The sequence below is a fragment of the Panthera leo genome, chromosome A1 (genome assembly GCF_018350215.1).
Source record: "Panthera leo isolate Ple1 chromosome A1, P.leo_Ple1_pat1.1, whole genome shotgun sequence".
Classification (NCBI taxonomy): domain Eukaryota; kingdom Metazoa; phylum Chordata; class Mammalia; order Carnivora; family Felidae; genus Panthera; species Panthera leo.
In genome coordinates, this window is record NC_056679.1 from 200,998,987 (window position 1) to 201,071,075 (window position 72,089).

General features: G+C 40.0%; 2 protein-coding genes and 1 long non-coding RNA gene across 6 annotated transcripts in view; 1 reads left to right on the forward strand and 2 right to left on the reverse strand.

The window, feature by feature from the left end:
• LOC122201797 (peptidyl-prolyl cis-trans isomerase A-like) overlaps positions 1–36 on the reverse strand; it is a 1,871-nt gene extending 1,835 nt beyond the window's left edge. For both annotated transcript variants that reach the window (XM_042907792.1, XM_042907787.1), the window contains exon 1: positions 1–36. This exon is cut by the window's left edge and continues 114 nt beyond it. The gene's annotated coding sequence lies outside the window, so the exon portion shown is untranslated.
• An 11,555-nt stretch (positions 37–11,591) lies between these two features.
• ISL1 (ISL LIM homeobox 1) lies at positions 11,592–41,727 on the reverse strand. 3 transcript variants are annotated; one of them, XM_042907800.1, is made up of 6 exons: positions 41,375–41,727; positions 40,311–40,500; positions 37,287–37,546; positions 35,172–35,458; positions 33,817–33,984; positions 11,592–11,670 (listed from the first exon to the last, which is right to left on the reverse strand). In XM_042907800.1, the coding sequence occupies exons 1-6, from the start codon at positions 41,400–41,402 to the stop codon at positions 11,656–11,658; spliced, it is 948 nt and encodes a 315-aa protein (XP_042763734.1). In that variant the 5' UTR covers positions 41,403–41,727; the 3' UTR covers positions 11,592–11,655. The 3 variants fall into 3 exon arrangements, with proteins under 3 accessions (XP_042763734.1, XP_042763732.1, XP_042763729.1); XM_042907798.1 differs by lacking the exon at positions 11,592–11,670 and adding an exon at positions 30,741–31,752 and having other exon boundaries at positions 33,817–33,915; XM_042907795.1 differs by lacking the exon at positions 11,592–11,670 and adding an exon at positions 30,741–31,752.
• Positions 29,839–32,395, forward strand: LOC122201836. Its single transcript, XR_006194337.1, has 3 exons — positions 29,839–29,954; positions 30,758–30,867; positions 31,607–32,395. It is a non-coding gene; the product is annotated as an uncharacterized LOC122201836 (long non-coding RNA).
• Positions 41,728–72,089: the final 30,362 nt, after the last annotated feature.

Here is a 72,089-nt window from a genome sequence, read left to right on the forward strand (position 1 = left end):
TATCTGGCAATATTCCCTGAACTAATAATGATATCTGAGTTGAGAAATAAAGGATAAGACTTTTTCAGACAAACAAGCAGCAAAAGGCATATGAAGTAAAAGGGTCAGCATGAACAAGGAATTCCCTTTTGAGAATTCCAAGTATTTTATAATTCCAAGAGACTAGATCACAAAGGACCAAAGGAGGCTTTTCGATCCTGTAGGTAATAGGGTACTTTTGAAAACCTTTACACAAGGGTGTTATGCCATACCTGCATTAGTCAAGGTTCTCCAGATAAACAGAACCAATAGCATGTGCAAATATATAGGAAAAAAATTATTATAAGGAATTGGCTATATGTTTATGGAGACTGGCAAATCCAAAATTTGCAGGGTGGGCCAGCAGGCTGGAGACTCAGGAGAACCAGTATCCTAGTTCAAGTCTAAAGACCATCAGCTGTAGAACCAGAAAGGGCTAATGTTGCAGATAAAATCCAAAGGCAGTGTGCTAAAGAAGTCTTTCTTACTCCAGAGAGGTCTGCTTTTGTTCTCTTCAGGTCTTCAATTGATTGGATGAGGCCCAGCCACTTCTTGGAAGGCAATGCACTTTACTCAAAGTCCACCATAGTCCACCATTAAATGTAAATCTCATTCAAAAACAACATCACAGATGAGCACTGGGTGTTGTATGTAAGTGATAAATCATTAATCCTATAAATTCCACACCAGAAATATTACACTGCCTCTTAACTAACTGGAATTTAAATAAAAATTTGGAGAAAGGTGCTTGGGTGACTCAGTTGGTTGAACATCTGACTCTTGATATCAGCTCAGGTCATGGTCTCGTGGTCATAGGATCGAGCCCTGCGTCAGGCCTGTGTTAAGCCTCTCATTGGGCTCCACGCTCAGTGTGGATCCTGCTTAAGATTCTCTCTGTCACTCTGCCCTTCTCCCCTACTCACACTCTCTCTCTCTTTCTAAAATAAATAAGTAAACATTTAAAATAAATAAAATAAATAAATAATTTGGAGATTAAAAAACAAAAAAGGGCATGAAAAACAGAACAAAACAAAACATCAATACAGAAACATCCAGAATAATGTTTGATCAAGTATCTGGGTAATCCATGGCCCAGCTAAGTTCACACAAAGAATTAACCCTTAGAGTACCATATCTCAAATCAAGATGGAAGGAGTTATACCATGTGAAGTAGACCACCCAGCACCTTTAATACATTAGTGCACAGCTGAAGTTTAAAATATGTTTCTCTTTTTATTGGAAAAAACTAGATGTTGACCATCTAAACCTAACATGGAATGGTTGGTCTTACTTGGTGAAAAGAGAAAGTTGGGCCTCTTTTCACCACATCAGTAACCCATTTTTCCTACCATGCTTATGACTTCATGGAATTACAATTTGAAAATGTGTATGAATTAAATATTCACTAGTTTTATAAGGAGTGACTATAACTATCTAATGATGTAGAGGCAGAAATCCTTTAGTGTTCAGAACATTTATGGAGTATTTAGAGTCAATATTATATTTTAATGAAAGGTATTTAGTAACTTTGATGAACTCGAATAAATAAAAAAATAAATAGTACTTTTTAGATTTTGTATTTAAGAATTTTGATTGGAGGGGCACCTGGGTGGCTCAGTCAGTTGAGCGTCTGACTTCTGTGCAGGTCATGATCTCACAGTTTGTGAGTTCGAGCCCCGCGTTGGGCTCTGTGCTGACAGCTCAGAGCCTGGAGCCTGCTTCAGATTCTTTGTCTCCCTCTCTCTCTGCTCCTTCCCCACTTGTGCTCTGCCTCTCTCTGTCTCTCAAAACTCAATGAAAATTTTAAAAATTAAAAAAAAGAATTTTGATTGGAATTTATTTCTATTAAGATATTTTCAGGTGTTTTAGGGGCACCTGGCTGGCTCAGTCAGTGGAGCATGTGACTCCTGATCTTGGGGTTGTGGGTTCAAGTCCCACGATGGGTGCAGAGATTACTTAAAAATTAAAAAAAATCTTTTAAAAAAGATATTTTCAGTTGTTTTAAAGGATCAGATATCTTATCTCAGAAAAATGATCCATTTATTTTTTAGTCTAAAAGATACTCTGATATAGAGTGAGACCCATCTGGATTTTTCCCAGCACTGACAGTTAATCCACATTTAGAATTAATTATGTACCATGTACTGACATAAGACCTTCAAATATTTGAACTCTCCGAATCCTCATAGCAATTCTTTTTTTAAAAGTTTTTATTAAAATTTCAATTAGCTAACATACAATGTAATATTAGTTTCAGGTGTACAATATAGTGATTTAACACTTCCATACATCATCTGGTGCTCATCACAAGTCCATTCCTTAATCCCCATTACCTATTTAACCCATCCCACACCCCCTCCTCTCAATCCTTATAGCAATTCTAAATGTTAGGCACTATTGTGGTCCCTGTTTTATAGATGATAAAATTATAGACGTTAAGTGTCTTTCCCAATGTCAAACAGTAGGGGGTGGACCCAAGATTTGAACCAGGCAGATTAGTTCCATATTCCATCTCTTACCTACAGCATTACACTATCTTCCATTTTTACTGATCAGAATATATAAAAAAATTAAAACAACAAAACATGTAAGTAGTATGTGGGCTTTTGGTTTGATTTGTTTGGGTTTGATCTGGAGGGAGAGGATGGGTGAGGACTGCAAACAGTATTATATCTGTAGTGAATAATCAGCTTAAACCCAAACTGAGGGTCAGATCAATATTCGGCATTGTCTGGCAAATTGGGGCCAACTAAAAAAAATGATGGAATTCGCTTGGCAGTCAAGATCTAAAAGACCTGAGACCTCCCCACAGGTCTAGACCAGTGACCTGTAAAAACCAGTGTGGCACAGAGGAAGGTACACATGGTCTCAGACTGGACAGATTACCAGAGTGATCAGAGTAGACAGTCAGCAAGTCAATCAGGCTACAGAATAAACCAACTATATTGCAGTTCAGATGTTTGATTCCAGGGCATTTTGGATGATTTTCTGGTCACAGATACTGATTGTAATTTAAAAACTAAACTAAACTAAACTAAACTAAACTAAACCAAACTCTTTGATAAATTGAGCTCTTAACTGGAGAAGATACAAATAAGATCTAGTCAATCACCTCACAATGATTTTAGCACATCCAGGTATTTTTTAGTTTGGCAGAAAGAAACAAAGATCACAGACAGTTGAAGTTGAATTATCCATTGGTGAGTGTAATTCCTGCTTTCTGGGCCCTCGAAGCTGCCCTGGTTCCCTTCCTTTAAGATACTGATTTTTTTAAACTCTGCTTTTTGTTTTGGCGGCCTCACAAAATCTCTTTTTAGTTCTGGTTATCAAGAGTCAATTTTGTTATTTGTCACCAAAAGCCAACAAACAGTGCAATTTATTCCTTATTTAGCTAAGAGACTTATCTCTCATTCTCTACCAAAATCTTACCACCATTTGCTACCCAAAGTAAGTCTTTCTTTGACTTCCATTGATCTTTTTCAGTTTGGAACCCACCTGGGAATAAATCTGATATGACAGCACTTTGTAAATACAGATGTACATGCTAATATTATTCTGTAATGTATATTTATTCAGTATTTTATTACTCTATACCCAATTATACTCCCACCCACCCAACTCTATCATATAGCATGGTGCCAAATGTAACGGTAAACATTCAACATATACATATTGAACTAAATCATCACTATCAAATTCAAATTATAATTGTGTATAATTTATTCTATATAAATATTCTCATCATAACAAGAATCTTATTTTGTAGTACACTGCAAATATCTTTAGCAAAGGACTAGATGTTTGTCTTTTGGCCAGGTAAGTACACTTTCAAACTAGATATCATGTTGTAGTATTAAATTCAATCTTACCCTAAAATGCATAGATTTTCTTCAGAGCTTAACTCTCCTAAACAAAAATTTTGACCACTGGCTACCTTTCACATTTTCCAGTCAGATCTCTGCCACCGAATACTGAGATACAGTAACTCTTTAGTTATTTTAAGACTGTTTGTCTTGCCACCCAGCCTAAGATCAGCAAATAAAGAGTTCCAAACAGAAGCCACAACCTCAAGGTAATACAATCTCGGGCAAGTTAGTTATTTTCTTTACATTCCAGTTTCCTCGCTTGTAAGGTGAAAATGGATAATTATTCTAATCTGCAGTGTCGTATTAAGGACTAAATGGGATAAAGTTACTAAAGTGTTTATTACATATGGTGCTGCGAACATCAATAAATTTGAGAGTCAGATTGAGGCAAAACAAACTCAGGGTTTTTACTTATAGAAAAGCCTTTCAGACTTTGCTCAAAAAAATTTTTACTCATTGCTTGCACATAGTTTTTACAAACGTGGTTATCCCTCTCCACCCTACAACAGAGTAAGAGTAGCAAATGAAAACACTGGTAGGCAGAAGGCCAGGGAACTGTTAAGCAGCTGACACACACTGATCATCTGTATTTATCTGTTATTGTTGGCTGCGTCAGAAGCCAGTAAACTGAAGGCAGGGTACATTTCGAGTTACCTTGCTGACATTGAGGAAGCACATATAAAAAACTAGTTCAGAAGAAATACCCACAAATCCAAAGAACAGATATCATGCAAAGATAGCCCTGGACATTCATACAGACTGATGGGGCTCAGCACATTGATACACAATAGAAGTGTGTTGAGTATACATCAAAAGTGGTGGGTCCCAGCTTAGATTCAAATCATAGGTCTACCCCTTATAAGCTGTGTTTGTTACCTATTGTCTCTGTAACCTCAGTGGCACAGCTATAAAAGGAGATAATAATAATTTTGCAAGGTTGTTTTGAAGACCAAATTTTTTATGTATATGTATATATATCTTTATAAATTTGTGCAGTACATCTTGTACAAAGAGGCAAGGAGGTAGATTACACAATTTAGAATGATTTGTCATTTAAACATTTTTTTCATTTAAAAATTGTCTTTATTTTAAGTTCTGCATTTATATAAAAGCCTCAATTAGTTGGAAACGTTATTTAGGTAGAATTGCTCATTCTTTAACAATGACAGATAAATAAAGCACTACTACCGTGAATTAAAAATGCATACATCATTTTTAAAAGTTTATTTATTTATTTTGAAAGAGAAACAGAGAGAGTCAGCAGGGGAGGGGCAGAGACAGAGGGAGAGAGAGAATCCCAAGCAGGCTCCGTGCTGTCAGTGCAGAACCTGATTTGGGGCTCGAACCCACGAACCATGAGATCATGACCTAAGCAGACACCAAGAGTTGGATGCTTAACTGACCAAGCCATCCAGGTGCCCTTGCGTACATCACTTTTAAACAGCATCATAAACATAATGTAAAGGCAATGAGAAAGTGGGAAAACATATTCACAACATATAGGAGAAGGGATTAGCAACCTTAATGTGTAAAGATCTCATAAAAATTAATGAGAAAAAGTTGGACCAACGTCATTAACAAGTTAAAAAAGAACTACAACTGGACTATATATATTGATTTAAATGCTAAGTAAAAACGGTGAGATAATATTTGCACCTATGACCTTGACAAAGATTTTTTAAGTTATTATAATGCCCAACATTGATTAAAATGTGGGGAAACAGGCATCTTTACACACTACAAGGAAGAATAGAAACTGGCAGTCAGCCTAGAAGTTGGCAATTTATATTAAAAGGCTTCAAGTGCTGTTTACTCTTTCATCCAGAAATACTAGTGAACATATGCAAGGAGTAATAGAAAAGAATATTCATGTCTTTGAAAGATTGGAAAATCCTAAAGTCTTTGTTCAACTAATATGGAAATAGCTCAGTAAATCATAATTTATGGTTCATTCACATAAAGGAGTATATGTTAACTTATACAATCCTATAAAGTACATGTGTTGTCATAACAACATAATCATAATATAATGTTAAGGGAAAAGGTACAAACGACATACTGTATATTGTGCATTGCAATAATAGTGTGTACTTTTAAAAACTATACAGAAGTAAAAGTTTCAATGAAAATGACATAAACGTGATAATGATTGTTTAGAATGATTATGGGCAATTCTCAGTTCCTCTTTTTGCTTTTTTAAAATTTTCTGCTTTTTAAATTTTACCTTTGCTATGTATTGCTTTTGCAATAAGGTAATTGAAAAAATTGAAACAAATATGTATTGATTTTTATAGAACTTGAATGTAAACAATACCATTTATTAGAAAATATATAAGGAATATCTTCAATAATCTTACACTTGCATAAGATTTTGTTTGTAACACTCTTCCGTGCATTTTTGCCTTAAGACTCTGTGACATACCTATCATCATCCCAATTTTAAGAATGAAGAAACTGTTACTTGAACAAAGGCATCCCACTGATAAGCGACACGGCTCTGTCTTAAATGCAGTTCTTCTGCGTTGAAGGCCATGGCCCTTTCTATGGTACCAAGAGCTGCCTCCCACTTAATCCCTGCCTGGCAGTAAAAGAAGCCAACTGTGCATTAAAATATAGAATCTTTTGCGCTTCTATTCCAGTTGCCTGTAGGATCAAGCCAGCATATCATTATTTTTCATTTCATTGAGTTTTTTTAATGACAAATTCTGACTGCAAACTCCTTCCTGAATGGAGAGTTCAAATTAAAATGTCAGTTTTGATTCAGTGAAGATGCTTTACTTTCAAAATATTTAAGGAAAATATTTTCATTAAAACCAAGATGATTGCATGTCAGAGTATATAAATGTCATGATAAGTTCCAGCATTTAGTAAAAAGATTTCAAGCCCTATTGGACAAATCTAGGAATGTATATGCAGGACAACATTCCTATAATGCAGGAAAACACTCTCATTACAAATATACATATGGATATGTATATTCACATAAATATTTTAAATGTACACAAAAGTTCTAGATCCTTATACCATAATTTGTCAGTGTCTATGACAAACAATCCAATTTGTTGACAAGCAGTCTCCAACAATTATTAACAGTGACAGCAGCCATTAGATTTCTGGATACTAATATAGCTCTCATTGATGAATTGCTTTGCATTTTGCTAAGCCTCAAGTCTTTCCATGTATATATGGGTTTTTTTATTTATTTTTTTTTTAATTTTTTTTTCAACGTTTATTTATTTTTGAGACAGAGAGAGACAGAGCATGAACAGGGGAGGGGCAGAGACAGAGGGAGACACAGAATCTGAAACAGGCTGCAGGCTCTGAGCGGTCAGCACAGAGCCCGACGCGGGGCTCGAACTCACGGCTGTGAGATCATGACCTGAGCCGAAGTCCCAAAGTCGGACGCTTAACCGACCAAGCCACCCAGGCGCCCCTATATGGGTTTTTTTTTTTAAATAAAGTTTATTTATTTATTTATTTAGAGATAGAGCACACTCAAGCAGGGGAGGGGAGAGAGAGAGAGAGAGAGAGAGAGAGAGAGAGAGAATCCCAAGAGGCTCCATGCTGTGAGCGAGGAGCCCAACACGGGGCTCAATCTCATGAACTACGAGATCATGACCTGAGCCAAAATCAAGAGACAGACACTTAACCAGGGTGCCTGGGTGGCTCAATTGATTGAGTGTCCCACTCTTGGTTTCAGTTCAGGTCATGATCTCAGGGTTTGTGGGTTCAAGCCCTGCATGGGTCTCTGGTCTCTGCACTGATAGTGTGGAGTCTGCTTGGTATTCTCTGCCTCTCTCTGTGCCCCTCTCCTACTCACTCACTTGTTCTCTCTCTTTCTCAAAAATAAGTAAATAAAATTACACACACACACACACACACACACACACAAAAGAGACGCTTAACCAACTAAGCCACCCATGTTAACTCCTTTGTATATCAATGAAGACTTTTGAGATTCACTTTAGTCTAGGTTGACATTCTCCAGACAAACAAAACAAAAATTTTATATGGATCTCTCATTACACACACACACACACACACACACACACACACACACAAATATTACAATTTACCATACCCAATCATCTTTCTCCCTAGTGATCAAGTTCTTCACAAATAACCTATTACAGCCAGACCTCATACATAGCTTTAATTTTAATTTAATTCATCCATAGTACAGATCTGTTCAACCAAGGATCACTACCAGCTTAAGAGAAGAGGCTTTTGCACTAATCCCATTTCACCTCTCCTTCTTTTTGTCCTCCAGAACCAAGAATCACCCCCGCCCAATCTCGTTCTCTCCCTTGGCCTTCACTCTTCTCTGAAATATCCAGAGACGATAAGAAGGAAAGAGTTTCTTTATTCCTTCCTGTTCTAAGAACTCCTGAGTCCTCTTCTCCGGCCATAGAAAGCTAAACCAGAATCAGAAGATGTAAGTTGATACTGCTGTCCTAGCCTGGCACTATTTTCTCTCCTCTCTTCTACCTTCCCTCTTAGCCTTTATATTTATTTTTCTGCCTCACACAAACATCACCAGCTCTCCTTGAGATTCCCCCAACATAACCTTTTGCTAGCAGAAATTAAAAAGTCTTCCAACGACATGCTCTGAACCATCACAATCTTTGTTGCTTGTTTTGTTTTCACTACTGAACCACTGAAAGACCCCTCTTCAGCCATACACATGCCTTAGCAAGGGTATTGTATATGTCTTGCTTATTGCACATGCACAATAATTCAAAAAACACAATTACAAAATACTTAAAAATAAGCAGTCTGCTGAATTTAGCCAGATTTGGTTCAACGTTAATGAATCTACAAGAGTTAGGATTTGGGGAGAGGGGACATTTTTAAAAATTGGAAATTGCAGCCAAAATAAACAGATAAAATCCCTACTAACACATAATGATGAAAAGTCTTCATAAGACTACCTGATTTTTTTATTTAACTAGAGAGCCTCAACTAGCTACTCTAGGGTCCTCATATGCAAAAGAGAAATAAAGGGATTCCCTTGAGTGGTGCCCATGTTGTTAAATGCTCTCCCCACCCCACCCCACCCCCAGCATGAAGCATGAAGCAGGTCTCCACCCTCCCAACTTGAAAGAGGATGTGCATCATTCCACAGACGTCTGTCTTCTAGCACCACCCCTCACATTTCCTCGATTTACCAGGTCTTCAGCTGTGTTCTAGGAAGACCATATCATACACTATTAAGCTGGATATCTATGCTAAGCATATAAGACAATGACTGACAGAGGGAAAAAAATGTTTTTTCAATTACATACTCAATATATTTGTATTTCAGAAGGGGCAATACTTTTCTTCATTTAACAGTGAAAAAAGTTAGAAATTAATTTCAAAAAAATAAGGAAATGGCAAGCAACCATGACCCTGGGATCATGACCTGAGCAGAAATCAAAACTCAGATGTTCAACTGACTGAGCCACCCAGTTGCCCTTGCCTTTCCTATTTAAACTGTTCCACATTTTAAGCAACTAGTAGATGAAAGAAAATGTCTCTTTGCAGGAACATTCAAGCAAGTAAATGAAGATAGAATATCATTATTTTACAATTTATATTAAATAAATGGCTCTAGGCATTGATCATCAGTGGTTGCTAATACCTCAATAAGAAAGACACGTGGATATTATATGCTCCTAACGGAAGAACACATCACTACCTAGAAAATGGTCTTGCAAAAACAAAAACAAAAACTGGAACCTAAATCTTATCAAAGCTCTAGATCCAAATATCTATAGATGATTAGAAAATATGTTGCATTACACCACGGAAATGCAATCAGTATAATGCAGGGGAAGGGAAACTGTAGGACAGTATATTTTCTTGAACAAAACTAAACCAAAAGAGAGAAATGGAGAGGCAACACATAGATTGAAGGAGACATATCAACCAATCATAATGCATGAACCTAGTCAAAACCCTGATTCAAACAATCTGTAAAAAATTGTACACAAACACACTTACATTTATGAAAGGGTTAAAAATCAGAACGCAACTGGGTATTTTGTGATTATTAAAAAAGTATTTTTTGGGGCACCTGGGTGGCTCAGTCGGTTAAGTGTCCAACTTCAGGTCAGGTCATGATCTCACAGTTTGTGAGTTCAAGCCCCGCATCGGGCTCTGTGCTGACAGCTCAGAGCCTGGAGCCTGCTTCAGATTCTGCGTCTCCCTCTCTCTCTGCCCCTCCCATGCTCGCACTCTGTCTCTCTCTCTCTCTCAAAAATAAATAAACATTAGAAAAAAAAAAAAGTATTTTTTCAGTGTTATATCAGTATTATGGCACTTCTACAACCTTACTTAGAGATACACACTGAAATTACAGATGAAATTTTATAACATCCAAGATTTGCTTCAAAATAATACAGAAGGTGAGAAAGGTGGTAGAGGTACAAATGAAGTACAACTGGCCACAAGTTTCTGGTTGTTGAAATTGGGTAGTGGGTGCATGGGTGTCCACTGTACTGTTCCGCTTACTTTGTATATATCCTAAATTTTCCATAATAATACAATGGGATATTACTCAGCCATAAGAAAGAATGAGATCCTGCCATATGCAACAACATGGATGGACCTAGAAGGTATAATGCTAAGTGAAATAAGTCAGAGAAAGACAAATATAATCATATGATTTCACTCATATGTCGAATTTAAGAAATAAAACAAAGAAAAAAAAAGAGACAAACCAAAAAATGGACTCTTACATACAGAAAACAAACTGGTGTTTTCCAGAGGGGAGTGGTGGTGGCGGGGGTGGATAAAATAGATAAAGGGGATGAAGGGCCCACCTATTGTGATGAACACTGTATAGAATTGTTGAATCACTATATTGTATGCCTGAAACGAATATAACACTGTATGTTAATTATACTTCAATTTTTTTAATTCCATAATAAAAAGTAAAAAATACAGAGATTCTTGTTTAATTGGTATGGGACTTAGGTATGAAAGAAAGTGAAAGACTGAGAGGAAGGAGGAGGGGCAGGAAGAAGAGAAGAGGAAAGAAGGAAAGAAGGATGGGAGAGAGGGAGGGAGGGAGGAAGAGCCACCTGTCTGTGTGATTCTAATGTGTGCACAGTCTGGGCTAAGAGCCATTTGTCTACCCTCCAGCCATTCCATTACTTCCAGTTACTCATCCATGTCTGTCTCAGTGGTTCTATCAGAATCCACTGGGATCCATGGCAAACAGGCTGACTCCTGGGCCTCATCCCAGAGGGACTTTGGGGAGATTAAGGTGGGACTTGAGAATATGTGATTCTGCTGTAAACTCACAGTGAAAATGCACCCACAGGAGGACTTATTGTTCCCTGTACACAGCCCTCACTCTATCAGCCATGTTTTTGCTTATTTTATTCCTTCCTTCTTCCACCTGAAATGCCTTCCCCTTATCTTCATCCAATCATACCTGCTCAAAAACCAAGTTCAAAAATCACTTGTGAAGCCTAATCCCTTCAGCTAAAAGGACTCTTCCTCCTGGAACCAATTTTTTTGCCTTTTCACAAGTTTATATCTATTTATATATAATATTTCAGCTCCCTTAGTCAACAATAAGCTGCCTTACGTCAAAAGGCCTTTTTTACCTATCTTTGTAATTTTGCAGAATTTAGACATAGTCAAGAGTTCAATAAACCTTGGCTAAATCAATGAAGCAATGAAAACATAACAGTTGATCATGTCCAGAATACTCACCCAGTAGGCTCTTAAGGACTGGTTAACTTCCCCATTCACCTTCAACATGCAAAGAAACACTTCTCTAGGAAAGGCGGTACTGGAAGGAAGGCAGTTCAAGATAAATGACTATCAGCATTTCTCAAGAATCAGCCAAATAAGCTATGAAATCTTAACTACTATCTAAATCAAAATGCCATGCTTACCAGTTTTACAAGCTAACGAAATTGGCTTAAAGAAAAATATTCCAAAGTACTATTTTACATATAGCAACCATGTCCAAAAAGTGATGAATACCCTAAGAGGCCATGTTTTATAAAAATGTAAATAAATACGCCTTTACGTATAAATGTGCTTCAGTTTTATGAGTCTTCTAAAGAAAAAGGGTATGTTTTTATAAAGACCTCTACCTCAAGTTCCTGAAAAAAAACTCTCAAACTTTGGGAAGTTTACCATTATAAATTAATGTATGGCACTCATTGAGTGTCTGCTGTGCTCAGCCACTTATCTGATTCTCTCACTCTGTCTTCTGTGAGTTAGGATTATCCACAGTTTGTCAAGGAGAACAGTGAGACCTCGTAGGGTAGCTTCCCAGGGTCACTTAAGTGGCAGAAAGAGGATTCAAAACCCCATGTGTTTGACTATTTCTTGCTACAGATCTTTGTTTTCTTAGATCTTTACTGTCTTTTGAGAGGAAAACCACACATGGCCGGGGAAACAGAGTAGGGAAGAGGAGGGAGGGTGGATTAGAGGATGAGAAACAAGATGGAGGTTTTGCCATCAAACAACTCTAGGTTCACATTTTACTACCTGCCCTGTATTGAAGCTCTCTGATCTTCAGCTTCGTCTCTTGTAATAACGCGGACCATTTGGAGCTGTTATGAGGACTATGTCAGGTGATTGCATGAGAATCCGAGCTCAATGAATAGAAAGTATTGGCAAAAAACAACTGGTGTGGTCAACTTTGGTCTCGTTTGAACAGGGTGTCCTTGTTGATTTCTCGTTACTGGGTCATCAGCTAATTTAGTGAAACGAACTGACTGATTTTCCACACTAGACAGATTCCGCTGAAATCTCATGGATACTATCTAATTCGCTGCTGTTCTTCATGGAGTTTTCTTGTCAAATACCTTAAAGCATCATATATACAAATGAAGAGTGTAATATTTAAAATGCTGCAGATTTTTTGTTGAATCCCAAACTCATCAGCTAAGCTGCTCTCAACTATTTTACCTCCCATGATCTGTCATATAAGCAGAAGGCTCCACTCTGTGCACAAATCTTGCCCACAGGGATGAGGCCCTGGAAGGGTCAATACAGTACACCTGTCACAATTAGCCACCGTAGCCTTTCTGCAGCTTGTTTTGCTTTACCCAGGGATAATTAATGATCATTATTTTTTCCTAGAGCAAGCTTTCCTAAAAGGCTCAGACCTAGCAGAAGGGAATGGTCTGGGGAGGACACTGGGACACGTACGATGACATTTTTCCCTGTTTCTCCCTCCCTAATTAGATTGGCTTTATCCTGAACCAATAGATGGGTGTTGACCTCTCAGGATGTCCAAGTTAGAAAAAAATTTATTTTCTGGAATGTGTTTGTACCATCCACCCAGAAGGTAAATAAAGAATTTTATGGAGTGGGTCTGAGTCCATGGTTAAATTCTGAGGGGACCCAATACTTAGCGATGCGAATTCTTCTGCCTTCAAACTGGTGTGAAGGTTGAGCAACTGAGATAATAGTGAAGGGTACTGAGACAGATTGAACACCACTGATGAATTATCTTTTCATTGACCAATTATAGTCACAGATATTATTAATAGAAAAATGTTTATAATCTCTACATTGCTTGTAAGAAACATAAATTACTAACCAATATGAACAACTCATAATTTGTGTACAATCTTGAGTCCTCAAAACAAATATAGCACCTTCTTATACCTGAATTGAAGAAGAAAGTAATAAAATTAAGTGTCTATAACTGAGAAATAACTTTATAAATATTTTGACAGAATGATACAGATACCCATACTAATGAGTATACATAGTTTTTCTGGAAAATAGTGTGGTTCTCACACCTCTACAATGGCTGAAAATCTCTTGCTCTCTGGGGGAATATTTCACATACTAATTTATTCTCCCTTTATTCACAGAGAGCTAAAATTGAAAAGGCTGCCCTTTTAATGTAGTACAAACATTTCTTAAAACTTAAGATCATTTATGTATTTCTAAGAGATATGTTCAGATGTTTACACTTTTAATAATATGGCCATTTTTAACACAAATACAAAAAGTATAAGACATAAATACAATATTAAAAGTATAATCTTGTTGTGGAGCCAGCACTAAAAAAAGATTTTTATTGTTAAAATCTTCCTGAAAGCACTCTGCATTTATGAGATTAGGCTGTTGTGAAGTCTGTTTTATCTATCCCTGAAATTATTTTGTCAGTCTTTTTAACTATCTAAGTATTTTTTACAGTTAGAATTAAAAACCCAAACCTATCATTAGTATTCTTATAAATCCTTAGTAGAAAATCTGTTTACCAAGGAAAAGAAACAGAAAATTTCTTCTTAAGCAGAGGATGCCCTACAACCAGAAACAAAGCGTAAATAATGTAAATCACCCATTTTCCAAAATTTTTATTTTCTCTATTACAACGATAGGGAAGACAAATTATAGCCGAATATGCAAGGAAAACTTGGTCATGCTTCCGATACAAGGGATTAAGCTTTCCTCAGGGCTCCTCTACCGTTCTCCACTGGTTGCTGAGTAGCATTAGCATAATCCTGAATTATTAAGAAAATTAGAGGTCAGATTTACTTTACAGGAGAATTCGACCTATCTGAATCAGGACCGAGAGGGTCGTAGCATTCCAGATGTGAGCCTGGCGGTAGGTATAAAGTGCACCACATGGAGAGAACGTGCACAGTAAGGAAAAAGACAAATTACCCAGAGCTATTACTGTCATTAGTTCCATCAGCCTGGGAAGCCCTCCCACGGCATTTTCAGAGCAGTGTGTGGAGAGGGCCTGGGGCTTATCACATCTCGCAGGGGGTCGTCTTCAGCCGGGCATAGTCACATAGCTTGACATTTCAGTTAAAAAAAAAAAAAAGTCTGGGCCCTCATTCTCCATGCAGGCTTCTGTCTCACAGCTCTACAACCGGTAGCTAAAATAAAGGGAGCCAGCCCGCTGAAGGCTGCAATCATTTATCTGATGGCAGAATTGCTAGCCTTTCTAGAGGTGCACACTGTTCTTTCACATAATCAGTTTTAAGCCAGGGACAATAAGCCTCGGCTACTACAGTGTACTAGAAGCTCCTTTGGGGGTTGTTTCACTAACCTTTTGAATATTTTGCCATAATTAAAAGGTTACGAATCTATGCCACAAGAAATGTGATGAAATAATAGAACATACACAATAATGTTAGACGGACTATTGCATTTAGACTGTACAATGGTAACCAATGAGAAGGGCTGAAGGGACCAATTGATGTAACAAAGCCTTTTTCCCAAGATGTTTTTTTTTTTTTTATTCTGGAAGTGCACATGGATAATACTTATTATGAGATATTAAGCAAAAAAGCATAAATACAATTTATGTTGTATAATATATTATATATGCAACATATATACACATAATAATCATAACTAGGTAAGAATCTGTACTTCTGGCAAGTTATGTGCAAAAAAGAAATGCGTTGTGCGAAGGTGGTATGATTTTTTTTAATTGTCTTTTAATTATTTGTTAAATCCCTTTAATGTTGCATATTCTCATCAGTTAAAAGAAGCCTTAGGAGTATATGTATACAAACACTGTCATGAAAGAAATAGGAACAACATAAAGGAAAACAGATATAAAAATACAAAGCGTCCTCTACCCTACCTAAAATCAAGAAAAAGCATAAAGACTCAGCATCCATGTCAACAGGGAACAAAGAAAAAGATGCACAGAACCAAGTACATTCATTCAAGAGAATAATACTTTTCTCATACCCTTCTTAATAATAATAATAATAATAATAATAATAATAATAACACATGTAAGGTTTATTACATAGCACACATCAAACTAGTCCAAGTCTTTCTTAATTAAACACATGAAAAAGTGGTTCAGAGAAGTTAAGTAACATGCCCAAGGTCAAAAAGTAAGTATTCATATCCAAGACTGCCTGACTCCATGTCCTTAACCAATAAATTACAGCATGCTTGCTCTCTCTCTCCCCCCACCCTATGTCTGCCTCTTTGTCTCTGTCTGTCTCTCTCTCATCATTTTATTAAATTCCAGTATTCATTCTGAAATAGTTCTATTTTCTGTTTCTTCCTTGCCCTTAGCCCTTAATAAAGCATTGCAGTTCTCATCTGACTTTGGCAGGTCTGATATTCACTCATACTTTAATGTACATACAGTAAATAAACAGAGTGTCTGCTCTGCATTGTGCTGGTTCTGGGGCTACAAAGCTGAAAAAAATAGACTCTGGGCACCCACAGGCAAGTGGGGGATACAAGCATGCAAGCAGGCAAATCCAGTCTGTTATGGAAGCACACAGCTGGGGCACATGACCTCGGCTTCTTGAGGAACTGACATCTGAACTGAGAACCTGAAGGCTGAGTTGGGTTTAGGCAGATGAATGGTGCATCATAGGAAATAATCCTTGTAGAGGGCCAAGGGGGAAGAATCAAAAGAAGACAAAAACAAGACAAAACAAATATGGTACATTCCAGAAACAGAAAGTGACCCATATATCTGGACTTGGAGTGTAATCATAGCCACAAACACATTGCTATACCTACAAGAGTCTTGCTTTTTGAAGACCTAAGCGTTTGCTTTTCAAGAAAAAGATTATTTACGATGTCAGAAAGCAACACTTAAAACTTTTAAGGTTTTCCTTGATTGCATGTCAACAATAAAAATGGCTTTATGAATAAACACAACAAAATTAAGTGTTGTTATGCAAATTAAAAATACAATTAATTTAAATATAATCGTCTCTATCCACAAATTCTGAGACATCGGGCAATTCTCTTGACTGGAGGTCACTTTCCTCTTCTGCAAAATGGGATATACTCATCTTACATGTTTGTAGATGAGAAAGAGAAACAATATAAGGCTAGTACCTAGTCTGGTGCCTGGTACATAGAAGACAACCACTAAATAGTAGCTGTAGTAGAGTTTAGAAAGTCAAATACCCATAAGTCTCATTTTAGTGACAATAAGGAAGTGCTGTTTTCTCATGGGCCTCACACGTGGCTCCCAATCTTGACTGGTTGTTCAAATATAAGATTATTTCACTAAGAGCAAACTTCAGCTAGGTTAATGATTCGAAAACCTTCCTGTCTTTCCCTTATTTCCCATTCATTCATGTTTGATATAAGAATATGTGCTATGGATCAGCGGCTACAGGTCACAACAGAAGCCTTGATCCATTCAGGATACAGCCTCTGGGGACAATTAGGACATTCCTAAACTAAGAAGAAGGTGTTGCAAAAGATCTCATTTACTGCCTCTGTCATCTAGCCACCCATCTGGCTTATGTGTGACTTACTACCGCAGTAATTAGTTCAATGCCAAGAGGGTTAGGGACTCTTGTAGAATACCTAACTTCATGCATTTACCCTTGGTTTTTCCTTCCTTCCTTGTCTTCTTTCTTTCTTTCTTTCTTTCTTTCTTTCTTCCTTCCTTCCTTCCTTCCTTGTTTTCTTTCTTCCTTCCTTATTTCCTTTCTTTCTTTTTTTTTTTTTTTCTTTCTTTCTTTTCTTTCTTTCTTTCTTTCTTTTTTTTTTCTTTCTTTCTTTCTTTCTTTCTTCCTTTCTTTCTCTCCTCTCTCTCTCTTTGTTTTTTTTCAATAGTTAAATGCATCATGTCTTACAAAACCAACACTTTCACTTAACTCTACAACTTTCCAAAACGTGTTGCTTACATATTCCTGCTAAGCAATAGTGAATGATTTCAGGTTGCCATTCTGATTTAGTGGTTGGTGGGGAAGAAACTTATTCTCATTAAAACTCAAGTATAAAAATAGATTTATCATTATTAATTTTAAAGAAAATGTTTTTTTTTTTCTCTCTAGAAGAAAAACAATTTTCTGAAAACAAATGTAGTTTGGGGTATTGTGGCATTTTTTCTCATAAAGACAATCAAGACTTTGTCTTTGAAAAAAGACACCTAGGGGCGCCTGGGTGGCTCAGTCGGTTAAGCGTCCGACTTCAGCTCGGGTCACAATCTCGCGGTCCGTGGGTTCGAGCCCTGCGTCAGGCTCTGGGCTGATGGCTCAGAGCCTGAAGCCTGCTTCTGATTCTGTGTCTCCCTCTCTCTTTGCCCTTCCCCCGTTCATGCTCTGTCTCTCTCTGTCTCAAAAATAAATAAACGTTAAAAAAAAAAAATTAAAAAAAAAAAAAGAAAAAAGACACCTAGTGTTGGGTGATGTCAAATTAATCCAGTTATAAGAGGTAAATTAGAAACTACATAGGGTGGGGTGCCCGGGTAGCTCAGTCGCTTAAGCATCCAACTACGGCTCACATCATGATCTCGCAGTTCATGAGTTCAAGTCCTGCATCACGCTCTGTGCTTAACAGCTCAGAGCCTGGAGCCTCCTTCGGATTCTGTGTCTCCCTCTCTCTGCCCCTCACATTCTCATGCTCTATCTCTCTCTGTCTCTCAATAATAAATAAACGTTAAAAAATTAAAAAAAAAAAAAGAAACTACATAGGGTGAACAGAAATGCTAATCTTTTCAGAAAAAAAAATTAAAGATTAAATCAGAAGAAATTTCTGGATTCCACAAAGAATAGAATAACTAAGAACCTCTAGAGTTACAGGGGTGTCTTCACTTATTGCCTTAAGTACTTTAACATAATCCCCAAATTAGAGCTCGGGGGGAAAAAATGGAATCCTTATCATTCTGAAGGAAAAATAGCATTAAAGAAATCACCATAGGTAAACGTTTTTAAAACTAAGTATTTCAACTATTCTCACTGAAGTCTTTTGCTGTGTCGACATGCACTTTTCCATACTCTACCTTGGCATTTACCCATCAGGTGAGTGTGTCCTTTCTATTTCTTTTATGTTGGCCCTCAAATCAAGTAAGTATTTTTTTTTTCTTCCTTTATGCATGGCTACCTTTACCAAAGATTTTGTATTTTATCCTCTTGCGTACAATCCAAAGTATTGGGTAGGGCATAATCGATCTTGTAAAATTATTTTGAACTACAAACAGTAACTAACCTAATGTGTTTGTGTGTGTTGCCAGATAGAGTCTTTATCCCCAATGCGGTTGTAGTACACACAAACCTACAGTTGTATATGCCCTATTATTTTGCACAGAGCAAAGTAAAACTAAGAAAAACTATAAGTTATTGGTAAGAATCCATTTCGGGAAAGGCAAATTATGCCAAATTTTATCACTGATTTTTTCTTGCCATGGGCGCCTTGGAGATGCAAAACTGTATATCATCTGATTCCCCAGTGTTTTCAGATTGACAAAGCATCAGCTGGATGATGGATCACAATACAAAATGCAGGAGGATTTTGCTTCTTGCTACCTGAATTTCTGATTTTTTTTTTCTTTACCTCCCGCCATTTTCAAACATGTTGCCTTTTATCAGTCCTTTTAGCTGAGTTTTTAATAGTATGGTAATATAGAACCCAAGGAATATCACCTTTTGATGAAACACAGATTTTAGCCTAATGTCAACAAAATTAAGCAAATTGTTAACCTTTCAAACAGTTTTACAACATGCCAATAGAACTTTTTTCTCTTAGACTTTTGCCTAGTTTCTTATAATTGCTGGATAATTACGTCTCCATACTCACTTTCTTTCGACAGCTTAGTTGTAGCCTCTGGGATTTTAACATCTAATTGGTTTGTCTGCTTAGACTGTGGATTCTTGAGTCTTCCTGAATTCAGAAAAGTCAGGTGGCCAGAGGGGTTGAAAACATTTTGTAATTCTGTCCTCCAGAGCCTTTCTAAAAGGGTTAACAGAGGTACCAGACGCTGGTACTTGATCTTCAGTTATTCTTCACAAAGTGGTAACTGGACTCAGTGAATACTTCGGCTATCAGAGTAGAGCTCTATAGAATCACTGCACTCAATAAATGTCCAATAACAATGGTGAGGAGTTAGATGAACTATATTTAAAGTATTTTCGCCCCTAATTCCTCTCCTAAATCTGGCTTCCATCTTTGCCTCTTTATGGTATCCAATGATCTCAATTCAGCCAAGTTCAAAGGCATTTTCTCTGTCCTTATCTTCCTTGATCTTTCTGATGTATGGGGCACAGCTTTTCATACCTGCCCCTTTGATGACTTCTGGCTTCAGTTCCTGAGACATTTCTATTGTCTTTTACTTTTCTGATCTCTTCACCTATTTCTCACATTTATATGTCTTTTTTTCATATACCTCCCCAGTCACTTTTCTTCCAACAGATCTTTGATAATTACTATATTCCTTATATCCTCTTGCTTTTTTTTTATTCTACACAGATTCTTTTGTTTTCACTAAGTTATAAAGGTGAATAACTTACAGATATCCTCTAACATTGATCCATTTCTTTCTGTACAGAGCCAGATACATCAAGGGAACAACAAAACTCAAATATGCAGTTTCAGTATAGCATCAATGCAGTATATACGTATATCATTTTCACTTTTTCAAATGCCCACAACTTCTTCAAAAGTTACTTCTTCAGAGAAGTCTCACTTGATCAATCTTCCCTATGCCCTTTATCTGCTTGGTTTTTCCCGATAGTAGCTATCACTACTCTCATCAGCATTTATATGTATGTCATTTGAATGCACAAAAATATAGGCTTCCTGAGGGCAAGAACTTTTTGCTTTGTCCACTGCTGTATAGCCAGCACATAGAACACTACATGGCACATAATAAGCACTAGATAAATACTTGTGTGGGTCAATGAATAAGTGACCAAGGAAGTGAACACATGCATGTTGTATTCAGAACCTTAGAGTTATCCTTGATTTTTCACTATCTCAAAGCCCTAGTCTATGTTCTCTTGTACGAGGGTAAGGCCGAGCTGATGTAGTAAATGGGCCCAATAATAATTCAGTATCTTAAAGAAGATAAACACTTGTTTCTCAATTACAGTTTGAGCTGAACGCTTCAGGTGAGTGGGCAGTTTCACTCACCAAAGTTATTTAGAACATTAGTTAGTTCCATCGTGCTATTCCACTGTACCATAGGGCACTTTCATCATCTGCCAACGAAACCTGGGTTTTCATGAGTTCCAGCTAGTTGGAAGGCAAAAGAGAAAGTAAAGGAAGCACATCCCCAAGGCTAGAATAACCTATGTTATTTCTGCCTAGATTCCATTGGCAAGGATGCGGTCATGTGTGCTCACCACCTGCCTCCCGCCCCAACCTGTAAGAGAACTTGGGATACATGGCCATTCCATATGCTTATGAAGAAAAGGAAAACAAATGCCGATGGACAACAGCCATTCTCCTCCACATCAGTCAATTTATTAGAATCTCTCTCAAACCAATGCTTTCCTTTCTCTTCATGCTATCTATAAAAAGGTCCATCCCTGCCTGAACCACTATGATCCTTGACTTGCTTTTTTTCTAGCCTCCAGTCTTTCATCTCACAAGCCTATCTCATTCTAACAACCAAATGACTTTTCCAAATTATAACTATTTTTATTTTTTATTTTTTCAAAGTATAACTATTTGGAATTCCTTGTCTCAGAATGCTGTGGCCAGGAATTCCCACCTACATCAAGTCTGAATTATTTATTATGGATTTCACTGCTCATCATCCTCCACAACTTCACAAGGATAAAGGATAAGAAGATAAAGGGGTCCAGCACGTACTACATATACTAGACCACATTCATAGTTCTGTCTTTCCTAGAGATTGGTTTTTTTTAGAAAGGAGACTTAAATTTTCAGTTATATAACATCACAAGTTTTTTTTGTTTTTTGTTTGTTGTTTTCTTCAAGGCCCTGGGTATAAATGACTTTCAGATCAGTATTTGATGATGGAACTTGAAAGTCACAGAATAAAACTGTGACCTGGACTTGGGTTAAAAGCAAACCTGTATCACTAGAGCATTAATACAAACAATTCAATTCCCTCACACAATAGTTTCTCTACAAGCCTTCTGTAAAAGCTCATTTTTTAGATATTTTTTTAAATTCTTTTTTAACATTTATTTATTTTTGAGACCGAGAGAAACAGAGCATGAACAGGGGAGGGTCAGAGAGAGAGGGAGACACAGAATCTGAAACAGGCTCCAGGCTCTGAGCAGTCAGCACAGAGCCCGACGCAGGGCTCGAACTCACAGACCGCGAGATCATGACCTGAGCCAAAGTCGGACGCTTAACCGACTGAGCCACCCAGGGGCCCTTGTAAAAGCTCATTTTTAAGGCAGAAGTACTCGCCACGTGTTCTGGGGACCCCTGAAGGGAAACTTTTGGGGAGGTTTAGGAGGTCAAAACTCTTTTCATAATAATGCTAAAACATTATTTACCTTTTTACATTCTTTCTCTCACAAGTGAACATAGAGTTTTCCAGAGGCTACATGATGGGAGATAGTGCCACAGATTGAATGACAAAGCAGATATGAGAATTAAGCTCTCTTCGATTAAGCCAGATACTTAAAAGATTTGTAAAACTAGAAAACTATGCCACTCCGTTTACTAAATTTTTGGTTTTGTGACCTATACTTATTTTTCATTAAAAAGTTATTTATGGTAACATATTATTTTAAACGAATATTAAATATTTCAAAATCCTCATTCTAACTTATTATACAGTAAATACGAATAGATATAACTCACATAAACAAAAGCTTTTGGAGATCTCAATAATTTTGAAGAGTGTAATGGGGTCATGAAATCAAAAAGTCTGAGAGTCACTGCTTTAAGGAGATAAATTACAGTTTTGCTAACTCACTGTCTTCACCCATGTCAACATTCAGCATCTCCCCTCGATTCCTGGAAGCAAGGAGAGTGGCATCACTGAAAATGTCTATAAAATAGTTTCCATTCTCTGATCTAATGCGGTCCTCATTGAAGTCATCAAGGACAGAGTATGGCTTCTTTGATGTTCTGCTCTTAAACACATGAAGGAAAGAAGAGGGAATTGAGAATTGTGCTGAGAAACAGGTACAGAGGTCATTAGGAAAACGGGCTCTGTGGACTCTCATGCATAACTAATGACTGTAAAGTGCTTTACAGATAGAAAAGTGTCATGTCATGGCAGAAACAACCACATTGCATCTTTTGCCCTAGGAGAAACTGCCTCCTTTCTTGATATTCCTTATAAAGAATATTTTAAGTCTTCTTAGTCTGTATAGTGATTCTGGAAGATTTCAACTTGAATAACCAAAACAATGTTCATGATAAATAACATTCATCATTTATACTGTTGGTCCATCACTCAATTCTGTAATGTTACAGATTCTATTCTAATGCTAGCCACTTAGCTTTGCCCTAGAGAAAACTCTATACCTCGGCCAAAGGCTGCCATAATACACATTACAAATGCATACATTTATTCACAAGAATGATTTCATAGAGTCAGTCACCACTACAAAATGAAAACAAATAAACAAAGCATCGCTCAAATTCCAGTAAATAATTCAATGAAAACAACTTCCTATATGTTGAGTAAGCAGTATATAACCAGCTTTGGTCCTAAGTCTCTCAGTGGTAGAGAAGCTATTGGATTTTCCTGGCAGGAATCTTTCTGAACTACCAGTTAGCTAAGGGTTACTCCAAAAATTCTAAAAGGTGGGGGGGAATATTTTCAGGCGGTTAAAACAAATAATATATTTGTTTTTAAAGTCAATTCTAATCCTAACATTTCATATGCTCATTTGCACCTGCAAGACTAACACTATCTGGGCTTTGATGTGATCAAAACTACTTTTTTAGGTCATCTTGGCCCTAGCATACTTGCGATAAAGACTTTACTGGGTGAAAAATCTCCAAGCCCTGTTTTGCACACGACACATAAGTACATTTTCCATTAACATTAATGAGACCTATGAATCCATTGATGGGATAATAGAACTAAAAGGTGAGGTTTTATTGGTGATATACCCATCCTTCATCCCAGTGTTTAACGTCTCATAAATAGGTAGAAATTTGGCCATGCATAAAATGCAAGAGTGGCTAGTGTCTCTAAAGTTGTAAAGATTTCAAGGATACAACATAGTTTTAAAAGTATGAAATGTACTTTGATACAAATACAGAATTCTAAGTAGTGAGCTCTAAAAATATTTCCATGTATTACTGCAAAAAGTGAATAATTTCAGAATTTACTAAGCATTTTCATTCTCCAGAAACTGGTCATCTATTTTTCCACATTTAATCATTTTAGACATCAGAATTCATTGTTAGTGGAAACAAATTACTGTATTTTACAAATAAAGTCACTCATCTTGTTTTATGAATTAGATCCTAAATGCATTTTGGTTGACAGTCTGTGTTAATTTCATGTATTTTTTTTCTTGAGAACTGATATCCCACAACAAAAGTTTCTGACTACTGATATAAAACTTTAAATAACTATCAGGTATACTTTGTGAGTTTAAAATAATATTTTTCACTATTTGGTCCATAAATATTTTTTCCCTTTGTCGCTTAAAATATACTGTTTCAAAGTATATATGCTTTATTCGCAAATCTATCTCATTTTTTTTTGTTTCCTGCTAGTCCTCTCCCAAAACCAAATACACTTTTTCCTTTGCTAAAGCTATTTTTGAAAGTAAACCTCCTGTATATAACAACAACAACAAATTAATAGTTGTTCTCATAAGTAATTATTGAAAATTTTGAGACAGGAAATGTTTTTACCTAGGTGTGGGCATTTTTTAATGAAGGAAAAGAAAACTTACTTAGAATATATAGGCAATTTATGTTATCAAAATGACTGCAGGATAGAACCTGAATAAGTAACACTTTGCCAATCACACCTTACTATACTCTAGACTACTAATCTACAGATAGATATTGCATAACCATGAGAAAAAAGATCAAAGAAATATTCATTAAAAAACTAGTGGGAAAAAGGAAAATCTTTCATAGCCCTTAAAATTCATTCCCACCATATTTTACTTTATCATATTCAGTGGCCTGTCTAGTACTATCTCCATATACCTGCTAAGTTTAACAAGTTTCAAACAACACATTGTATTTGTGACAGGTCAAAATAAACAGCAACCCTTACCCATGAGAACAAGACAAGTCAGTGCCTGAGTACAGTTAAGAATTATTTTCTGGAGACAGAATTTTTTTTTTTAACCTCCCTACTGAAATTCCTTGATTTTGTGAAACTTGAGTTTTATCTTTTTTCATCTAGCACACGGTTGTGAGGCTGAGCCCAGGCAGGGAAAAGCATGATATGGATTTGTGGTGCCTCCAAAGCTGGGAGATGATAGTGTTTGTATCACTACCACATTAAGCACATAACCAAATGACTCTCATCCACATTTATGGTTAGTTTTCAAACAGAGGCAGTATTATCTATTCCACACCAATTACATACACATACACAGAATGCTGTTTGCAAACTACAAGAATAGTAAATAACAAGATGTAACTAGAAACCCTGCCTCCCTTTTGAAACAAGAGAAAAATCCCATAGGGAAGGATCAAAATTATAATTAATTTAACCTCAATTAATCTAAAGTGGCAAGCCACAAATCCTTGATTGTAAATCCCCAAGCTTGGCTATCTGTCCTTCCAAAGTTGGCATTTGCAACCAAGCTCTGTCCCAAAGGTCCCCCTGCTCCCAAGTGGATGGCAGTGCCAGCCTCTTTGTGGGGGAAGCCAGCTGAGGATCAAGGAAGACTTCCACGGTTTGCCCAGCGAAGTGGTCGTGAACACACTGGAAAGTCACGTCACTTCTTTGTGCTCATGGGGAAAGAAAGGGCGCTCTGCTGCTCAGGGACACCCTGTCCAAGATGGTGACGCATCCTTCTCGGTACATTGAGGTGGGGGGGAGGCAGCTTATTACTGAACTAAATGTTTTTATTGATCGCCCTTGAGTCAGAGCTCACTGACCCCGCAAACCATAAATGGCTATAGCGCAGAACTGTCATTTCCAGGCAGCAAGAAGAGATACCGGATTAGTCCAAGACACCTCGCCCTAGGCTTCCTCGCACAGTCCCTCCACCCCCCTCGCCTCCCAAGGTTCGGAAAAAAAGAAAAGGTCTGGGGAGGGTTTCCCGTAGGCCCTCGCGGAGGGGGGCGGGTGGCGCTGGATAGAAGGGGAGGAAGCCGGACAGAGTTGCCGAAAGCGCTCTAGCGAGCGGGGCCGGAGCGGACAGTCGGGCGCTGGCGACACCCCCACCCGGAGTCGGTGGCCAGAACGCGAAGCGGCCAGGGCGCGGGTTCCGAAAAACAAATGACCGTTTTGCAGCATTCCCACCAAACAATAAAGCGAGCTGTAAAGCCTCAGGTGCTGTGTTTGTTGTGCCGTCTGTGCGGAGCAGTGGCTCCGGCAAGGGTGAGCGCAGCGCAGTGGGCCGGGGGAGCGCCTCTTCGGCTGATTCCAGGGAAAGATAAGGAGCCGCCGAGCCACCAGCTCTGTCTAGACTCGCGACCTCACAAGTCAAGCGCCTTGTTTGGATTAGCCCTCCAGATCTGCCAACCTGATCAACTCCTGAAAGAGAAGGGCCCACCAACACCCCTTTTTCCTCTCCCGGACCACGATTGTCCCTACTTTAAGGGATCAAGGGCTGACGTGCCTGCAGGAGTCGCGGGGCTGGTTAGACCAGTGTCGGGTCCCCACTTCTTAGCGCCCAGCCACCCCGCGGGAAATGCATCCGAGGGAAGCACCCCTAGGAAGACCGGCAAAAATAAGTACCCAGCCACCTCAATCAAATCCACAAATAACACCACCTCGAAATAAACGCGAACTTTCAATCAATGGAATGGAAAGGGGATCCCAGGCAAGGAGAAGACGCAGTGGAATCTCCCACAGGACTGTCGTAAAGTGCCTTTCCCCTACCTGGCGGAAAGCAATCTTACCCCACATTTTTTTCCTCCAAATCTAGGTGTCCCCTTTGGGGTGGGGGTGGGGGTTTCTTTTTAGACCTCTTTGGTTACCATTGCCGAGCGCTTTTCCAAAAGATAATTAAGCATAAAGAGTTGAAAAATAAATTTAAAAAAATAAAAAAGGTCAAGCAGTCTTAAGTGCGGCTCTGGGGAGAGACTGGCTTCCCCAAGGCAGAAACTGGCTTCTCAGAGCCAACAGCGTAAGCGCCATAAAAATTAAAGGATGTGATAGTAACAACGCTCACAGCAAACACTCGCAGCGTTCCCTCCCGCCCCTCCCCCTCCTACGCTCTCTGTGAACCAACTTCTCTGTCTACACTTCAGAAGTCTCCGGGAGGTGTGGAGAGATCCTCCATCATGACTTGGGACATTGTAAGCTGTGAAGTTTATGTTTGTGGCGCCTGGGCTCAAACAGCCATTCAGTGGCTTGCTCAGTTATCAAGAAAACAACAATCAGAAAAGATCAGTAAACAGAATCAGCTGCCAGCGCCCTGAATTAACTACTTGCATTTTAGCTTAAAAACATTAACCCACACTGTACAAGTTAATTATTTTTATTTCAAATAGTTAGCAAGAATTCAAGATTTGGGGCCAGTTTTGAAGTAACATTTTTAAAATAAAGGTACACACAGAATATCATTTCCCCTTTTCTCCCTGAACCTCCAAAGAAAATTTGGCTTGCCTTGTTGTGACTAATCTTTAATTGTTGATTAGCAGAAAGGAAGTAAATAGAACAGAAATCAAGCATAATTTGGATTATAAATTTCTCTTACAAAAACTGACTAAACTTTACAAATAAGAAAATAAGTAGTTCTGCTTAGTTTACTTGTAGTAGGGGTGGGATTAAAAACCCAAATTGGTTGAATTCCATCCACACATAGCTCTTCTCATGGTTTAGACAAAATTTTAACTTTTTTTCTCATTTTTTTTAAGAAAATGGAAAAGACTAAGTAAATCCACATGGGGCTTACAAGAGATATATCAATGAAAACGATCTTATGGCTTAAAAGTTCAAGGTGCTAGGGAAATGCCAACTACTTCTAGGTACCTTAAAAGCACATTGTCTTTTGGCTACTAGTCAAAAGAATAAGATAGACCAAAAAAAGAGGTCAATGCAAAGAGTCTAACAAGCTGGTTAGGATGAATAGCAGCAGAGCATCACAGAGTCATATATTTAATCTGGAATTCCAAAAAAAAAAAAAAAAAAAAACCCTTGTGAATTGGTAAGTGGGTACACACACCCACGAAGAATGTCAAATAACCAGAAATGTTATTTCAACGAAGAAAAAAAGTCTCTTCAAATATGGTTTTGACTTAGAAAAGAACTTTTTGAATGGTAAGGAAAGCCAGGTCCATTTAATGAAAGGGAAAGAGAGACAGTAAACTCAAATAGAAGATGTTATTGCTCTGAAACAATGGGGGGCAGGGATCCTCTCTGAGTATAGATGTTGATGTGGATTCCCTGATTTAAGGAGAGCATCCTGGATGTTTTTAGTTGCATTACGTTTTAGCTTGCAGAAGCTGGAGGAAATGAGTCATAATATCCAGAAGGAAGAATTCAGAGTAATAAGGGGAGGGAGGATCAAAGATAATAGCAAACAGGAGGAATTTCATTAGAAGAGCACAGCTCAAAGCTAGGTCTCCAGAGGTGTACAGGGAAGAGGAGAGTATGTGAGAGAGATGGTTTGCAAACAAGGAGACATTTCAGCTACACATTTTAGAGCACATGCTGAGGAGTCTAGAAGGGAACACACCTTTCATATGAATAATACAAGAACTAGAATGCAATCCACCCATCAATCCATTCTCAGCCATCAGGCAACAAATATCTTGAATCTAGCAAGTGAAACCAAATTGTTCATCACTCCCCTCCCAAATTACTGTACTTAAATTCAAGCTGTGGACCTCAGAATAGTCTGATATATATACGTAAAACATCACCTCCTTCACCACCTCCCCACCCCTAATCTTGGGAATAAATGTCAGGATGAGAAAGCATCACAAAGATGTGTGCCTCATTTAAGTCCCTCCATTGCATTCAAACCCTAAATAAGGTTTGTGGGTTTTTCCCCCCATCTAACCTCTACAGAGTCCACCAGAGGCTATGGCTGGAAAAAGGAATTTAATGGTCTCCAAACGAGGGCTTGGGAGATGAGTAACTTTGCAGACACCAATATTCAGGTTGGACCTACTTATCTTTGCACTTATTATTTAGAATTCCCAAATATGATGGGGAGGAAAAAGGAAAACTGAAAAGGCAGGCAAATAGAAATGATGAGCGGGAAGGTAAAAGAGTCAAGTCTGATGCCAGAGATTAGAGAGAGATAAGAGAGAGAGAGAGAGAGAGAGAGACAGAGAGAGAGAGAGAGAGGGATCTTTTCAGGAGAAGATCTGTGTGAGATAAGACATAACTCCTGTTTTTCTCAACAGAAGACCACAAGCCATTATTACCGCCGGCCAAATTATTACCCCTCTGTGAAGAATTAGACACAACAATCAAAGTAATCAACGGGCATGTCTAATGCACTGTAACATTTTCAATGCAAAGTTTGTTTTCTCTCTGCCCCCACGTTAGAGCCTGTAATTAACCCGTTATGTAGAACGATGCCAAACAAAAGCCTAATTGAGGCTCGTTTCCCGACTTGCGGCAGGTTTGGAGAGGGTGAAAGCGACGTGAGAGCCCGGGAGCCGCGGGGCTCACCCGGCCTCCAGCCGGGCCTCCGAGCTGCTCCCGGTCAGGGGTCCGAAGGGGCACGCGCCACAAGACACACGATTAGGGTATGTTAGCTCTCGTATTTATTAAGAATTGTCAGATATTTAAAACGCCATGACACTCGCGCATACAAACGCATCCATTTTCTAAAGAGTCCAAGTATCATCCTGGGGTGGAGGAAGGAAGGGGGACGGGGTGGAGCCCCAAATCCCAGCTCGACCCCCGCAATCGAAGAAGCACCAAGAAGCCTGATTTCGGGCAGGGCCCTTTATCTATCCCTGGGTTCTGGCTCCCACACGGGAACCCCCGCTAAATGCCCGGGGAGCGTGGGAGCGCTCGTGCCCGTGGCTCCGAGCGCCGCGAGGGCCTGCACAGCACGCGCCGCGGCCCCAGCCCGCAGAAGGCGTTTCCCCGACGGAGCCTCGGCCGCGGTTCTCGGCACCGGCCAGACAGCCTTCCGAGGGTTGGGGAGTTGGGAGTTGGGGGAGAAAGGGGAAGGGGGAGGGGAGGAGGAAACAAGTTGGGGGTGGGGAAGAGAGACCAGAAAAGACGTACGCTGACTGCTCTGGGAATTGCTGAGAAAACTCTCTCGGCCTGCTCTTCCTGCGCAAAGAAAGCAGCATTTCTCAATCGGCTGACAGCCGCCACCGGTAAATAATGGTCATACCTCACTGACCAGGCAGAAAGGCTCTCTTTTAGCAAGAGCTTATACTTGAAATATGGGTCATTTCAACAATCCTAAGCAGGAGACTTTGGTATAAAGCACTTACTCCAAGAAAATAAAATAGAGACTCAGAATCAAAACGCATTTCAAGCAGGACCTTTTTCCTATTTGGGGTTGGGTGGGGTGGGGTGGGGTGGAGTGGGTCGGGCAAGAAAGGGGAGGAGAGGTGGGGGGTAGAACGGAGGACAGCATCTCATTTTCAAAAAAGCAGTTAGTAACATTATCACAGCTGAGAACTAAAGGCTTCCAACCAGTTTTGATTCAACTATTAAAATGCAAACTGGCAAGTTCGACCTTAACTATTTGCAATAAAACATCACACCTATTGTATGTCAGTCTACCCCGTTCACATGCAGTCCTTAATTGCAGACATTTTAATGGCTTACTTGTAAACATATAAAAGAGGGACCCTGGATCATTGCATTTATTTATTTATCTATGCCAAACGTTTATTAGTGAAATAGTCCTGAAGATATAATTCTACATATGGCGCTTTGATTTCACATAATATTTAAGAAAAAAGACAAAACACATAGAATTAGACATATAATTCAAAGACCACGGTATAACCTTTATCTTTTTTTTTTTTACTTCAGCAAACAAAAAATGTCAAATGACATGAAAAGTGGCAAGTCTTTCGACAATAAATAATAAATTACTTTATAATTTTTGCAATGCAAGAGCAAACAAAAAAAAAGTTTCCTTTTTTTTTTTCCTCTTTATTTCCAGAGAGAGAGAAAACAGTCATTTTAACCAATAACTATACACATCTTTGGGGGAAAAGTTCTTGGACAGACACAAGTCAAACACAATCCCGAGACGCTTGTGGCAAAATAGAGGTAACCTTGTTGCAATGCTTTATAAGTTGGTTTTTAAATTTGAATTCAAAAACCTTTAAAGTCGCTTCTGACTTCTTGATAGAGGATGGATCTCAAAAAAAAAGAAGAAGAGGAAGAAGAAGAAGAAGAAGAAGAAGAAGAAGAAGAAGAAGAAGAAGGGGGAGGGGCAAAAGTAAAAAAGAAACCAGCTACAGGACATGCTAAGAGACCCAGGATTTCAATTAACCCCTTGTTAAAGTCAACGAAAAACATCGCAAACCAACGCAGCTCCACCTTCCTGAAAGGACTTTCAGCCAAGGAGGCCAGTTTTCTCTTCCTGCTCACTTGCCGGAGCTCCTGTTTGGCAAGGCAATGACCAATATAGAAACAGCACCATTCAGAATAGGATGGACTAGAAAATCTCTATTTCTGCTTTTCTCTAGCTGTGCAGTGAAATGAAAATGCTTTTTTTGAGATCCTTGAATATAAATCCTCTACGTTTTAAAAACGTCTTTTTTTTTTTTTTCAGTACTCCTAAGGTCATTGGATAGCGTATGTTGGGTTTGGGTTTTGTTTGTTGTTTAATTCTAGTAAAATCCCATGATTGTCTTCACAGTGTTGCTACCATATCACCTTGTCATTAAAACAGACTTCGTGCATTTCATGGAGCATTCATTTCTCGATTCAGTTTTCATTGACTGGGTCGTTAAATACTTTTGTTTCGGAGTTCAACATTATACTTTCCCACTTTCTCCAACAGGGAAAAAAATACATCTGAATGAATGTTCCTCATGCCTCAATAGGACTGGCTACCATGCTGTTAGGTGTATCTGGGAGCTGAGAGGACATCGACGCCACTTCACTGCCAGTGGAATTAGAGCCCGGTCCTCCTTCTGAAAAATTCACCTGCACAGAAGGTTGAGAAATGAATAAAGGAGGCTGCGACTGTATTCCTAAAAGGATTATAAGCTTGTCCTATGTGTCTATGCATGGACAAGTGTTTGTGTGTATAGATGGATACGTAGATAAAGATATCCACAGAGATCATTGAGTTTCAACAGGCTTAAAGAAAGCCCTCAAAGAAAAGAACTTGAGAAGAAAACCTCTGGCTTTCCCATCTTTCAAGAGATCTCTGTTTTAACTGAAACTGAATTCCCAACATTATGTTGCATTAAATTATTTAAGAACAAATGTGTTTCCCACTGTAAAATGGCATCGCAACTCTACCATGCATGCTCAAAATAAAATTATCCTGCTGGCTACATGTTGCCCTGGGAGCAGGCGACTTTGCAGTCTCTAGGCATCAAAGCCTCTCTTCTTGAGTTGGAAAATCCATAACACACGCTCAGATTGCTCAGATCGTGTGACAGGAGATTCAGAGGAGGCTCCACAGAACAATGATTAACTCCTCAGAGGGTTCACAGCGTGGGCTTTCTTCCTTGTTGCTGGTCCTGATGCCTTCTGGCCTTTCTTTCTCTTTCTCTCTCTCTCTTTAAATCAGGCTCTTCCTTCCAAGAGGAGCCCCATATATTATAACGTCATCGCATTATAAATATCTGCCTCCTTCTTTTAAACCGAAAGTATTGTGTTGCTGTTGGAAACCTCCTTCTCCACTCTGTCCCCAACCCTCCGCCCTCCTGTCTTGGCTTCCCTCCCACTGCTCTCATCTAACACTAAAGTTTTAGAAGGTACAAACACTTCGCTGCCCTGAACCCTCCTCTTACCTGCCTTCTATGACCCGGGTTTTGCTTAAATAACACATAAGATTAACCTCACTTTAAAATAAGTTCTTTTTCCTAATTCCAGAGTCTACCTTCCTTTCTATCCTATTAAACTTTCCCATGGTGAGGTTAAGGGGCTTCTCCAATTTATCTAGCTTCTAGCCTGGCCCACTTACAAATGTAAAGCTGGGCCAAGTCCTTGTAACCACTGCCTCTGGTCTCTTACCTAACTGTTGCCACAGAGAAAGAAAATGCTCTCCAGGTAAATGCGAGGGTGAAAAGCTAACCTCAAGTTTTATTTTCAAAGAAAGGAACAAAGTTTTTAGAATAGATCTTGTTTTACAGAACAAGATTCTATAGGGCTGTTAACTCTTAAATAAAAAGAAAATTATGTGTATATATGCCATATCACAAAGTACACATATTTAATAATTATTTATCTTGCTCCTCAAGCCTTTTGTAGGCATAAGGTAAGTTAATTTTCCCTTCTCTGGATGTGTAAAACATATTAATGCTAAAACAGGTTTTCATGTGCCGTCTCTCTGATTGGTAGAACTCTTGCTTCTTTTGCTGTACATCCCCCAGAGTATGTGATTGTGTATAACATCTGAACTCATACACTTAAAATGTTAAAGCAGTCCTACATTTTAGATTAAGATAGTCCTAGAAAGGAATAATAGCAACAAAGTATCAATCATACCCTTAAATAACTGAACTCTTTACTGATATATTTGAAAATTATACCCAGCCAAGTGCCTGCTGCCCATTGATAATAATGTTGATTGTGTCTTACATCAGTTATTATTACAAACAGCTAGATTTAGCTCTTTAAATATGCCATTCTCTAGGAGCTGAGGAGAGAATAAATTTACTACTTGCTGATCAAAATGTCAAGGTAATCTCTAAAGTCCCTTCCAGCTCTAAAAGTCTGAGATGTATGATTGTGCAACCCTGCACGCCTTCCCACACATGTCTAGTTAGTCTGATACCTTGAAGTTACACCTCAAAGAAGGCCCGGCTGATAGGAAATTCAACCTATATGGTCAAGTTATGAACTCACAGAAAAGACTCACAAGAGGTTTGTTTTCCTTGAGTGCGTGCCTCCTTTCCACCAAGCCTCCTTCCTCTCTTCCCGACCCTGGGGCCAGGGAGGCACCCTCCCCACTGAATCCTTCCTCGTGTGACAGTTAAACCAGAATCTTCTTTTTGTCGGGGATTCAGCCTCCTGACTCCAAGAGCTGAGACTTACCAGTTGCTGAAAAGCAGGCTGATCTATGTCACTCTGCAAGGCGAAGTCACTCAGTACTTTCCAAGGCGGCTGGTAACTTTGCACCTCCACTGGGTTTGCCTGTAAGCCACCATCGTGTCTCTCTGGACTGGCAGCCACCATGGGAGTTCCTGTCATCCCCTGGATATTCTGTGAATAGGCCCCCCCCAATCCCAACATGTTAATGACCAAACTCCCTCCCTCCATTGTCTGCACAAGCTAAGCAAATAAACCCTGGCATTATCTTATCTATATAGTGACTATTATTGACTCAGTTAATCTGCTGCATGTATGGATATTAGCCAGAGTCCAGTTTTGTTTTATTGTATTTTGTTTTTCTGCTTCTGTGGGCGGGACTAGTAGGTCTGCTTGGATCTTATTAAACTGAGTTCTATTCTGATTTTCTCCTCTCCTTTCCTTTTACATTCACAGCATATCCCAATTCCCCACATCTGCCTTCACAGGCCATAGCATCACAGAAGCAGAAAGCTGAGGCAAAAGAGGCCTCCCGGCAGCCTCCAGACATGGTGGTTTTCTGGGCAGTTTCAGTTAGTTAGATTTTCAGTTACATTTTCTACAGGCAGTTCTCTTCACAGCGCCAGCCCCCACCCCCAAGGGTTTAGGTCTGGCGGCTATTGTGCTATGACGCACTCACCAACCTGAAAAGTGCCCCAGACCAGGCTTGGCTGGCCTGCCAAGTTTAATGACAGCAGGGGTTTTATGGCATTTAAAAATAGGGCTGAAGCGGTAAAAAGAAAAAAAAAAAAGTTCTTTAGTTTAACTCAATCAGGAAGCCTGTGGAGTGGGTGCTGGCATGGGCCTGGGATGACAGTAGATAATAATATCTCTGGAAGCCTGGGCTAGACCTAGAGCAGAGGGTGTCCTGTTTTCACAGGTCACCTTGGGGGACCTCGCTGACCTGAGGGCGCTGCGGGCACACCCAGAGGGTTGCCTGGGTGACCTACCCATCAAACCTCTGAATTAGATAGGGAACCAAGGAATTGTCCCTCTCTCCAGTGCCTGGGGAAATGACAACCTGAAAGCTGGTAAAATGGAGCCAGGCCTTGCTGCCGCCTGCCCATGAAGGGGTGACCGCATCCTTCTGGTTCCAGCCTAGGGGTATGGTTGAAGGGCACCCCACTGGGCAGGTGGCCGGTGCTTTCTCCCCCTGGGCACAGGTGGAGGTAAGGGGCTGCTGGCTCCTGCCCTGGAGCAGGATGGAACCCACATGCAGGCCAACCTGGGTAGCCGCCAAGCACCTCACACTCTTGCTCTGCTCCGACCACCCCCCCCGGCCCCCCCCCACAAGTCCCCTACCCAGCTCCAGGGCCACTCACAGTTTTGTCATTGGGCTGCTGCTGCTGGAGCTGCTTCATCATGATGCTCCGCTTCTTGTCCTTGCACCTCTTGTTTTGAAACCAGACCCGGATCACGCGGGGACTGAGGCCTGTCATCTCCACCAGTTGCTCCTTCATGAGCGCGTCTGGCCGGGGGTTGGCGGCATAGCAGGTCCGCAAGGTGTGCAGCTGCTTCTCGTTCAGCACAGTCCGAACGCGGGTGGTCTTCTCGGGCTGCTTGTGGACGTGGGGCCGCAGGGCCGGCTGCCGGGCAGAGATGGGCTCGGCTGCGAGGCAAGGGGCACTGAGGTGAGTGCGGGCCAGGCCGGGCTGCTCACCCTCCCGTGCCGTGCCGCAGGGACAATGGCTTGCTTTGCAGCCTCCACGGACAAAGCAGGGGAGGCAGAGGTAGGGACCAGGGAAGCAAAAGGGAGAATGAAATCTGACTTTCTAGTCTGAGAGGTCAATGCTGACTAGTTTAGGCCCAGAACACACCCTCCACCCTTGCTCTGGTCAACAAGGCCTCAGGAAAGGGGTGGCCGTCTCAGGGGTAGCATCTTTCAGCATTGTTTCTCTTTCCTCCTCGCCTTTCTTCATACCCAGACTGGGCCCAGGTTACTGGAGAACCCCCACATCTAGACTCTTGGGCAAAGGCCACAGAAGGTGCTAGGAAAGGAAATGCAGTATACCCCAGCATCAGCCAGAGACACTACACCAGCCAAGAGGTCTCTAATGCAAAGGCCGAAGAGAATTCTGCCAGAAAGCCTTGAACTTCAGTCCAGAGGGGGCAATCGTGTCAAGGGGCTAAAGAAATTCAGTATTTCGACCATAACTCCAGTCCTCGATCTTTCCTACTACTAAATCTACCTGGCCGTTCCTGAGATGGGCTGACTCCATGCAAAGGAAAACCGAAACTGCAGAACTGCAGATAAATGACAGCTGGGAAGTGTTCTGTCTCCTGACTTCCTCCCAGTATTTCTGCCTCTCCTCTGTCTCCCCACAAGCACAGCACAGGTTGCACAGGACAGAAATCACCACTCTGGCTTTGCCCATGTGCAAGCTAGTCACATATCCCCCTAGAACAGAAGTCTTAGAGCCTCTGAAAAAGCAGAGTGGGAAGACCCGGGTTTCCTCAACATCAGTGTTTCGTGAGAATTGATACTTTAAAAATGCGCCAGGTAGATCTACTCATGAGGGGAAGCAAGGTTGGGAAACGTCATCTGCCTTCTTAGGGAAGGCCTCGTACTGGCCAACCTTGCTTTACTCCAACTCTCCTTCTTGGGGAAGGGCTCTCTGAAATGTATGGCACAAATCCTGCACCTTCCAGGACCCCTAGGGTCAGGTCAAAACCTACTGGGTCAATTTAGTGTTACAGCGACAAGCCTGAGGATGAAATCCTCACCAAATCACATAGAATGAGTGGTTTAAAGAGGCAGGCTCCTTTTAAAAGTCAATTACTCCGGGTTAGCTTGTTGACAGTTTTAAATCACAGCTCTGTGCAATGGCCTGCAGTTATTGGACTGTATCTTTTCACATCCATTCTTTCACAAAAGTACACACATTTTAAAAACGTTTTAGAGTGTGGGCCAGTTGCAAGGAAAAAGGATTTGAGGGGCTAAATGACTTACGGCTACCTGAGCTTCCTTCATTGGGTTAAAGGAAGAAGCTCCAGGGCCCAGAGCTCCACCCCTTTAATTAGGCAGCGGCAGGAAGAATACCTGGCGGAGAGCTGAAGCCCATTTTCAGTAAGCCGCGGTTTGGAGGCCAAGGTGAACTGGAAGTACTGTTTGGACGCGTGTGTACATGTAAGCGCAAGTGGTGTACATTTATGTGTACCCATATATACACACACAGCCGCGTAGGTGTGCTGGACGGGGCGGGGGGGGGGTGCGGTGAGCCAGGGGACACAGTGAAAGCACTGAACCTTGCGCAAAAGAGCAAAGCGCTGTGCAAACTGCTCCCAGAACACTTCCTTAAACTGCCTGCCGCTGCGCAGGGACTGCCCTGTGGCTGCCAGGGTCGCTGAGGTCGGTAGCCGCCGCGCTGGCTGGGGGCGGCGCTGGCCTAGCCCAGAACCAGCCTCCCCTCGCCGGCCTCCCTCCGGGCAAGGAGTACCTGCCATTTGCAGCGGCCGCGCCGGGTGCAGAGGGCTGAGCGGATCACCGGCGCCCAGGCTGGCCCTCTCCACCACGTCGTGGTCTGCACGGCAGAAAAGCCCGTCCTCCCGAAGCGCGAACTCATCCCCAGGGATGAGCTGACGGCTGCAAGCCACGCAGCGGAAACACTCGATGTGGTACACCTTGGAGCGGGCGCGCATCACGAAGTCGTTCTTGCTGAAGCCGATGCTGCACTTGGCGCATTTGATCCCGTACAACCTGCGCGGGGGGCCGGCGGAGGCGAGGAGAGAAACACAGAGAGAGGGATCACTTCAAGCCGGCATGGCCCGGGCCCAAGACTGCAGATGACCCCAGCCACAACGCCCTGCGTCACGGAAGTCAGCATCCCCCGACTAGCTGAGAATGGGAGGATATAAATGGTTTTCTCTCTTCTTCTCCCTTTCTTTTACCCCCCTTTCCTTTCCTATGAACCTCCATGTCTCTGTCCGTCCGTACCTACTAGCTCAGAACAGCCGCAAAATAAAAATGTTTGATGTGTTTGAAACCTGGGCCTCTGTTCCAGCCATCAGTCCCAGGGTAACCCTTATAGCTCTTGGCAGAAAAGAGTCCGGGTGACTCTAGTAGCCACTGGCCCTACACTTTCGCCTTCCTATCCCCCAATTTCTGCTGCTAGAAATGTCTCCAAAACTGCTACAAAAAGTCCTTCCAAGATAATAAGAGGTTAGGGGATGAGATTATCAACGCACTCGGTCTGTAAATATGCACAAATGCACAAGCAGAGTAGCAAAATGAAACCTCTGAGGGTTTCCAGATCCCCTTCTGCACAATAACCACGTTGCAGTTTTTCCCTAAGGATTTTTCCTCCGGCAACAATGTTAACACAAAGTTTTCCTCTCCATTCTTTCTTTTATTATCTTTGAAATTTGCTCCTGCTCCCTCAATCTTTCTCAAGTTGTTGAAGCATCTACTTCTATTTCAGTTTGCTTGAGAACCATGGCCAGAGAGAAAAATGAAAAGACCCACTTCTAAGGTCTTCCTCGCTGATCTTACCCTACAAGGGACAATCCTTGTAGGTTCCACCTAGGGGGCACTGCCCTGGCCCCCTCTCCAGCTCAGTAAAAACAGAAGCGGGAACATTTCTACAAACAGAATGGACCAGAGGAAAAGATCCATACAAAGTGGGGGAGGGCACCTCACTCCCCCCTCCAGGAGACAAACCTAAATAGTCCCCCTGTTCTGCTTTTAAAAGGACAGGAGTTCAAAGGGACACACACACACACACACACACACACTCACATAACTGAGAGAGAGACAGAGAGAGAGAGAGAGAGAGAGAGAGAGAGGAAGGAGAGGGAGAGAGAGAAGGGGAAAAGGTAAAAGCGATTGGCTCCTTTTATAAATGTGTATGCAGAATTAGATACAGGAAGGTCTGTATGCAGTTGAGCAAAACCCTATCTCCATAGGAGGAAAGATAGTCCTCTCGAGGTGCAAAGTGAGCTCTCCCTCTCCAGAATCTTAAGCTCACACACTAGTCAAGTAAACAATGAAAACGGCTCATTTGTCAGAGGTTAGAAGGTAGATTCAAAAGTTTTTCCTCCCTCCGCCTACTCTGTGAGATCTTCCATTTCATAGGATGAGGACTTTACCTTGCCTGTGACCAAACAATTTGGAAAATCCCTCCCCCTTCCTCTAGTTCCCCACATCCCCTATTTCCTCCCACTCTCTCCCTGCAAAATATTAATAACCCCCCAACTGCTCAGTTTTACCTATCAAGATTATACTATTTCATGATTTTGCAATAAGAAAAAGCGTTGGACACTAAGTGGACAGGGAAAAATTGTGACTGCATACTTAAATCTTGACTAAACTTTAATATAAGTTCTCGGCTCCAGAAATTCTATAACTTACAAAAGCTAATTACTTGTTAATAGATACTGGAGAGTTTTTTAAAAAATATATACATAATACTTTGATATTATTTAACATAATAGTGAAGATGTTATCTCTTCCGTTTGTTATTAAAACAATAAAATTTTCTTTAGGAATTCTACTTGCTTCCTAAGGCAGAAAATGAAATTTCTGACATATATATACACAGGTTAGAGAAAATTTGAGATTTGTGAACATGAAGTTAAGGCACAAAATAAACTGAAAGAGAGAGAGAAAAAAAAGGAAAACTCAGAAAGTTCCCAATGTGGTTTTAGTCTTGTCAGTATGGGCAATTCGCTCATTTTATCAGTTACCAGATTTTAATGTGAGAAAGGAAGCTGTTCAATTATCTAAATATACCAATTGTTCGTAGACAGATGATGAGCAATTTGATCTGCTCTGTCTAATTCATCAGCTCAGATAAGATAAGAAAGAAAAGATAGTCAGATGTCACCAAAGGGTTAATATTTAAAAAGATTAAATATCCGGTCTTTTTGCAGGGAATATTTGGGTTGGTTTTGAAATTTTCCAAGAAGGGACTCTTGCCCTAAGAGTAAAAGGGGCAATATTTCTATCTGCACTTTCAAAGTGCACTTCTAAACATCCTTAGTTCAAACTTTTATTTTGCGTATTACATTGACATTTCCTCAGAATTTGTAAGTTACTAAAATACTGAACTATAAAAAATAAACGAATAGGGAAAAACACCGCATGATACAATAAAAACCAACCTTTTAAAAAAGAGAGTTTAGAAACCCGAAGTTATCCATCTTTAAATTTCTGTTTGTTTGTTTTGGAAGGGGGAGGGTAAAAGAAGAACACAATTTGACCATCACAAATTCCAAGAGCCATTAAACCAGCTTCACTACCACAACTTATAAAAACCAATACTGAGTTGTGGGGTTCCCCCCCCCAAACAGTGAAAGAAACAGAATAGTGCAATTTATGTAACACATTTAAAGGGTAACTTTTCCACACTGGCTCCCACTAAGGCAAACTTCGCAAAAAGACAAAGCCACATCCAATAATAAAAAAGGAGTAGAGAGAGACAGGGAAATCTCACAAAATTAAGGAAGCAATATAAATGGCGTACCTGATATAATCCCTTTTACAGTAGGTTTTCCCATCTCTAACAAAGCAGGTACAGCTCTCGTCCAAATACTGATTACACTCTGCACATTTCAAACATGCCGCATGCCATTCCAAATCCGGAGAAACCCTCAGAATATACTGATCGTGAATTTGATTGCCGCAACCAACACATAGGGAAATCAGACGTTTTTCTGAAATGAAAATAAATACATGATTGACTAACCGTTTACTTCCTACAGAGATAAACACACTTTTAGTGTCGTTCTCTTATAGGGCGTACTCTGGGAGTTTCCCCCCCCCCCTTTCTTTCTTCTTCTTCTTCTTCTCTTTTTTTTTCAAGAGTATTGCACTTTGGGATGGTAATTGAAGTGTGCCATCAAAACCTTGACTCATTTTAAAAAAGGAGGTGGAATATATGTAAAATGCAGATTTGAATAGTCTACATTTGTAAGCCTAGCACGCAATCAAACCCGTTCATTTTGTATTTCTTTTTCCTCCCTCCTCCCTCTCTGCCATAATCATCGGGAAAGATTATGGATAAGTCAAGTCAAAGAAAAGGTTTTGACTAGAAGCGTTAAGTGAACGCTTATATTTTTCATGAAGCACGCTCTTAAATAGCACATAGGACTGGATATTGTTAGCAAGAGCAGGCATCAATACAGTTGTCACTCGTTCTCTTTTGCAAGTCTAATGCTAATTCACATCTCCGGGTATTGTATGCACAGGCAGACCTTTGCAACAGAATAACCTTCTCGGGGAGCTCAAGACTCCCGAGGAGGAAACCACCGCTTAGCACCAGAAGGCTAGGGTTTTGGAGGGCATACAGGCGAATTCAGACACAAGGTACGATCAGTCTCCCGAAGATCAGAACCGACAGCAAGCATGCAGGCGTGGCGGCAACAAGGAAAAAAAAAAAAAAAAAAAAAAAAAAAAAAAAAAAAAGCCACCTTTTCTCTCTCTCCAGGCAATGACTCCAACTCTGAAGAGCTCTTGGCACCCGTGCCTGAGAGAGACCCGCGCACAAGAACAGCACACCGAGCCCCACAAGGTAAAATAGCCTCTTACTTTTTGGTGGATCGCCCATGTCTCCCATATCTGTAAGAGGGAGTAATGTCCACAGTGAAATGGTGGTTGTACAGTTGGTGAACAGCCCTCAGAGAGGATGCTGGAGCTGTGGCTAAGTGGGAAATAGTGGCCCCTGGGGTTGCCAAGGCTGAGAGAGCCGCTGCCCGGCTGCGCCGCGCCCTCGCGGAGCTGGGAGTCCAGTTTAAGCCGGCGGAGTTGGCGGAGCAGAGGCGCTGCGGCGGCGGCGGACTCGACGCGGCTCGGGCACCTCTCTTCCTTATCTCTTACTCAAACTTCTCTGCTCCAACTCAGCTCCATCGCCATTGGTCTGACGCAGCGCGCGGGGACGTCAGGCGAGCGCCGCGCCCATTGGCTGCGGGGCGCGCGGCGCAGCTGTTCTGATTATCATATTTCAGCCTCGCCGCCGCCGTGCGCCACTGACCGCTCGGCGAGCCCGCGGGAGAGGATTAGGGCTCCCGAGGCAACTTGCTCCGGGCTCAGGCCGCTCTCTCCCCCGAAGCTCGGGCTGCCCGGCTGCTCTGGCTTCTGGCCTGCCTCTCCTTCTCCTGCTCCTCCTCCTGTCCCCCTCCCTCGCTCCTTCCCGGCCGTGCCGCCAGCGCCCTCGCCTCCTGTCGCGCTGCTCCTCCGCCCTGCGCTCCTGGGGTCCCCGCAATCCGGCTGGCCGTGCTGCGCGCGGGGCACTTTTCTGCCGCCGGTGGCGAGTGGCTGGTGGGTAGGTCTTCCTGATGACGAGGTCCTTCCAGAACTCTAGGAAAAGGGGCGTCTTGGAATAGGCCGTTTGGCTCGGTTTCGTCTGGCGCTGTGGCGCGCAGCTCCGGGCCCGGCCCGGCTTTGCTGCTGGGGAGGGTGAGTTCCCGGAACCGCTGCGCCTGGCGCGCTGGGAGCTGCCTAGTGGGAGAAGAACCGGGAATCGGATGACTAGACACACCGGAATTGTTTTCTACTGCTACCCCAAACCCCGTTAACCACCGACCTCAGATCTCCAAAGAGCTGGGGTGGGAGGAAAAGAGCGCTTGTTGCCTTAGCGGAGAATCAGGTTGGGAGTACGCAGGTAAAACCAAGTTGACTCCGCGGACTCCTCTCTCTTCTTCCGACCCTTGAGGTCTATCTACTTTTGCAGTTTAACTCTAGCATTTGGAAGCGCACTAACCCGAAGTCAAAGAGTGAAATGATCTTCCAGTAGTTGGAAGTTTGTAAAGCGGTTATATATATTCTGTCCAGGTCCTCTCCCTGCTGGTCTCCTGCCCTTTGTTTTTAAGCAGACGTGTGCAGTTTTGTTGGTGGTGTTTCGGTAATTATAAGGACAGGTCTCCATGTCTTTAGAGATTAAAAAAAAAAAAATGTGTCAGTCTAAGGGCGTGAATAGGGAGGGATCGAATACTGAAGAGCGGTGAAATACCTATTTCACTTCACCGGGTTTGTTTATCTAATACTTTTCTCTCGGGGAAACAACCTGGAGAGAGAAGAATGTTGGCTCGCCGGTAACCTTTTTCAATAATTTCTGACATGTTCTCATCACCCTTTACAGTCTTCCAAAAGCAAAGTCACAGGAAAGGCCACGAAGAACACCCCCACACCCACAAGTCTCCCAAAGCTTCTAAATAGCGATTCCTTATCTAATGTGACCGCCAGTTTTCTCTTAAAAGGTCCACAAACCCAAACAGTAAAAGGCTTAATTTCAGTGTCTTGCTGGTGGGAGAAAACCCAGTTTGTGAGGAAACTCCTTTCTTTGTACTTTTCGCCAGATTTAACCCTTGATAAGAGCTGTGAGCTCTCAACTGGCCTCGATGGCTTGGTTTGCACGGTTATGCGTTTCCAGGGCACAGATGGAAGCTAACATGTTTGAGTTTTCTCCTGACCTAGCTGGGTTTTACCAAGAACACATAATCTGTTTCGTTTTGTTTTCTCTCAAGGAAGAGTTTTAACTGGATCTCATGCCTTCTATTTTTATTGTAAGTTTTAAAGTTCTATCAGAGTATGTGTGTGAAATTGAAAGTTGGAATAGACATAGGTTGATAAATTTATCAGGTTTTTGTTTAAAAATCTGTTTTGTTTAAAGTTTCTAATCTCTGGTATTATGTGCATGGAGCCTTTTGTCAGGCCGCTTTTGCAAAACTGATGCTGGTAATCAAAACACCAGCAAGTCTTCCCGATATAAGGGCATGTTTCCCTTATAGATAACCAAGTTGACTCTAGTTTAAAAAAAAAAAGAGAGAGAGAGAGAAAAAAAGATACCACTATAATGCCAGAAAGTAAATAGGGGATTTTAACCAATCGTATTCCATCATGCTACCTTTATAACATGGAATTAAACAGCAGAAGCTACCAGAAGCCTGATGACATATTTGAGATCCACAAAGCGCCTTCACTATCCATCCCTCTTCAAACCAGTCACACACACAGTGTGATATTTTAGCTCCCTAAACTAATAACCTATTCCAAAGAATTATTACTGATGATGATAGCAATTCCAAAGCTTGGAGGAAAGGCTTTACAAATGGGAAATTTCATCATAATGGTGAAAACACGTTTTCTTTTTTTTCAGCCCACGCTGTTATTATAAACAAGTATTTTCTTAATAAGCTCCAAAGCTGATAGAGGTAAAAACCTTGCAGAAGATACTCCTTGTTAAAGGGAGAAATTTGAAGAAACCCACTAATAGGTTGTTCCCTGATGGACGTGCTCTCGAGTTCTATGTTTATTGCTAATGTATTTTTGTTAAAACAGAAGTTAGGGGAGCAGCCATTATTTTTTTCACTTCACTTTAAAGTTCATACGTGACCAGTGATCATTCTCCTGTTTCCTTAGCTGATTGCTAACTGTGCATTTAATATATCAAATATATCTGTAAAAAAATATTTGTAATGTTTTTATAGAATATAACAAACTATGATTAGCAATATTTTCCCCCCAGTACTTGATCACAGGAGCGACCTCTTGTGTTCAAAGGGGAGATTAGACCCTCTCCTGACAAAAACGGACTTATTTTGACCTTTGCATATTCTGTTAGGTCAAAAATGTATCTTTCAGAACAGCAGTTGTGTGAATCCCCTGCTGTGAGCTCCTCTACTGATGAGAGAAGCAGCAGCATATTGGTAGTGACAAAGTATAGTCCCAATTACTTCCCCATCACCCCAGTATACTTCACAGTGTCTTTGAATATAAAAAATATCCTGAGATTTAGTAAGTTTCTCTTGAGTCTGTGACATCCGCCCGTGTGCACTTGTATGCACTTTCCATAATACAGCTATTACACGTGGGATCTTAAGCCCATGTGTCTTGTGTGCTGTTGCTTTCTTTCTGTGGTTTAAAATTTAAGCATTCCACATCAAACTTAGTGCCAGATACAGAGTCCTGAACAAATATGTTCTCAGGCTACTTTTCAAAAATCGAAATAGGTTTTAATTGCAATTGAAAAGTGGCATTACACATTTAGAATGTATTTATTTCCCAAGAAGCTCTGACAGATATAAGTGAATTTTAAGTCAGTTCTTTGGGAAATTATGTACAGAAAGGGGAAAACAGCTTTTTCCTTTTCCACTAACTAAGATTGGGAAGGAAAGGGATTGTTGATCAGCTTTCTCTGAACTATGGGTTTGTTTGGAAACTTATTCCCAGGAAGGTGAAGCTCTCTTTAGCCCACATCAGAATCAGGTTTGAAAGAGTAAAATAACAATTGGACTGCCAGTTTTTATGAGTAAGGTATTCAGATAGAAAAAAATAAATATATATATATATAAATGACAGAAGGATTTATCTTTTGTGATATCCAAAAAACCTGCAATTTGAGCGTCAAGATGAAACATGAACACATTTTATTCACCTCAGAAAATAGGTATGGAATGTATGTATACACTCCATTCCTCTTCTCATTTTTACTTTTTCTGTGTAGTCTTAATCATGTAGAATAAGGGTATATAAACCATCAGTATCTTAAATTATATCCAAGGGTCAGATAGAAAAATGTGCATTTAAAGGGAATAATGGTTAACCATTTATATTCCATGCTGGAATTAGGGTGTGGGTGCTTAGAGCCAATTTGACCCTCTTCCAGTTGTTTTAGGTGGTGGTTTACCAAGGATGAAATCAAAAGAATCTGCACTCTAATTTCAGAGGTAAAAAGGGAAGAGATCTTCTTTCTGTACCATGGGTTTGAAATGATTGTCTCTCTTTCCTTTAATTGTTCCTTAAAAAAAAAAAAAAAAAAAAAAAAAAAACAAGCAATGATAATAATAAAGGCAGTTGTTAACAACAAAAACAAACCTTCAGTTGTGATTCTCATTTTATTGACGAGGACTCCTGCTGCGAAAGTGGTTTTGTTGGTGTCAATTGCTTTATTAACCAGTTGAAACAATCTGGGTGAATGAGCAAGAATCTTCTGCAGGCTGAACTTCCTAGCCTGCGCTTCTGGCTGGGTTCAGGTAGCTGTTTATGTCACCAGTGTTCCCGATGTTCGTAGGCGGCAGCGCAGGAGGCAGCGTTCTTGTGCGGTCTGCTGCTCGATTCCCAGCCTGGATAGAATTCCACGCTCCGGGCAGCGGGGAAGCCACAAACCTCAGATCAGTCTTGAGAATGCCAGGTTCCGCTGTTCATTGCAAGGAGGAGTTCGACCAATCGAGGACAGAAATTTACACCATTTAAAATTGTGCCTCTGGAAATACTATGATCGCACAAAAGTGGCTGGCAGTGTGAGGTGAAATCTTTTTCTTCCCTTTCCCGGGGAGAGGGTGTTTTTGTTTTTGGAACTGTTCAGTGGCTAGGAACAGGTAATTTTTAACTGGACTAGAGTTCGGCTTAGAGCCCAGGTTGGAGCCAGTGAGTGCAATGTGCTGAGAGGTTCTGGCCCAAGGACTTACTGAAACCTACATCTTGCAAAGCTTTCATTAAATGTATCGGATTCTCGCCGGGGTAGTTGGGAGTCTGGAGAGGAGAACAAGCTTTATCTCCCAAGTCCTGGACGATTCTCTCAAAGCTGCCGTATCTGCACTAGATCTAGCAAAACACCCACGGGCCCACCCGAGCTTTCAGGAAACCGGGAGCAAGTTAACTCAGTCTAGTTGATCAAATGACATTCTTTCTGAAAGAAATAACACCCTTTCCCCCACTGCAATTTTGTCCAACGGGCAGCTCTGAATTTAGCGCCAACGGATTGATTTCCACCGCCCGCTGGAGGTTTACTGGGAACGAGTGGAGGAGGGGAGGCCAAGGTACCTTGGAGGAGGTCAAGAGGAGGAGGAGGAGGAGAAGGAGGAGCAGCAGAAAATTACCAGCCAAGCGGGGGAGGGAATTGGAAGCCCGGAAATCTATCAGGATGCCTCAAATAACCTTCCCTTACTCTCAGAATTCAGCGCTCAAAAATCAGCCTCATTGCAAGGTGTCCTGGGCCGGAGTCCTCGGGTGGGTTGCGGAGGTGATGTCAGTTATAGCTACTTCCGATGAATTTAACTGGTGGCTAAAGTGTGTCGGGGCTGTTTAGTGTAGCTGAGAGTTGCGTGGGTCGGGGCTGTTTTTAAGGGGAGAGGCAATCATCGGTGGCACCCACAAGTAGATTCTGTGAGTGGAAGAGAAGGTGGGTTCGGGGCTGGAGAAAAAAAAATCTTCAAATCTTGGAAAAAGATCAGTTCGAGAGAGATTTTAGGGACAATTTTCAAGGTTGCTGTCTGCTTCAACTCCGCGGAGGTGAATGAGAGGATAGAGCTCGGGTCTTGTGTGCGTTTAGAATTATCTGCGCCTCCGGATCCACATTGTTAAGAAAACTCATCAATTCTTTGAGACTTCACGTTGAGAGGCGGATTTGTCCTGCTCCTCTACCTGCTAAATATCGAGAAAAGGGGCTCTGGAGACGACCTCTTACAGAAAGAATGTCATTTGATCAACTCAACTGAGTTAATGACTTGCTCCGGAAAGGGTCAAGAACGCCTTTCCTTCCCACCCGCGCAGCTGCGGGGACGCCCTGGTCAACCTCTCTACCCCAGGTGGCCTCTCAACAAGGGCCCAGGAGCTCCTGTCCTAGGGTTCTTTTCGGGCTCAGAGTCCTGCGATCAAGTTTCTGATATTTCCAAAAACCTCCATGCTTCCATGTTCCAGCACATTGTCTCTAGAAATTTAGCCTAGCCCGGGCCCGGGATCAAAGAGCGTGAAACAAAGAGACACCCCCCACCCTCACCCCCACCACCCACCACCGCACCTCCGGATCCCCTGGGCCTTATGCCTCCAGGATTTCCAATTTGCCAACCTTCTAGCTGGGCCCCCACCCCCACAGGGTTCTGCACTCAAGGGCATTTTCCGATTCCATCTTCCCATTGACAAAAGAGGAAAAATCGAACTGAATCTACATCCCCTGCCCTCACTCATGCTAGACTTGAGGAGAAAATCAAAGTCACGAAGACCTCTCTCCTTGCTAGGTTGGCAAGAGCAGCTCCTGGAGAGGCCACTCGGTTCCTTAGTGTGAATCTCCTTGCCACCCACGTTTGGGACCAGAGCCCGGGTTGCCCTGGGTCGCGCTTTGGTGGGCCCAGCTGGGGACGAGAACGCAAAGGTGAATCCGGTCACCGGTAGCTCTGATCACTAAAAAAGAGGGGTCCCTGCCTGCCTACCACCTGGAGCTGTCTGCTGGGGGGACCTTCCAACCTCCTAAATACGAGGTGGAGGAAAAAAGTTCAACCTCGGGCTGTGGCCTCAGAGATGCAACCCTCTGAAGGTTAAACTTTCCGTTTTAGGTTGTTTCCTCCTCCGCTGGTGCAACACCCCGGGTTTCCCCAAAATGAATACACTCGCGGAAATCAAAGAATCAAGGTACTATTTTAATTGCTTCAAACTCTGTCAAATCACCTCTTCATGCCATCTGCCAGAAGTTCAACTTTCTCTGAGTGCCTACATTCCAGAAAATTGTAAGGACAACATTCCCTCTGCATTCGTTTTGATGGCAGCGTCCGGAAAGGACAGTATAGTTATTAGTGCACAACATTTGAGAGAATAACTTAATTCTTAATATCGTCCCCAGAATACACACACCTCAAAGTATTAGTTGCCATTTTTTCCCCAAGTTTATTCCATTCACTCTGTGTTGGAAACGTTGAATTGGAAAACGAGAGAAACCCCTGCGGCAGCGAGATTCACTTCTGTGCTCAACTGTTGGGCGGGGGACCCACAGGGGCTGATTAGCAGAGAGACAGGCTCCTTTGTTGATTTCAGAGTTCACCAGCCAAGATATAACAATTACCTTGATGCCTTTTCTCAATTGTCTATTGTTCACTTATTTCTGCAGTTCCATCCGCTGTACAAAATTCTATCCAAAAAACTATTAAAAACATAAGTAAAAGTATAGTAATGGTAACAGACTACTTTAAATGGCTTTGTTTATCATTTATATATACCTCATACACATCTATGAAATATATCAAAAGTGTATGTAGCACATCCTTTATGTATAATACATATAATTATATGCTAATGCAACATCATTTTTATATCATAAGTTAATACCATAAAAGAAAGTTTGAAATGCTATTTCTAATACACATAACACCCTCTGTCCAAGGAAATAATTAGCAGGCTTAAAGCTGATATTTGGAGGTGTTTCTATAGAGAACAAAATCTGAAACTCCGAGAACCGAAATCCCATCAAATATGATGGTACATAACAAGGTTGCTACAGATTAATAATATAAGAAAATAAGTTTCCTGTTTTGCACAATCTCATTTTATTTTACTTGTGCACATAAAATTTCTTTACCATTTAACTGTTCCAAAGTCTCTGATCACATCATATCGGCCAGAAATAAAAATCTGCAAGTCTGCATAATGCTTAAGGAATTACTATAATTAACTTTTTTGATTTGACAATATTGTGCTCACCTTTATTTAAATGTAAATATTAATATATTACAGTTAATATAACTGTATAACTAGATAATATCACCATGTCATAATTTACAAGAAATTAATATAAAGTAAAAGCAAGTATAAACTTCTTTTCATAATGGCTATTTAGGGTCTGTTATCAAAATATAGTAATAAGATTCATATGTGTGATAAATATGTTGCTATCCACTCTCCTATCAGAGAGTTCAATCTAGTTATAAAAACACTGAACTATTATTATATGATGTATGCTCTCACTTGAAGGTAGCTAAATTGATGTTTTGCCACATTTTAAGAACCCTTTCCCTACTCCCTAGATACATGTAACAGCCTAGAAAGATCACTGCATATTGAACTGTAATGCTAAATCAGAAATTATATTATTACTCATAACTAGCATCCCGCTGACTTTCACTTAAATATCAGGACCCAAATTATTTTACATCTCACTTCAGAAATGTGGTACAACGTGCTATTTAATCTTCTTGGCCTAGTCTTAGAATTTATTATACACTCTCCTTTTTATGAACCACACAAACCATTGGTGGTAGTGACGAGAAGCACTATATATAGTTTCACTGGCTTTGGATTCTTGTATGGTGTATGAAAAAATAAAAATCATATCTTATAGGTCTTGATGGTGTATGCCTTCCAATCTTGAGATGTTGATTTAGTTGTCCTGAATGTCACATGATGTGCCTCTCCATAATCCTGTACCCAAGCCATTGCAGAATTGCTGACGTGACTTTGGTGTGCTGTGCCAGGGCAAATATATTATTTTGAATTGTGCCAGCAGTGAGGAAGACACATGAGTATAGCTCTCAGAGTGGAAGAAAAGGTGAGTGGATGGAAAATCACTCTTTCCGAATAAGGTGGTAGAGAACGAATGGAGTGTATATGACATTGTCAGCCATCAAAAGAGAGGATGAAAATAGGCGTTAGACCAAGATGAGCAAAGTATTCAGTTTTGAGAAAGTAAAGAGAAAGCTTATTGAGGAAAGAGAAGAGTGAGGTAAATGTCAAGAGAAACAAAGGAAAGGAACAGGCTTTGGTGACCCAGTTCGTCCTGCTAGACTGTGCACGCACTGAAGGGCAAAATCCAGATCTTTATTAGTAGTAGATGGAGGTTGGGAGACTAGGTGAAGACTGGGAAAAAGTGGACTTCATATAGTTACTTTAATCTGGCATTTAAAGCTTCACAACTCTGATTTAAGAGGTTTCTTTTTCTTTTTCTTTTTTTTTTTTTTGTGAAAAGTAGATTGGCAGTTTTTCTAAGTTGCATTGCATCTTTAAATATATACTAAAATGCTTACAAAAATAAGCTCACTGTTGGTAAACTAACAGCATAGAAAAGGCAGACCAAATGTGCCAGAAATATCATAAAATTGATTCCTACCTAGATAGGTAGATGATTGATAGATAGATCATCTATAGATGATAGATAGATGGATAGATAGATAGATAGATAGATAGATAGATGATAGATAGATAGATAGGCAGGCTTATTTAACAACAGGATTCAGGACTCAGAAAAAAGACTAGATCTGAGAAGGAATTAAAAAAAAATGGCTTCAAAGGTTTCTGGAGTTTTGTTAGCCATTGCTTTTTCTACAGATTGGATTATACACAAAGTGTAATTCATATATTTGGAACTGCTCGCTTAAACCACAATAAAAGCTGCCTTATGTTCCAGTTCATGCCAGCAACTTGAAGGGCTGCCTGCAACATTGCTGTTAGGTTAGCGTTTCTGACCTGGCTTCACGTTCTCCTAGACTGTTTCTTCTGATGTGAGAAGAATGTAAGCCCAAACCACCAGGGAGCATTCTTCACGCCCATGCACTTGAGAGAGTTTGGGTGTCCAAAATGTTGAAAAGGTCAGATACAGTTGTTCTCATAGAATCTATTCTGGAGGTCACAGGGTCAGAATGTCTGCACATGTGCACAAACCAACAGGCCCATAAAAGCCTGATAGGAGGCAGCAGTGCCCCATAAAAGGTCACACCCAGCCAGAATCCAACAACATTTGAAAGGCGTCTGCTATAGAGAAGAAATATGAGACTGACAGCGTTGGTAGGGGCAGCAGCAGAGAGAGATGGATGGGGATTAATCATGGTAAAATACTGAGCAAAAGAGACAGCAAATTCTGCCAAGCATGAATACTCTACTCACATGTTTCACAAAGCACACTCTTCAAAGTACGAGCCGATTGGCCAAGGTCAGGTTGATCTTTGCTAGGCTAAAAGAAGCAGCTGCTGAGTGTATATCCGGGCCAATGGGGAACACCTAAGGATTTTTAATGTTAAAAAAATTATTTGCAGTTCAACAGTAGAAAAACTCCTGATAACACATGGTAACCAAAATTGCATTCTCTCTGTGTGCTCATGCCGTGAACTTTGGGGTATTACCCACTTATAAGGATTATTGGTTGTCATTAACCTGTGGGTCTCCAGGAGTTTTCTTTTTAAAGATTCCCCTTGTGTTTCTAGATTTAGCATCTTGCCTTATTTCATAATCTGTCCTCATCACGACACCTTTTGTGCAAGCAAAATATGCTACATGACAGCCTTTGGAAGACTGAATAGGTAGCCCTAAGCAGTGCAGTTTACAGGGCTCTAAGCAAGGGGACCACGACCGAAATAGCATCCCTTGCTCCATCAAGGCTCGCCGACTACCTGGTATTTACTTCCTTGTCACTCATAAAGCCTCTTTAGTCTTCAGGTATTTTTGTTTAGTTTTGTTTGTTGGTTTTTAACTTAAATACTGAAGCTTTCTGTAGGTGATTTTTTTTACCGTTTCTTTATCTTTTTGTACTATTATGAAAGCTTTTATAATAAGCATGCTGACAATAAGAAGGAAAAAAGAAAGACGTTGAAAAGGAAACAAAAATGATAGACCTAAAAACAAGTGGCACACATTGAAATACCACTCAACAGGGAAAAGAAATGAACTATTGAAATGTGCTATCACCTGGTTGAAACTCAAAATAAATATGCTGAGCGAAAGAAGGAAGACCGATAAGTGAACACTGTGTTATTCCATTTATATAAAATTCTAGGAAATACAGATTAACATAGAGTGACAGATCCACTGGGGCCTGCGGATGGGGGTTTAGTGACAGGGAGAGGCAGCAGGGAGGGATTGCCAAGGGGCTTCAGGAAAATTTTGGAAGTGATACATCTTTTGGAGTTTCATTATCTTGACTGAAGTGATAGTGTCACAGATATCTAACTATTATCTACCTACCAAATCATACATTTTCAATATATACAGTTTATCATATGTTAATTATACTTCAATAACGCTATTAAAAATAGATCTCAAGAAAGGGAGAAACTGAGTATTACATTGCCTTGATCTTTATTATTATTGTTATGATTATTATCATTGTTATGTACTTTTTACAGTGAGGTTATAGGGCAGAGGGCACATGCACAGCAGTGTATGCGATGAAATCAGGTGTTTGAAGGGAAAGAAGAAACGTACCTCAACCATTAGCCTGCCTGGTGTTTTGTCAGTAATTGCTCAAGAACACCAATCTGAATTTTCTGTGACCTACTTGTGTATTCTTAAGCACTTTTCTGTCCTCTTGGAGTTTCAGGGTTAGGGATGCTAGCATACACTTTGAAGAAAGCTTCTCAAATATGCTGCCTTCCCCAAAGTCAAATTAATTCTATAATTTCCAGCACTTTGGGGGTAATTTTTTATGGTATCACTTTCTATTTTGTTTAGGTGCAGGTCTTTTTTGTTTTTTTTTTTAAGTATAGGCTTTCTACCATTCCCCAAAACTCTTAAGTTTTTAAGGAGAGAGTCCATTTCTATGCCATTATTATAAACCATTGGCTTTCTGCAAATCTTTGATGAACTATCAAATGATCTCCCAGCCAGATTGTTGGAGTCCTGCTGCCTTTGGCTGAATTTCCTCAGATGTCAGTAGCTGGCTGGTTCACCAGAACAAAATTCCTGAACACTCTGTTCTGTTGTCCAGTGGGTCCTAGAGGCAGCCTTATTTATGTCTGAGCTCTTCATACCCTTTGGGCGTTGCCTCCAATACCTGGCTGCAGCCTGCGGCTTCCCAGACAGGTTAGCTACCTTCCTCTTTCTTTCCTTTGTGGATGGGTCTCCAGCACGTTCCCAGCTCATCCCTTCTTCCTTGTAAACTTAAATTGCCGTGAGCTGACCTTCATATCTGATCTTCAAGTAGTCATGTTGTTGCTGTCTTTAATCATTCAGCAACACATAGACTTTGTTGTGAGGCAGAGAGAAGGTAAAGGGAAATGATTTAAACGTGATGGTGCTTAAATAGAAGATTTATTTCTCTTCATGTTTTGGATTTGGGGGTTAAACATCACTGATCAAGGAAAGGATCAGGCAGTTTCTCTGCCTGTGGCTCATATTTGTGGGTCTTTCCACAGGACAGGGCATGAATCCAGTGGGTGAACAAATAGCTGTTAAAGACAGGAGAGGATATGAGGCATTTGGGGGCAGAAGAAATGGAGCAAGATCAAGAATATTAGTGTTTATTAGAAACCTTTCTTTTGCTCTGGTCAGAAGCTTACTTTTTAATATGCTTCTGTACTTCTATAGGCATTCTGGTTGGAAAATTATCTCCTGCCAGAAAACTTCTAAAGTAGAATAAAAGGACACTGAAAGACTGATGTTAGGAAATTTGTTTTTCTCTTTGTCGAAGAGACTGTCATTTGTTCACCAAATTTCCATGCCCCTTCCACCCATCGTCTTTCTTGCTAATAGAATTCTATTTCTGTTTGCTGCTTATTAGGTATTTCCAGCTAAAACACTCTATTTCTTAGCCTCTCTTGTAGATAAGAGTGGCCAGTAAGACATAAGTGGAGGTTTCTGTGTGAGTCTTCTGGGAAAACTACTTAAAAGGGTAACAGACAACTAGCATGTACCTCCTTTGCTCCTAGTTTTTCTCCTTCCCCTTCTCCTTCCCCTTCCCCTCCTCCTCCTCCTCCTCCTCCTCCTCCTCCTCCTCCTCCTCCTGCTTCTTCTTCTTCTTCTTCTTCTTCTTCTTCTTCTTCTTCTTCTTCTTCTTCAAGTCTTCCCAGCTTTTCTGTCTCTGAGACAGAGAGAGAGAGAGAATAAGCCAGGGAGAGGCAGAGGAAAGGGTGAGAGAGAATTCCAAGCAGGCTACACACTCTCAGCACAGAGCCCAATGTGGGGCTTGATCCCGTGACCATGAGATCATGATCTGAGCTGAAGTCAAGAGTCAGAAGCCCAACTGACTGAGTCACCCAGGCACCCATTTTTTTCCTCTTCTTCTTGATTAGAAACTGGGCATTGTGGCCAGAGCTCCAGCAGCCATCTTGTGTCTTTGGGATAAACTTGAGGAGGAAGCTATGCACAATAATAGATGGAAGAGTTGTCTGGATCTCTGATTATTTTCTAGAGCCATCGTATCATTTCTGAACTATTGTATTGTCTATCACTGCATGACGAATTACCACATGTTTATCAGCTTAAAACAACACCCATCTACTATCTCTCAGTTTCCTTGGGTCATGAATCTGGGTCTGAGTCCTTTGTTCAAGGTCTCACAATGTTCCAATCAAGGTGTCAGCCAGCCAGCATTTTCATCAAGAGCATTCACTGGAGAAAGAATCTGCTTCCAAGATCACTCAGGATATTAGCATAGTTTATTTCATTGTAGTTGTAGGGCTGAGGTCCCCATTTTCATGCTAGCTATTGTTCAGAGAATACTCTCAGCATCTAGTTCAGGATTTTTCCATGTGGCCATCTCCACAGTTCACAATATGGCCGTTAGCTTCTTCAAGGCCAGCAGAAGAATCTCTCTCTTCAGAAAGGGCCCATTCCCGCTTTTAACGGCTTTGCTTGATGAAGTCAGGTGACCCAGGATAATCCCCCCCTTAAAAAAAATGTTTATTTATTTTGAGAAGGGTGGGGAGAGAGAGGGAGAGAGAGAATCCACAAGCTCTGCACTGTTAGTGCCACTCTCTCTCTCTCTCTCTTTCAAAATAAATAAACTTAAAAAATAAGTAATTTCAAAATAATACTAAAACATGTTAAATAAATATGTAAGTTAAAAAAGAGTAAAAAGTGAAAACCCTCTTCTATATATACATAAAATAAAACATGTAATTATATATAGAGAGATTATATATGTGTGTGTGTATATATATATATATATATATATATATATATATATATATATATACATACATAATTGTTAAAAATTGAGCCTGAGTGACTCAGTCAGTTAAGCATCTCACTCTTGATTTCAGTTCAGGTCATGATCTCATGGTTATGGGATTGAGCCCCGAGTCGGACTCTGCGCTGAGCGTGAAGCCTGCTTGAGATTCTCTCTCTTTCACACTCTCTCTCTCCTTCTCTCAGCCCCTTCCCAGCTTGGGCATTCAGGCATGCACACACTCTCTCTCTCTCTCTCTCTCAAAATAAATAAATAAACATTTTTTAAAAAGTTGAAGCACACAGGGGCACCTGGGTGGCTCAGTCAGGTTAAGCATCTGACTTCGGCTCAGGTCATGATCTCATGGTTTGTGGGTTCGAGCCCCACCTCGGACTCTGTGCTGACAGCTCAGAGCCTGGAGCCTGCTTCAGATTCTGTGTCTCCCTTTCTCTCTGCCCCTCCCCTGCTCATTCTTTGTCTTTCTCTCTCTCTCTCTCTCTCTCTCTCTCTCCCTTTTTCAAAAACGAATAAACATAAAAAGGTAAAATAAAAATTGACTCACACATTACATGATATTTTCATAATATGTCCAAATATGTTAATGCCTTCCAGCCAATAGACCACTAGGAATTTACCTGTAGTCGAACAAGCTGGGTTTATTGTCCATTGCAACAAGGGAGACTGCACACCATGGAGAACTGTGGACTGTGTTAGTAAAATGGTGTTAGAAGTAAATCTTGTCTAGAAGGAGGGAATACTAGAAGGAAAAATAGAATCTCTCTAGAGATTTCTCTCTAGAGAAAAGTAGCCTCTGACATTAAGGAACTTGGTCTGACACTTACAGATGGGCCTCAGTTTTGCTAGTTGTTAGGAGCTGACCTGGTCCTCCCAGCTAAGACTCAGTTTTCTCCTGTTTGACCCACCAAAACAATCTCACAGATTATCATCATGAAGTGAGGGTTCTCTGTGACTATAAAGGGAAAGACCGCTTGATAATTTTGTCCAAGCACAGGGCACTGTGCAAACCACAGAAATATCAAACATCTCCTGGCTAATTTAAATGATTGCTGCTTCCTTACAGCTTTATTTTCCTTCTAGTATTACCTCCTTCTGGACAAGATTTATTAAGATACCCAATCATAGAATTATCCCTATTTCCTGATAGCACCGAATCCGAAGTAAGCAAACCTCCATTTCCTCGACTCCTCCCCCCAAATCACCAAACCAAGGCGCAAATAGTCTACATTCTTTCTAACACACAATCTTGTGTCGTATTGCATTGAATTGGGGATAGAACACCCATAATCTATCCATTACACATATAATTATATATGTAGGAACATAGTGTAGTTAATAATTCTAGACTTTATCTCAAGACATTTCAATGTTGTTTGAAATGGCCTATGTTGGTGGGATGCACACACATACCACACATACCTACATATATGAGATACATGTTTTATATGTGTATCATATAAATATAAATGTAAATATAAATATATATTTATATATATATATATACTTTTTAAGCGAAAGCATTATTCTAAAGATATCCATAGATATGTTTACAATACATAGTATATAATATATAATATCTACTTTGTTAAAAGAAAGCATTAAGTATCATATCCTGAATGAGTATATTAGTGAGAACTTGTAGGATTTATCATGATTGGTCTTTGTTTCAAAATTGCATAAAATAAACAACTAGCTGCTGCTGCTAATATCAACAACATTTTCTAAAAATATGTTGTGTATGTTGTGTCCTTCTAAATATTTATCTTTTTTAATAATCTCAATAAGCTATATTTTGGGAAGCTTTTTGGGTGGGCAAATAAATACTTCCAACTGAGACAAAATGAAGAACTCTTCTAGCATTTACAGAAATTCCCTTATTATCTGCTCATCAAAATGTCCTTGGCCCAGAATAGATTTAGTCTGTGGCGATTTTCTCCCTAAAGTTAGAGGAAGCGAGATTCTACTCATTGGTCGAATAACCACTGTGGTCTCTCATCTTTTATTAGAGAAAGAGGCCCTTTCCAAATTCATTCTGAAGTTCCAGATGGAGAATTGTGCATTTCTCACATTTCTAGTCTTTCAAGTAAGTGTTATAAGCCTTGTCTACAAAATAATTACAGAGTTATCTGAAAGGGAATGTGGGTTGCTTGTCTAAATTAGTTAGGATAACTTGTAGTTTCTTGGGAGAAAAGTCAGAAAATGAAAGTTATCTTTGAGTGTTTGGATTGAATTTCAGTATTCAAAGCATGAAATCTTTCACAAATCTTTCCATTTAGTGTTGTTGAAAAAGGTGTAATGTAAGCACAATACTGTACCTCTTTCCTCTCCATAACTCCTGGAAAGGCGCCATAGAACATGCATTTACATCAAGTCCTTGCTTGAGGTGAGTAAGCAATTACCATCCATCAGCCTAGCAGCCAAAAGGGCACCAAATTCATTACTCAGTTTCTTGGTCCTTGTTCTTTTTTATTTTATTTTATTTTATTTTATTTTAATGTTTTTATTTTTGAAGGAGAGAGAGAGAGACAGAGCATGAGTGGGGGAGGAGCAGAGAGAGAGGGAGACACAGAATCAGAAGCAGGCTCCAGGCTCTAAGCTGTCAGCACAGAGCCCGATGCGGGGCTCGAACCCACAAACTGTGAGATCATGACCTGAGCCAAAGCTGACGCTCAACCAGTTGAGCCACCCAGGTGCCCCTCTTGGTCCTTGTTCTTGCCAGGCATTTTCTATACTTGCCTCCTGCAATCTGTAAACTGAAATGTTGCTTCATATCCAGGTCACCTGGTGAATCAGAGGGAATGGGAATGGGCATTGCTGTCTCTTGAGAAGGCACCATGATGAAGCAAGTGATTCTTAGCACCTTCCACATCTTATGGTATTGTTGCCAGGATGCTTGAGAAGATATCCTGCCAAACTCTGAACTCTGTGAGAGTCATTGGGATGCCCATGCCGGTTCTGAGTTCACATGCCCAACCAGGTGATCTGGACTATCACACAGTAAGGCACATTCTCTTAGCCTTGGTTTGTCCATTCTAGGTTTGTTCCCTATTCCTGTTTGGCCATTAAGGTACCCTCATTGCTCTCAGTTGATGCCTCTGGTGGGTTGTGGCAGCCCCACATCAGCTGAAGTTTGGTTGGTTTTCAAACACCAACCCAGAATAAGTGTTTTGAAGATACCTGCTTCAGATTTCCTAAAGTCATGCATGGAAGGCCTACTCACAGAAAAAGTAAAGTGGAAGTCTAAGTTGCGAGAGATACATGAGGCAAATCTAATTTTCCTATTCCACTACCTTCAATGCATACGTCTAGGCCTCTAACATTAAAGACTATATTTTCACATGACAAGGTTGATGTGAATAAAATAAGATAATTGATATGAAAATAACTCATAAATACCAAGCAGATTGATTTTATAGGCATCGTAGTGACAGCAGTAGTGATAGCATTATCGTCATCATCATCATTACTGTAGTTATTATCAATGGTGGTAGTGATTGTAGTCGCATTAGGAAGGATATAGTAGATCTGTTTCTGTTCAAATGGCAAAAAACTTCAGAATGGGAAGTACACTTAGAATTTAGTTGCTAGTTAAGAATTTGCTGATGGTTATATTTTTTCTAGCCACATAGAAATATATAGCTTTATTTTTTCTTAGCAATGCCAGGCAAGTTTTAGATATATAGACATACATATGTATATGTACATATATATATATATGTATGTATGTATATATGTGCATATATGTACACATCACATATATGTGTCTGTCTAAATGTATGTATGTAATATGCCAATAGATACTAATATGAGCACATATTCATTAATGCTGTGCATAGATTTTGTAAGTACTATCCATGATGTAATGTGTTATATAATAATCCAACATTATAACTTAGACTGCACACATTATAATATAGTACATATCAACTTAAAGAGAAGCTAATACCTCATACCAAAGACAGACCAATTATCATGTATCTTGATTAGAGTCCCATCTTAGTTCTGTTACAAAGTATAAATTATTTATTACAATACTGTATAAAAATGTTAAATTGACCTTGGAAATGCAAGTGTTCACACCTATGTATGTACTTTAAGCACATTAGATTTTACTAACAAGCAGCCTTAAGTCTAATGAAGGCAGCTCAGTGTAGTTCACACAAGTGTTTAATTCATACAACATGAGCATAAATCTTTTCTGTTCTTAATATGCTTTAGAGAAAGGAACCTATTTTATAGCTAAAAGCAAGTGCTAAAATTATAATCTTAATGTGCATATTTAATTAGTTTTGTATTTTTATAATCCTTTGATTTGAGGCATTTTTAAAATATGCATTATCTAGAGAGTGAAGCCTGTTCTTGTATCTTTGTTTCAGTGAGAATATAGAACTGACACTATTGTGTCTCTGTATCTAAGACTCTTTGTGGTATTTCCAGGAGCAGTAATGTGTATTGAGCCATCCCTAGTCCTCTGTGCTTTGTGACATTTACTCATGAGTAAAGTGAGAAGAGGTAGAACCTATAGCAAAATGGTAACCAAAACCAATTTTAATTGATGTGAAAAATCTCAAGCCCACTTGGTGGGGAACTTTAGCTTTATTTCCCACAAACTTTCATCATCTGCCTGTAGCAGAAATTATTCTGTAGGGTTTGATTGTTTGCAAGATGGAGAAAGAACTTCAAGATTTGCATGAAGTACAGTTATTTAACCAATTTGAGGGCACTGGTGGAGGGTTTTAAAAATTATTCCATTTTATTGCTTTACCTTATTTATCTAATTCAGTGAAGTGTGAATGTATGTGATTTACATACAGAGGAAAGTTCCTTCTATTAGCAACTTTAACCCAGCTCTTACTTGGTCATAATTAAGTTGATCTATCTATACACACAGTATAAAAGAGCCAGCTGTAAAGTGATAAGTACATTTTGGTTATCAGTCATTTGGATATTTATTTTCCATATTATAGCAAATCTCCAGAAGATTGACTAACTATTTTTGATCAGTCCAGATATTTGGCATTTCCTTGATATAGTTTGTAAAAACAACCATGGTAATAGGTTTGATAGACTATAAATAAAACAAATGTGCTCCTAATGGGCACACACACTTTTAAAATTAAATTCTACTTACCATTTATTTATTCCTGTAATGATCTGTTATATCTAATTGACCTTCAATGCTGCAGTGAATTGTATTACCTTATGAAAAATGTCTATATTCTTCTGTCTGCCTTTGCTAATTAGTTTTAAAAGTGCCTAGAACACATTTTTCTCTCTTTGAAGGTATTTTTGTAACATTTTTTGCAAATGTTATTTTTTATATGCAAATATGAATAGCTGCTATAAATGTGTGTTGTTGTTGTTGTTTTAATGGGTGAGGATTTTGTTTCTCTGTAGTGGAGACAGATGTTATAATTCAAAAAGAAAGATGAACAAATTAAAATTGTAATTACTGATAGACTATTGGCCTGCCAAACTCTCTTATGCTTGGGATTCCTTCAGAGCACCTCAAGGACATTTAATACTCCATTAATTGAACTTTAAATGAATAGTTATGAAACAGATACTTTGTGCTGAATCGGACAGTGCATCTGGCAGCAAAAAGATGGTGTACTCAAAAGGTTTAACGAGAGTTATTAATGAAGGGACTATTTAGGGAAGTGTGGTCAGGGTTAAGGAAACCAACAGGGTAATAAAACATTTAGGACTAGCAACATGGGGAGTTGTTATCATCCCTGAGCCTTGGATCCTGGAAGCTTTGAAAGGTAGGATGCCTGTGGCCAAAACAGCAGTGATTGGCTGGTCAGGTAGGGATAAATACTCTGGCCTCTCTCTTCCAGGCTTCCCATTGCCAGCCACTACTTCCCATTCATTGATCTCAGCTAGAAGCAAAAGTTAGCCTTTTGTGGCACAGATCAAGATGGAGAAGACAGAAAATGGATCTAGGGAGCCAGAGAGAAACAATTAGTACAGACCCTATATTAGTATTTTTTAAAAATTTCTGTTGTAACAAATTACCACAAATTTAGTGGCTTACTATAACACAAATATATTATCTTACAGTTCCGAAAGTCAAAAGTCCTAAACTAAAGGTGTCTACAGGGCTGCATTCCTTCCGGAGGCTCTAGGGGAAAGTTAGTTTCCTTGCCTTTTCCAGTTCTAGAGTCTGTGGGCATTCCTAGAGACTCCCGATCCTTTCCTCTAATCACTCCAGCCTCTGCTCCCATCATCTCAACAGTTTCTCTCCCTCTGACCCTCTTGCCTCCCTCTCCTAAGGATCCTTGTGGTTACATTGAGCCCACCAGAGTAATCCAGGATAATCTCTTCATTTCAAAATCCTTAACTTAATCCTATCAGCTAAATCCCTTTTGCAAAAGAAGGTAAGGTATTCACAGGATAGGACACGGACATGGACATCTTTAAGGAGCCCTTTTTCTGTCTGCAGACCACAGACCCCCACAAGCTATTAATGTGAAAGAAATTGATGTCTCTGCTATAGGCAGGTTAAAACTAGAAAATGTATTTAACATTTTATAACTAATAATGAATTACTTTTTAAAATTTGAAATGTATTTCTTTTGACGAATGCAGAAAATGTCGAACTACTATTCTGTTTAATGTTAACATGGTTGTATATATTTAGGGCTTTATGTTTTGAATATCTTCTAAATTTCAACTTCTCAAGTTACCTTCTCCATCTCTCATGGCATGAATACTTTCACATTTTTTATTCAAAAGAAACTGACTTGGAAAAATAATAATCAGTAAGGTTTATTGGGTTATGATTTCTAGCTATTTTCATATATTACTTTCACAACATCCCTGTAAGAAAGATACTATTATTAACTATATTTTAGAGATGATGAAACAGATACGTAGATTAAGTAATATGTCTCTGGTAATAGAACTAATAAGTGGATATGTTGGATATCATTTTCCATTTGCTTCCCTAGATCAATTTTCCACTCTGCTCTGTTTTGGGGCATCATCCAGGCTGTCTTTGCCCCTGGCTTCTGATTGGCTTCAATGAAAGGGACAGCTCAGCAAGCTTGATAGTGAAAGAAGAGAGAAATGGTGTTACTTTTCATTACTCTACACTCCCTCTCCCCTCCTGCCTTGCTGCATAGAGGGTTTGCTTTCCTATGTAGCTATAGTTTCTATTGGGTATTCTTTTCATTCTTAACCAAATTCTGGGAATACCATTTCTTGACTTCTTGGGAGTAGTAATGACTTGCATTTTTGCTGGTCCTGGGGTTTGTCACCATCCCTTATGGTTTCTTTCAACTTTCCCACACCTCTGTAAATAATCCCTTCATTATTTTCATTTAAACCCCTCTGAATGTGCCATCTTTTTCTCTCCTTTTGTAAATTAACTGCAGTTTGATTACAAGGATATTTGAGTTAGAAGCTAAGTTCTTAATCATTTCACTATATTGACTTTAACAAAAACACATCTCCCAAGCAAATGGATTTACAACTTGAGGTGAATTCGTTGCATTTAGTCAACTATTTATATACTGGTTTGTAATTGCTAATATTTTTTAAAAAATGACGAATTCACTAAATTAAGCCAGTTTAGTAATTTTCAGATATGGACATAGCATACCTTATGTTGGGTATAATGAATATACTCTGTAATAAATCTCCCTGTAAATATAAAGCCAGTTCACCTTCGTTATTATTCTGCCATCAGTAAGCATTGTTTATAGCATCTTATTTGTCATGCTCAGATTTTATGCTTTGCAGTGAGTTTGAGTTCAATTCATTAAAATGGGAAACTCATCAAATTCTCCTTCAGAGAAAGGAACTCTTACCCTTTCAATATACAATACATTTCTGTTCTTTTACAGATTTCTTTTCACTACTTCCTAAGTGATGGTGATGTCTGTTTCCTTGACAACTAGGTAGGGTGAGTGCTGCAATGATACTGAGTGCATGTCAGATGTATTCATAAAGTGAGTTGTAGTTGTTCAGAGGAAATATATCAGAACAACCTTGTATTCTTTTGTGAGCAAAGATGCTAATGAAGGAGCTTCTCATTGACAGTGATTTCCATGGAGCAGAGGGATAGGCACACATGATACTCAACACCCACCTATCACATTTTTGTATTTGTTTACTTGTACTGTTCACTTTTCCCCATTTATTCTTAAGTCACACATACTGACCAACTGTAACTTGAAAGCTAAACAGACCCCTCATCTATGTTTTTTACGACTGTGGGCTACAGTTAGGGGATAGCATTCTGGTCTCTGGTGGTCTTTGCACCTATAATGTGTGGTTCAAAATGCGTTATGACAGTATAATAGTCATTCTGGGGTCCACCAGTAGATCGATTGGAAGTCTTTCTTTTTATTTTATTTTATTTTTTTAACGTTTATTTATTTTTGAGACAGAGAGAGACAGAGCGTGAACAGGGGAGGGGCAGAGAGAGATGGAGACACAGAATCCGAAACAGGCTGCAGGCTCTGAGCTGTCAGCACAGAGCCTGACGCGGGGCTCGAACCCACAGACCGTGAGATCATGACCTGAGCCGAAGTCGGACGCTTAACCGACTGAGCCACCCAGGCGCCCCTGGAAGTCTTTCTTAACAATTGTTCCTGCAAGTCTAAATTACAATATCTATATTCATAAACCTGTAATGTAAGAGGATCCTAAAATGACTTTTGACTCATTTAAAAAAGGTATTATTAGATTATTTTCATAGTCATCTGGATATTAAATGTATATTGATATATTTGAATCATTTGAAAATTGCTCAAACATAGTACATATGGAATCTCTATTAAGGAGAATATGATTAATCAACACATTCCTTTTCCTGATCAGACAGATAATAGAGAGTTTGCTCTCCTTGAGGAATGGTCTTCCTGAAACTAAAACCTGGGATACATTTGTTAAAAATTAAACTTTATATATCATGTAATCTTTGTCTATGATTATGGATTATAGACATTAAGGCTTTACAACTTCAGTTCTCTTCAGTGTTAAGATATTTTCCCAACAATTAAGGGTGTTTAAAAAAAAAAAATATATATATATATCTATATTCCTATTGGGTAGAAATGAGAATCAGTCCAGAGAGCTTATACTTTTCCATCAACTGAACACATTGATGATATTACTAAATACTCATGAGAGAATTGGAATTTCTTTTATACAGACCATGAAGGTTATGTTTGTTCTAGACATTAACAGAAGTTTATATAATCCACAAAAAGTATCTGATCCACTTACTGTTAGTAGAGGCCACTGATTGCGTGCCCAAGGAAGCAAACTTTAAAGTGGAAGATTAGTATGCAGATTAGTATGTTCTTAGAAAAGAATGGAAGCAGGGTTTGGAAGAGGGGAAAGTTGGGCGGTGATGCAAATGTAACAAAGGTCTCAGCCAACCTCGTGAGCTGCTTTGGAGCTGGGCTCTTCTCGGCTGTCCCAAGTTAAGGTGAGGAGGCCTAGCCCTTATAACTCTGTATTTACCAGTCATTAGATATGGACTGCTCTGAGAGGCAACACGGCTCTCTTAAGCTGGTGGTAATTCTAAGATGAGAACAGATCTGAGAGCCTTCAGTCAACTTCATAGCAGCTGAAAAATCATTTCTTCCATTTTGAAGATGGATTTAAGAAGGACATCACAGCATCCATGACAGTCCAACCCTTGAGCTACTTGTTTCCACAGAAACTCATTCAGGACTCTGGTGGGGCTCTCTTCCTTACGAGAACAGATAAGAGAAAGTTGATCTGCAGCTGCAGCAGGTCTGAGGCTCCAACAGATACTTAGCATCTCCCCCCTTTACTGTCTATTCTAGATTGCCTTATCCTTAGTGAGCAACTCTGCTGGTTTGGATGGCCTATCTGGTGGGGATGATCAAGCCCTCATCCCTAAGAGGTCCAGGCTTCTGGTTATCATGCTCTTTTGAGGCTGCTATCCATATCCATGAGGCATTCCACACAACAGCCTGAGTGCCACACATATTCATTCCCTCTAGTCCATATTGTGTAATAGCAGCCCTACCCGTTCTTGATGAGGTGAGTTAATTATTCCTGCCTGGATGACAGTTTCTCTTCTTGCCTGCTGGTACCTTGGAATGAGGAACCTGGAGTGTCTAGGCAACAGCTGTAGTTGAAAATTCATTGTGACTTTTTTGTGTTCCTTGGTGACAGAGTTGCAGATTTTAGGAAGCACACATTCTCCGAGCGGGTCACTGAAAGCAGTGGCAAGCAGGGCCTCTGCTACTTCATCATTTGGTTCTCAGACCTATGTATTCTATCTATTGGGGTCGTTGTATTCTATAATAGTCATTTGTTTACTGTGTATACTGTGTCCTGGAGGATAATACCATCATCCTTGTAGGGTAGCATCTCCAAGCTGTCACCTTAGCTATGCTTTTGATAAGTAATTACATACTCTATGAGGCCATAAGCCACTGTATGTGTAATTTGTGACAGGACCAGGGGACTTCATGATCATGTACTATCATACCTCCTATGTTGTTAAGTGGACCCATACATCTGATGAAAAGTTATAGGGGATGGTGTGTGAGTGAATCAGACATTCTTTAAGCCCTTGAAGGACGGTGCTAGTTAAAACTCACGGACAATAAAGCCACACTCACACTTGGAATACACGCCAGTTACTGACAAGGCATATCAATGCCCCTTACCGTGGTAGAAAGGATCAAATATAATAGACTTGCCACCAAATGACTAATTTTTTTCTTCAAGGGGTAGTGTCATTGGGTGCTCACCATTGGTCTTTGGTACTAACAGGTTGGAAATCTGCTATAGCAGTAGCAGTCTCAGCTTTGGTGAGTGAGAACCCATGATCTATAGCCCATGCTTAGCCACCGTCTCTGCCACCATGGCTACTATATTTTTGTGTCCATTGTGTCAGCCCTGTGGTAGCTAATGATGGATTTGGATTAGTGTCAACTAGCTGAATTCTTCTATCTATCTGGTTGTTTAGTGTCTTTTCCATGGTGGGTATTCTCAGCATCCACATTCGTGGGAGAAGAGAATGAAGCAGGACTGAGCTAAATAAGAAGTTGGGCTATGGTACAGTCCCAGTGAGGCCTCAGCTGACCCTGTGAAAGGCTTGAAATTTTAATGGCTCTTCAGAGTTGCTCTGAGTTAGGAAAAGAGAACTTGACTGAATCAACCGGTCACTAGCTGTGGGCTGCCCTGGGAAGGAGGGTATAATTTTGAGCAAGGTGACTCTCTTCAGCCCCTTTCTCCAGCATGATTATATGATGGGGGTTGGGGAACTGAACACAAAGAACTTGAGACTTCAGGAGAATCTCTTTCCACCAAAATTAATCTTCTAACCCAAGCATCAAATCAACCTGGGTTAGTATCCCAATAAATTTTAGGTTTATGAGACTGAAGCCTCATCCACTGAGGATTGAGATCTGACTAAACAGGCCAGAGGTCTATGCTGTCAGATAGACTACCTTGGGTATCAGGTCCATCTGAAAAGTTCCTAGCCAGTGATAAAAGAACACACCATCCGTTTCCTACAAGTGGAGACTGACATACGCGGGGAGCTCTCCCTGGTGCTGCTTAAAAACTTGACGAAAGACTGCCTCCTCTGTTTAATCTTCTTCTGAATCTGCTTATCTGATCTGTCTGTGGTACATTTTGCTTAAAAGTGATCTATTTTGCCTCCTCACAGTCCCACCAAATCTCTTGGGAACGCCTGTTGCAATTCTGATCTGATCTGATTCTAAACATGTGCCAAGCTCTACTCGTCACCCAGACCTGCCACCCTTTGACCAGTTCCTCTGTCATCAACTCACCCTATATTGTTTTGTCCGGTAGAAACATCTATTGAAATGCTAAAGTTATATGCATGATTCTTTTGAAAAACATTCGAATTCATTTGATTAAAGTGCAAAGTTAGTCAGTAAGGAGATTCAGGATACCAAAGTGGGAAGATCAAAATGCTTGTTAAACTCTATTAAACAGTTGTTCAATATTTTACATAGAAGGAACAAAAGGCGTATAGCAAACTAAGTAAGTCACAATAAAGATATATGAGGAGACACTCTCTTCCTTCATATGTCCACTTTGTTTTTTAATGCCAATCATTACCAATATGGATTTAGCTGCCTAGCTTGCCAAGTGAATATCCATTATGCCTGTGTGTCCAGATTGGAGTACGTTTTCAGATTGAAAAGAACCATTTTTCTGAAAACTGTCTTCAAGTTTACTAAACTTCACTGCAGAAATGTTTAAACATTTGTCCAAACAAATGTTCAAACTCACAAGGATTTTGAAATCCAAATATGCTGTAAGGGCATAACAAAGAGAGGAAGTATGAGCTTAGGAGGAGAGGTAAGAAAGCAGTAGAGCATATTTGGGACATAGTAAATAGAGTATGGTTGGAACATCAGATATCCAACACACTGGTAGGAAAGAAGGAAAGGAATATATAGACACTGAGAAGACTAGTAGCCACCATGCCTAAGACAGTTTAAATCAAGTAAACTGATTAACAAGGGAAGAAATGCAACATTAGCAGTAGCAATGGGGGAAGAAGAGACAATAGAAGCATAGAGACTAGAATAAGACTAAAAATGGCCTACATATGCAATTTTGAAGGCATAAACTAGGATTTGTTAATAGAGATAAAAAGGAGAGGATAGTTGGGAAAGACATTAAGGAATTATAACTAACAGCATCTGGTGACTAATTTTAAGTTGGAGTGGATTTTTATGGGAGATTTTTATCAAAGAAAGCTTAAATTTTTAGCCTCGATGACTGGACACTATATGAGTGTCCACTAATTTAAACAGAAGTATTATGAAGAATTTGCTTTAGAAATTATGATATTTTAAGTGGTTACAGAGCATCAGGTGGGAAAGTGAACCAAGCAGCTGGAAAGATAGGTCTAGCATTGAGGAGTGAGGAAGAGTTGAGAGACTAAGATTGGATTGTGAGTTATATAGAAATAATAGTCAAATTAAATTAAATGGAAATAAAATAGTTTGATCTACTAGTCTGTTGAATCCATCTGGAACTTGGGATCATGTGTCTGTAGTTTGAAGGAATTTCCACAAGGTGGTGATGCATTCTTACTAGGTAGCATAGACTTGAGCCTTCAAAATAAAGATTAACAAAAATCCAAAGAGAGCTATTTTTTTTTTTTTTTTTTTTTTTTGCTCCTTCCTTGGTGGTCTTCTGAAGCTACTATTTGATGTGTTATATGAAAATGTTCTTTACTAACAAAATATAACTATGTGATTTATGTTATTATTTCCCAAGCTTTATCAAAAGTGTAAAAGTTACTTGAAGTAATAATTAATCCAATCCAATGATAAAAATCTAGGATCACTTAAGTCTACCCTAAGTTTCTATGTGAAAATAAAACAATATTTTCTCAAATTCTTGGCGTGGTTCATTTTATAATCTCTCTTCTTTTCGCTTTTATGACAGAACACTTATTCAGTCTTCTTACTTTCCAGATAAATCTTTCTTTTTCCCACTATCGCATATTTTTAAATGTAAATACTATTTTCCTTCTGGGTTTGAAAGCATTGTTCTACCCACACTTTCAAGAAATTCAAATCCTCTTGACAGCTGCTTAGAGGATCCCACTCACACTTACTTAGAGGTCCAAATAAAAACATGTTCGCTTCTCATGTGAGTGAGTCATCAATGAATCATATAATATTGCAAACGTAACATTGTGTCTCTAGTTATCAGTTATCTGAACTCTTAGCCATATATTCACTTGCATACTTACAAAACTTCCTCCACATTCATTACTGAACACACAGTCTAATGTACCAGTAAAAACATTTAAGTTGCATTAAGAGTTTGAATGAGAGTGTGTAAATTGTTTCAGCCATATCTTAGCTCTTCTAATAGGATTTTGTTTAAAAGTATTGTGCATTATCGATTGTCTTCTTTACATTATTAAGTGAAAAGGCCTCTTAAGAAATTAGGCAAGCCTAAAGTCCAGAAAAGGCATCCATTGGAAGAAAAATAGTGTTAAACTGAGAGAGGAGAACTCATGAAAGACATAAGCCTGGCAATGCACTTGTATTTGTTTACCAGATATGCAATGATTTTCTATATGTGAGAATGTAAAAAAAAAAAAAAAAAAAAGAAAGAAAAAGAAAAATATGAAAAGTGTTGCTGGTACTAAAAAACTAGAGAAATAACCATGCATTATATGCTGATAGCCTCAGTCATTGTGTAATGCTGTAGAGAACCATGTTGATAGAGCAGAAAACATTAAACATCTTCAAAGACTTGAAGAAAAAGGAGAGGAAGAGAGAGAGAGAGTCACCAAAAGACCTTAGTTTGAGTAAGTTCAGGATCCTTCAACAGATTTTGCAACATGACTGTGTAATTTAAAGGTCATAGGTGAAGCAGCTGCTGCTGATACCCTCACTAAATTGCAGGAAAGTATTGATAACATGGTTATTCTGCAAAAGCACATGTTCAATATTGATGAACCTGGATATCTTTAGAGATGAATGTCATCATGTAGGTCTATTTCAGATACTAGAAGAAGACAGTGCCACACACCTGAAGCTTTCAAAGATAGGCTGACATTGCTTTTAGGTGGAAATAAGGTACCGCTAAACTAAAAATGGGTTAGCTTATCATTCCCCAAACCACATGGTCCCTAAGGGGTCATTGAAGACTGCTTTGTGAAACAAGCATTTAATGATTATAGGAAGTGTTATCTTTGTGATTATTCATAATGGAATACATGAAGAAGTAAAATCTTGCAAACAAGCCTCTTTTGATAACAGATAATGTTTCCAGATGTTCCTCTCTTATTATTGATTAGGAAAATCCTATCTGAGTAGCCTTTTTTTTTTTCCTGTTATGTTTTTAGTTCCTGTAGCTATTGATTGGGAAGATCCTATCTAAGTGGTCTTTTTTTTTTTCTTTTTTTTTTTTTTTTGCATCTCAAATGGAATGTGTAGTAGCTGGTGTGATATTACTCCATTAACAGATTTATGGAATAGTTTTAACATCAATCAGGTCCTTAAAACCTATCAGGTTTTGGCAAAATGCACCACAACATATAAAGAACAAATGTGAAAGACGCTTTGTCTCACAATTTGTCCACTCTTTTCCAAAGTTTTAGGAAATGACTGATGAAAAGCAAAAATCCTTAGGGCTTGCAAAAAGATATTTTGAAGTACATAGTGAAAATGTTAAAAGATTATTAACTTCAAATAGCAAACAACTTACCACCAAGGAATTAATTTAATTTAATGCTCAATATTAGAAGAAGAAGGAGAAGGAGAAGAGGACCAACAAACACTTGGCATGAGATTTTTTAAATAATTTAATATCAAGTAGACAAAATGACTGGTCTTGTAGGTGATCCTCATTTGGAGCAATACATGTGGAACCCAGTCCATCTCTTCTAGTTAAAACTCCAAATGGACATGTGTAGCAACTTTGGCCTGGGAAGAGCTCAGCCCTTTCAGGAAAAAAGGTTAAGGTTTGAGTTGCACCACCAGATTAATCACTGTGATGACTTTTGTGTCAGTTTGACACAGCCGCAAGTACCCAGATATTTGATCAAACATTATTCTGATCATGTTTCTAACTGAGGTTAACATTTGAATAGGCAGACTGAGTAAAATAGACTGCTGTCCCTAATGTGAGTGGTACTCATCCAATCAGTTAAAGACCTGAATATTCTAAAAAGACTGACCCTACCTCCAGTAGGGTCCATTCCTCCCTGATTGCTTGAACTGGAGCATTGGTCTTTTCCAGCCTTTGGAGTGACACCAAAACATTGGTTCTCCTGGGGTCTTGAGCCTGATAGCTTTTGGACTGGCACCACTGGATCAACTGGTTCTCATGCCTGCAGGCTCAGACTGGAAGTATACATCTACACATTGGCTTTCCTGGGTCTCCAGTTTGCTGACTGCAGCCTTTCTGAGCCTCTGTAATCTCCTTTTCAGCCTCCATAATCACATGAGCCAATTCCTCATAATCTCTCTCTTTGTTTATATGTAGCTATCAAGAACTGCAGAGGTGAGACATGAATAGACATAGTGGATAGTAGAGAATGGACATGATGAATCCCAGTTGTGACCCTGAGAGCAACTGCACTGATGAGGGCAGTAGTTCATCCCATTGATTCCCTGCTATGAGGAAGAGCCATGGCCAGTTCCTGGGGAGACTCCTTATTTTAAAGGTTATACAGAGAAAGATAAATCAGCCAAAGAGACTAGGGAGTGGCCATAGAAAATCAATGGAGTGTAGTACCATCAGAGCCAATAAAAGAAAATGTTTTAAGAAGGAAGGTTCTCTCAGGAAGTGAAGTCCATGAGAAGTAGGGGGAAGCTGCTTCCCAAAGATGCATGGAAAAGTGGATCTGTGCATTGAATGGCGTAGAGTGTGGCAGCCATAAAGAGAAACCTGTGTGGAGCATGGCTGACTGTCAGCCTCCAGTTGCCACACCATTGAATGCCCTGTGATGTTCACGCCAAGGTCATCCTCTCACAGGGTTCCTCATAGCCAATGACTAAGCATGGCAAGGGAACTAGAGCCTGGTCATTTTTGCCTGGTATGGTACTTTTCTGTGGGTAACCTTTGCTTAGGATTTCCCTATCAGTCTCTACAAGATTTTTTCAGAACTGCAGGTCAGTCTGAAGCTCTTCTCACTTAAGT

Excerpts from the sequence above, each read along its gene's own strand:
- ISL1 (XM_042907795.1), bottom strand. The coding sequence starts at position 41,402 with ATGGGAGACATGGGCGATCCACCAAAAA. Across the intron at positions 37,547-40,310 it reads TGTAAAAGGGATTATATCAG|GTTGTACGGGATCAAATGCG; the intron begins GTACGCCATTTA and ends CCCCCCGCGCAG. Across the intron at positions 35,459-37,286 it reads GCGGCCGCTGCAAATGGCAG|CCGAGCCCATCTCTGCCCGG; the intron begins GTACTCCTTGCC and ends CTTGCCTCGCAG.